The following is a 72,089-nucleotide window of genomic DNA, read 5'->3' as shown; positions in this document are numbered from 1 at the left end:
AGAAAACTAAGCTAAAGGTCACTAGCAGACAATCCGTTGTACAAGTTCATTTTCCGAATGAATGATTTGTAAATCTTAGAGCGATAACCACGAAACATAAGATGAAAACGCATCGAAGAATATAAGGTACACATCTAAATTCAATCCCAATCACAAAAAATTTTAAGCAACTATGCACTACATTAGACAAGCAGATACTTGCCACATATTTATTAGTTCTGCATTAAGGGCCTTTCTTTCCGCATAGTCCATCTCCACATTATACATAACGTGGGCACAGAGGCAGAACCGCAACATGGATATTAACCACTTCAGAAACAGATAAAAAAATGTTTTTCTTTCCAGAGATGTACACAGAAGTTTTGAAAAGTCAATGATACCCACCCTTTAGTTAATTGAGCATGAGATTTCTTAATTAAACTTGTTTAGTTTTGTTGATTTTGTAAGGATCAGCTGGTAAGATCAGTGGATACCAAGAGATCCAACTCCATTATTAGCACCATTTGAGTGTTTGGACAAGCTTATAAGATATTTTTGGTTGATCTATCCATATGGTAAAAGCTAAAGCTAAAAGTGCTTATAAGCCAAAATGTAAAAAAAAAAAAAAAAAAGAGAGAAAGAAAAAGACAAAAGGAAACACATAAGCTGAGAGTATAATGAGTTTACACTAAGACGTAAATTAATTTGTATTTGAATACATTTAAGATTAAAAATCTAGCAATGACCAAGTTAGTTTTAGCGTAAACAACTTTGATGGTATTTCAATTATTTTAACATAAAATTGCTTGTCAACAATTTTTTAACAAACACATCAATTGCTCATTATCAGTCTCAACACTTCGGTAAAAAAATGTAACTCCTTATTTATAAAACCAGCTTCAGGTCTTGTTGCTTATCAACTAAGTCCAATCAGTAAGCTAAACAGGCTTTATATCACAATGATAAGAAGATCCAGACATATTAAGGTGGTAAGAAGAAAAAATATATTACCATCCTCCGATCAATCATTGAGCATCCATCAGCACATAGGAGCGTTGGAAATGTGTCAAATCCTTCAGACAAACACAAACTCAATATAAGTCTCATGCCCTTTTGGCACTCTGGTGTTTCAGATAGACTCATGTCTCCAGTAGATTTTGTGTAAGCACGGAGAAGAATTATCCACCAAAACCCAGAGTCAACTGGAGCAACTCTTCCAATTGCACTCTCACCAAAATCTGCTACTATGGTATCTGTCTTACGAACGGGATCATGAAGAACCTTGAAACTAGCAGGCATAACCCCTTCTCCCAGCTTGAATCTATCTACTCTTTTTTCCCATCCCTGAAGCTGAAGTGTTTTCAACAAGAAGTTCTTGACTATATCTGGCTCTCCATTCATCAGGAAGGCCAAAGCACTAGGCACAAAATCTCGAACAAAAACCTACACATCAAAGAAATCTTCACTGGATAAATACTCTGATAATACAGATAATATTATACTCCTTATCACATCACTATACCTCAATCCATATTAAACCCAGTTTCGGCATCAATATGACAATATCCCACACATTTATATGTATGGCATCAATAACCCATGCATATAAATTGGTTTCCAGTATTTTTGTTCAAAAAGTCATACCTGATCATAGTATATGACACCAATATTATGTAAACAACTAAATCAAACTCACATAAGAGCACCAAGATTCTGTAATGCTTATATTTCATATAAATACTGACCTGATCATAATTGAGGACTTCTTCAGAGGCATGGTCAATTGCAGCAATTGTGCCAACTGGTTGACCGCGAAAATAAACCATAGTGCGGCGGAGAGCATCCCATGCTTCAGCAACCATTGGATGGGGCTCAAAAGAGTTCCGGGTTGATGAAACTGGGGTGTCCAAGACTGAACGGCCTGGTGAGGCACTTTCATAATGATCTAAAGCTCTAGATAGGCTTATGGATAACTCACTGAGTGACCTCTCATCAAAAGATCTCTTCCTCTCTATATTTAGCCTCGGCCTGTCTAGAAGCTTCGAAAGATCATAATCATCTATTTCAGAAATGGAGCAGTTTGAGCTCACATTTCTCATTCCAATTTCTTCCATGCTCGCCTTAAACCTTTAATCCTTGGAAATACTCTGTATCATCAACAACAACACCTTTTAGACCAAAATACAAGTTGCAGCCCCACATAAAAACACAAAATTGTTACCTATTTTTACAAATACAAGCTAGGTCGGCTATATGAATGTAATCCACTTCATCTGGACCCATTTTATTTAGATACTCGTAAGTAAATTACAGGCACACAAATAGATACATAGACACACACACATGCGCTCAAGTATGTCAACAACAACAACATACCCAGTGAAATCTCACAAAGTCAGGTCTAGAGAGGGTAGAGTGTATGCAGACCTTAGGTTGTTTCCGAAAGACCCTTGGCTCAAGTGAAGCATGTGCTCAAGTATGTCAAAAGCATATATAGGACTTCAGAAAAACATAACTAGAAAATCACAAGCAATAGTCCCTTTAGATTAAAAGAAGCTGCACACCCACATACAAACACAAACTTGTTATCTATCTGTATATAACTTGGGTACTTCTCAACCCACAAACGTTATCTCTCCATACAAACAAAAAAGTACTTTTGTGTACATAAAGTTGGAACTTTTTGGGTGCATATATGTAGAAAGAGATCAAAAGATGATCAGGGAGTTCAGAAAATCATATAGTATAGAAAAACCCAGAACAGGAAATTGTACAGAATGCAAATCTGTGTAACATTATGACTCAACTTTTTCTTTTTATAACCGCAGTGTCCAGGCCAGCTTGCATATACCTCCACTAATTCCACAAGATACACGCCACCTCCCACCAGCAATAGGCATCAGGTAACTCTGTCGGCTAAGATAGAAGGGAAGTAACTATCATCCCAACCATTATACAAAGGAAAATACAAAAAGAATTTCACTTTTCAATCTTATCCACCATTATGAAGGACTACAGTAACCAATAAGTAATAATGCTGGTCATTAGTAATTACTAATTACATTACCATAATCAAAACAACCTTATCCTAAAAAAAAAAATAGTACACATATCTAACTGATTACCATATTTCCTTTCCCATATGATCATAATAAATAATTTAGAAACAACAAAAACACTGTATTACAAAAAGGAAGCTCATATTTTAAAAAGATCAAATCTTTAAACATTTTAGCCATATTACAAACTCAGGATCCAAATACAATGAAGAAGATAACACAATGTAAATCCACAAAACATCTAGTATAAAACTTTTCTGTGAAGCAAAATAGATCTACAGCTTATTTTGCATAAAACAAACAAAACACACACACAAAAAAAAAAAAAAAAAACAAGCTTTTAGAGAGAGAAAGACAAACCTTTTCTAGAGAGAGAATGGAGATTTTCCGACGTAATGATGGCCGGAGCTCCGGCGAGATCGCCTGAGAAAGAGAGTGTAGAAATGGAGGAGGAAGAGAAAAAAGGAAATTATTGTTAAGAGCTGATATTTATAGACTGAATGAATAGGATTATAGAGATTTGGCTATAGTGGGTCCTACCTACAGCTGGAATATATTATTTACATTTGTTTAGGATAAATTGGCTAAAAACCAAATCCAAAATAATATTGTCACCCCTACCCGAAAGTGTATAAAAAATATGGAATATTTAAAGTAAATGGAGAGTTTGAAGGTTGGAAAAGGAAATTTGGTGACACCAACCATGCATACCAATAAAAAAATAATAACAACAACAATTATATTGATAATATCGATACAATTTTACAAGTGAAATATAAAAATATAAGGTAGAAGTAAAATGTGAGAAGGTACTGTGTATACAATATTAAATCTTATGTGTAAAAATAAATATGTTATTTTGATAAATTCTTATTCAAGTAAAGTATATAAAATCAAGTATGTGAAGTAAATATAATATACTAACTGATAATTAAGGAAAATAAAGAATAGTGAGGAAATAGAATTATAAAAAAATGAGAAAAAGATTTTCTTCCTTAAGTTGTAGTAATAAGTAATTTTAGAATTTCCCTTTAAACTATTAAATATCATTATAATCAGGTGAGAGAAAGTAGGTAGCACGAGGAAATTGCCGGGAGTATTACCTACATAAAACGACATCGTTTTGGTGATTTCTTCTGACCAAAACTATGTCCTCCTATTGGTTGTTGTGTGAAAGACCTCATCCAACTTGACTTAAATTTATTTACAGGCTTTTTTTTAAATTCGAATTTAATAATATTAATATTATAGTTATAATAATACTATGTCCCCACTTGGCTGTCCTTTATGGACTTCTACTCTAGTCATTATTGGAAGGTTAGTTTGGAGGGTGGGTATATTTTTTTAGGAGTTTTAGAGTATTGGGTGTGTTTGGTAGGAAAGAAAAAAAATTTGTGAAAAATGCTTTTCAAAAAAATATTATCTTGAAAAATAAGTGAGCTTTTTATTTATTTATATTTAGTAAGTAAGTAAAAATATTATTTATGATGTATTAATATATAATGTAGCAAATTATTAAATGGGTGAGATGAGGTGGAAGAGTGGTGGGGGTAGTTCGATGGATGGAAATAAGAAGATGAATTTAAAATATCATTTATAAAACTAGTTTTTCTTATGAAATTATTGTTCGAAAATATTTTATAAAATATCTTAACCAATTAAATATGAAAAAATTTAAAATTATTTTTTTCTTGCCAAACACACACTCACACTCATATACCTCATTGATGTACTCCATCTAGTCCATATTATATGAGCTGCTGAGACTATTTTCATAGTTTCAAATAACTGAATTTTTCAAAATTTCAGGAGAATTATTGAGGCTTTTTTTATATTTATACTTTTTTTAAAATGGGTTTTTTAATTACTTTACATTTTCTTGGAGAATATGACAACGACAATATACTCAGTGTATTCTCACAAAGTAGGGTTTGGGAATGGTAAAGTGTATGCAATCCATACCACTATCTCAGATGAATTAGAGAAGTTTTGTTTTCGATAGACTCCCGACAACATTTTTTGGAGAATAGTTTAAGAATAATTAAAAATGTAATAGTGAAAGTAATATGTAGCCTTTAATTTATGTCTTTAATTATTTTCACACCAATAATTTACTTGAAATAGAGAGAGTAATGAGTTTCTTATATGTCAAGCCACCTAAATATAAATTTATAGTTAGTTATATTACAATAAAAGTTAAATTTATAATTACGAAAATAGGGTAAGTTATCCATTATTATAGGTAAATATAATCTAATAGAGTAAAAGAAATTATTACTCCTCTATTATAGATAATAAATAAATTTTCACCCTATCAATGTATACTTTTGTCGATAAGATTTTCTTTTCAGGGTCGATTTTTAATTCTTCAAAAATTGCAGTAGTACTTGAATTTGAGTTATTCTAAATACAAAAACTAAACTAGAAAAGGAAAATATTAGCTATTTCGTCTTCATTGTGTAAATAATTTTAGCAAATACTCCCTTCGTTTCGAAATAAGTGAATTGTTAGAGTATTTATTGTTATTTCAAAATAAGTGAATTATTAAATTTTTTTTCAAATTTATCTTTATGATTTGACAACCAATTTACTTTTAAAAAGGTATTACAAGGTCAACTTTTCCTTTTTTTGGGTAAAAATGAAAAGTTATGCTAAATTTATGTCTTTAATATTTTTTTCTTAATATATGTGTAAAAATCCAACAATTTATTTATTATGAAACGGATCTTTTTTTTTCCCTCCACATCGTTTGGCTTTGCTTTTGGTCAACTTCCATTTTACGCAAAAAAGAAAAAAAGAGATGTGGGGTTACCTTTCCTTGTCTAGTAGATATATTATGTTTACCTTTACCCAATATTTTTTTTATTTAATATTTGATATTTATACTAAAATTCGATTAAAGTTGAATTTGCGTAAAAAAAATAAAGCATTTTTAATAAAGATGATTTTGTATTCAGAAGTCTTAAATTCAAGATCTCTAATTAAGAATAAAAAAAATATTTACCACTCCGCGGCATTCCTCACAAGTTTTCCCAATACTCATCCATCATAAAATCACCTTTTGCTTTCCATGTGATGTTTTCCTTTATGGGTTGAACAATTTTGTTGGAATAGTTTTTATTTTTGGGAGATATTATATTTTTTGGTTAAAGGTTTACCAATATATAATAAAACCAAAAAATTCTAATGAAAAATCTTGCAACTTTTCCAAAGACGTTCTAGAATAGGCAAAATAGAGATATATAAATCCCAATTTAATTTTCCTCAACTAAAAATTATAGAGCATTTAGATATTTAGATGTCAAAGCCAACCTTTTAATCCTTACTTTACATAAATCAATGAATACAACTTATATATCATATGTGTCTTTACATGCAATGTTTTTACACTAGGTTAATATATGCTACTAATTCTTACTGTAATTTTATACTTGACCATACTATATATGATTAAATTATTTCTATTGCGAAAGTGGCAAGATTAATGCAAAAAGCATCTTGCAAAAGTAGCAAGATTCTGAATTAATTAATTTTATTGAAACAATTTGTAACTTGAGTTTTCTTTTCTCTACTCTATTTTTATCTCATCGTTTTTCCTTTTATCTTCTTGATTGATATATATAATTACGTTAAGAAAATAGATGTACTTAGAAGTACAAATAAGTACAAACCATGATAATTAAGAATATTCTCTTTGTAGTAAAGAAAATATAGTGTTACTGCATAAGTCAAAAAGAAAGACAAAGTATATATATAAAAAAAAGATTCAGTGTGGAAAAAGAAGCAAATCTCAAAAAAGATTTCTTTCTTTTACAAAATCTTTTGGGGTAAGAATCTGTCCCACTTGGCCTTGGAACAGGCAAAACATATTAGTAATTCTTTAACTTGAAAATAAAATAATAACAGACATTAAATAATCAATCGTTGTTCTTAATAGGTTTCAGATTTGAATTTTCATATAAAGAAAATTCTATTGAAACCGTCGTATCAAAATAAGCTCTGTCATGTGCGATTCAAATTAGTTAGAGTTTCAACCGACACCGAATATCAAATAAAAATAAAATAAAATAAAAAATTCTAACTAAGATTCTAATATATTTTTTAACATAGAAGGAAATTATAAAATGAAGAATCGAACCTTCACTATTATAATGTGAAAGTTTAAGCAATCAACTCAGAGAGCTACTAAGAAGCTACATGATTTTTGAACATTGAAATAATTTTTAGTTAGACCATTAGAGTTGGCATGGTGGTTCAACGCCATGTCCTTTAAGCAAGAGGTCGGGGGTTCGATCCTCGCCTCTGGCGAATGGAGCAAACTCTATAGCCAATTTCCTACCGCTTAATGTGCTGATAGAGGAACGCCGGATTAGTCTCACGACTGCCGGCTGTGGGGATACCTTGGGAAACCCAAAAATTTTTTTTTAGTTCTCTTACTATTTTATTCTTTAATTTTATTATTGCATGTTAATTGATTCATTTACTTCAATTATTAAAGCACTTGTTATTGTTACGGTAATTTTTTTCATTAATTTCATCATGACTTCTTTTATTATTGTATTTTCTTTACAAATTTATTTTGATGTGTTTTACTTAAGCCGATGATCTATCATAAACAAATATTGATCTCTACCAACACAATGTAAGTTAAGGTATGTGCACACACCACCATCCTCAGACCCATACTTATAAATTACACTAAATATATGATTGTTATAATAATAATTTTTTATTGTGACCTTAACAGTTTATCATATGATCGGACTCTCACAAAATTCTTCCCCTAACTTATGTGCATATGAAGATGTAAATGTACCCTTAAGAAGTTGGCACTTCCTAAGTGACTTACTTGTATGTGCCCTCAAGAAATTGGCACTTAAAGTGACTTACTTGTATGGACATCTCTTTGTAATTGTAGTATTGTACTCATTAATATTAAATAGTATGTCTATACTCAACTAGTTGAAATAATAATAATAACAAAAATAATCCAACTATATATCTTCCAATTTGGCAAATTGCATATTTATTATTTGGACGTTGTAATAATTGTACTGAAGTTTAGTTAACGGTAGTGCTTGAAATCGAGACAAATCATATGGAGCATCAACCAATGATCTTTTCAATTGAATATACCTGTAATTTTTAAGTGGAGGGTATATTGGTATGGGATTTTTTTTATTTTTTTTTGCTTCTATTAGAAAATATTAATAAATTTCTTTAAAATAAGAAAAACAACTTTTTTAATTGAAAAAAACAAGTTTCATATATTAGATGACATTTGAACTTAATTGTCTTCTTCAGATCCATCTCAACCCAAACTTACACCCCTTTATCATTTATATATCTCACATCTATATTTTCATCTCATCGCGTTTTCATAGTGTTTTTCTATATCATATAATAATACTAGCATAATATTTTTTTTTATTTACTTACCAAATAAAAAAAAAATCACAAATTTTCAAAGATTATGATCATGATAATATTATGCAGGTGATAAATGCATGATCTATCCTAAATTTTAAAATTGGCGTACATTAATAGATGAGATATAATAGGTTTATCCATTACAAAAGTCTAATGTCGAGTTAGATTCAATTGTTTTTAACTAAAAAGATATAGGATTTTCAGACTTCTTAATTATTTTACCATACGAATAGTTCTAAAACTCAAAAATTAACGATGGATAAATTTTACAGATAAATAATAAATTTATCTCTAATTCTATTTAATAATAGATACTCAAAAAAATAATTAGTTACGAATAATTTAGCGATGAACTTCTTAATTAATTTTAAAATTGCAAGAGAAAGTTATTTGAAATTATTAATTAGCACTATTTTGATACGTATTAAAATAATGGTGGAGGTGCATAAAATAGTTGTTCTTCGAATCACCCTTTAATTTATACCCCTTGTTTGAAATTTTTTGTAAGTTTACCCGCTTTAGTAATAGCTTTAGACGTACACGATTGAAATTGAAGATATGTCTAATTTTAGATATTTTGTCTAAAGTGTGGTTTTGTAAAGATCAAACATCATACATTTTAACTAAATTTTGGTATGACTTGCTAAGGTCAACTTCAGATGTTTTTTTAGAAGGTTATGAACTTGAGAAGACTAACTTCAAATGTAATGGACATTCAGTATAATCCACCAGAATAACTTCAAATGTTAAATGTTATGGACTTGATAAGGCCTTACTTCTTAATTTTTACTCGAGTATTCAAAGCTAACTTAAGACATAATTAACTGAAATACATAAAAAGATTTACCAACACTGCAATCATGTGTGTCTAATGTGTTGTGAAATATATATAGAAATTCAGATCGATTTTGTACATGCATTGCTAGTAATGTTTTAAATATGCACTCAACTATGGTTTCTAATTTTAGATATTTTGTTTGAAGTGTGGTCTTGTAAAGATCAAACATCTGATATTTTGACCAAAATTTTGTTATTACTTGCTAAGGTCAACTTCAGACATTTTCTTAGGAGGTTATCAACTTGGCAAGACCTAACTTCAAACATAATGAACATTCAATATAATCCACCACCAGAATAACATTGAATGGTATGGACTTGCCAAGGCCTAAGTTCTTACTCAATTTTTACTCGACTGTTCAAAGCTAACTTAAGACATACATGACTAAAATACATAAAATGATTTACCAACACTGCAATCATGTGTGTCTAATGTGTTGTAAAATATATATGGAAGTTTAGATCGATTTTGTACATGCATTGCTTGTAATGTTCTGAATATGCACTCAACTATAGTTTCTATGTTCTTACGGATCGTTTGGTGTGATGGATAAGATATAATAATTTCGAGATAAAATACAGGATTATTCTATTCTGCATTTAATTGGAGGTATTAACTAGTTGCCGAATTACTTATACGTATCTTACTGATGGATTAAGTTATCACATATACATTGTGGGATAACTTATCCCAACTTGAGTCACTGGATATATCTCTTGTAATAATATTGGTACCTAACAAAGTTAGGTGATATGTGAGGGGTTGGCAACACCCAATTCCCCAACCAATCAACTAGTATAAACATTTTCAACATGGGGAATTGTCACACACATCTTCAACCATCAATAACCCCATCCATGGCCTGCACTTGTACACCATTTTCTAACATCAATTTTACTTACCTAACAACATCAGATCACACCAACATAACTAAATAAGTCATTGTATTATTAAATATGTATGCACTTTTTCTTATATACCAAGCAAGATTTTACACTTTATTATAGCAAATTATATTTGTTTAAAATGCACTTGTACGCAGCCTGGATTATTAAGAATGAGATTTGCCACATCTTTAATTTTGAGCTAAATCAAAGTAAAAAAGGAGTGTCATTAGTTAACATTCAAATTCACTTTTAATAATTTTCCCTTTCCAAATCAAATACAATCGCAAGTAATTCCCTGTCGCTACATCATATACCCCACGGTTTTATCTTCTGTACAAACATGATCTTGAGAAGTCATGTAGAGCCGCACTTAGTGCTTGTTTTGATTGACTTATTTGAAGTGTTTTAAAAGTCAAAAACTTTTATAATGTTTGAGTAAATTAAAAGGCATTTATAAGCACTTGTTGAGCTTAGATTCTCTATGAATATTGAGAGGTCATGCAAAGTCGTATTCTTTTTGGCTTATCTTTAAAAATGATAAAATTCCCACCTTTTATTCCCAAATTCCATTTGGCTTCTTCTTATCAAATCAAATAATTACTTTAAGCTTTTAGTTTATTTTGACGTGTTTTATCTCTTTCCTTTTTTGAGTCTTTTTCAAGTTTATTTTGCCCATGGAACATGAAGTACAAAGTTTGTATAAAGTATGCTAAAATATGTATAAATATTCTATATATAGAATTTGTATAAAGTTTGACCCAATTAATTTAGGAGAAATTGCATAATATCACACCTTAACTTAGGATTTATGAAAATCGCCAAAATTTTAGGAGAAATTACATAATACCACATCTTAACTTACTATTATTACCTTAAATCCCAACTCCTTAAAATAATTATGAAAATTTTGAATTTTAATTTATATCGCGATACATCACTTAGGGTCGATGTATCGCGTTCCTAAGTTATGTATCCGACCTATTTAAAATTCAGAATTTTATATAATTTTGAAAAGAGTGAGGATAAGGTATAATTAGATACTCAACAGTTGGGATTTATGAAATTTGTCCTAAATTTTATGTAAAGTCTATGATTTGTTGTATTATGTCTAAAGTTCCATTTAGATCTTGTGAAAATTTCTTTTACGTAAACAGGTTTGAAGGATCTAAGGTTAATACGTATAATTAATGAAAGTTACAAATTTTAAGTGATCAACTTAACTACTTGCAACTGAACTCAAAAGTTTTTCTTATTTTGGACCAAAAGTGACATATATAATTCAGATGTTCAAAGATATATCGTAATTTGATTGTGGCCTAAACAATATCGTAAGAGGGCCCATAATAGTGTAATCTGATTAATGTAGCTATGTATATACAAACTAATCGGCTTATGCCGTGCTATGCACGACCCAATGTTGATTTTTAAAATTTTAAGTTATGTATAATTTTATCAATTAATTAAAACCTTCATTTGTTTCGTTGATAAATTCTAAATTAGACATATATTATTATATTTAGATTGATGAAATTTATATAATAATATTTTAAGTTGTGCAAATTTTTGTGACATTGATAGTCAATTATATTTTTTAAATAATTTAAAATTTTAATTATTGTAATTCATAATATTTTTTCTTCTATTCTACTAATTAGAAATGATATAGTAAATATAGTAAAATTATCATAACAAAAACTTGTGAACTTTTTTTTAAGTGTCCCATATAAGACGTTAAGTTAATTTAAGACATCAAAAAATAATTTATCATTTTATGCCTATTTTATCTTTTTAATTAAATATTATTAATTTTTTAATACTTAAATGACTTATAAGAAAATCAAAAAATAACTTTTTATTTTATGTCTATTTTATTTTTTTATTAAATATTATTAATTTTTTAATATTTAAATGACTTATAATAATTAATTATGGGTGGTATAGTAAAATTACGGTTGAAATAGATGAAATTGTCATGTCATAAATGTCTATTTTAATTTTTTTTTTAATAAATTTAACACATAAATAATTTATAATAATTAATTAAAGTAATATAATAAAATTACGATTGAAATAAGAGAAGCAAACATATCGATCATGACTTGAACAACTACTTATTGACTTATTATATAGGATAAGATAAAGCAAGGGGAAGCTTTTAATTTTGGGAATGTTTGACTTGAAAAATAGCCAAAATATTTCTTTTTCAAATAGAATTTATTTTGTCGGTCATTGAGGAATAAAAGAGAGGCGTGATCTTTGCTTGGAATGTCAGCAAAATTTTCCAATTGGTTTCAAAAGTCTAAATAAAACCATAAAATAGATGGCTTTAGTTAGTTGGGACTAGAGAATTTGGCATTCATATAGCCTTTACTCATGCAAGTGGTTCCAATATTTAGAGTTTATAAAATACCATCGAAGAAAGAAGAAATGAGGAGTATATAAAATATAAAATAAGAATTTTATAACAATATATTCTTAAAGAGAGGCCAATACGCAGAGATTGTCGTAAGAAAAGGCCAATCCACTGCACCCACTGACTAATAAATTGATGGTTCAATATTATATATAGTACTACTAAATAAATAAATAATAGACGGCAAAATAATGAAGACCTCTCTGTCCTTCTGTATTGATTATGTTTGTTTGCAAACTATATATATTGATGACACGTTCCACTTGAAAAGAAGGATCCTATGCTTGCTTGGGGCTCTATATATGTGTCAGGTGCATTCTTAATTTTTATAAGAATTCTTTTGACCAACTTTAGATTAAAATCACATCAATTTATCATTTGGAAAATAATTTTATGATCACATTTAGCTAGGAGCACTCATCTTTTTGTTGGTGAGGAAAAACCCACAAATCTATATGATAGAAGGTACAGGGTGCTTACGATATGAACAAATCAACTTACAACAATGTAGGATGGTTGATATATATATATATTAAACCTGCCATGTACTATGTTTATGCTTAGCTCCAAATGATCACAAGCTAATTGTCATAACCAATATTTAGCAATGTGTAATTGAGCATTAGCGATCAGGTCACTTGAAAGATTACTAGTGATAATTATTCATCGTAATTAACTAAGATTAATAACCTGAAAAATAAGATATCTACCTAACATGTTATTAAAAGAAGTTAAAGTATACACTGATCATAGTGTAAATAGTGTTTACACTTCCGGTGTATATAAGTCAAAAATCTATTTACTAATCATTAAAAGCATGGACATATATATAGATCATGTTAGTCAATTAACCAGGGTTTATTCTTGTACTATTGAATGAGCTAGACCTTGCTAACATGGAGATAAGCCTGCAAAATGTTGATTCATCACAAGGAAGAAGGATTATGTCCCTATTATCAAAGCCATACTCTTCTGCAGCTTTATCAAGCAGGTTTTGGATCAATGGATTCTTCAAGTAAGATGTAGGCAAAACAAACCTTTTCATTTCACTCCCAACATATACAACAAAATGCCCTTTTGGTGTTCTTGATCTTCTGCCTTGATCATCATCTCCTGTAGTAGTGTTTTTCTTAGGCATTTCAAAGTTTGAAATACAAGACTACAATGTGATAGAAGAGTAGTTAAAGGACAATAGAAGGGTCCATATATAGAAAATTAATATAGTGTACTAACAAGTGCATGTGCTCATGATATATATTTGCTCTCTTACTATTATGGGTATAGAAGATAAGGTAATAAGTACAAAAGGAGTAAATAAGGAATGAGGCCAAAATGTGTGACTGATGGAGTACTTATGTCCATGCAAAATGGCATAATAGGCTGGGGAGGGTCTAAGTTTTTGCTAGGGTTTAGTGGTGTCATGGATGCAATGGTTCTGATCTACATGCAGGGAAGAGCTTCAGCAGTAGCACATGGTGTCAGTAAAATTGATATCTTCCTGCCATACCCCCCTTTAATCAAATGCATCCGATGGAAAGGAGAAAACCACCACTCCTCTACGTCTCTCCCTCTAGCTCCTCCTCCTTGTGTGTCCGAGTGAATTTTGAATACCGAATGATTGAAGCGGCCGAGAAAAAACCTACTATATTTTCACATATACTCAATACATATGGCAATGCAATTTCATAATTGCGCGCGACGTCTAATTAACTAGTATAGAGCGTCGGTACTCAAACACCATGTCTTACTATGATAAAACATTGGGTGTCACTTAGGTCATTATAATATCGTAATCATGCATGGATGGTGCATTGGAACTCCAACTCAATGTCTATTTGTATGCTTATGAAGTGTGCCAAGACTCGAACTTCATGTCTTACTATATCATGAAGCATTAGATGTTAAAGTCTCACTTATCTTGAAGACTAGCTAAGCACACAACTTGTCTTATGATTTCCTTGTTTTTACTCCATCAAACATCTCTAATTAATTTATGCAAAATATGCAATAACATGGACAATAGACTACGAGGGTCGTTTGGTTCAGAGATGTAATTTATGCAGGAATAGTCCATAATGTAGGGGATCAAAATGCAATTGGAATAATCGATAATGTAAGCATTAAAATGCAATTCGAGATTATTTATTTATATTGAATGTTTGATTTGATATGTTATGTTACACGTATAACGCATGTGTAGTATATTAAAATACAATTATTCACTTTTCAAATAAAACAAAGAATTTCTTGCAATATACTTTGAATTTAAGTTAGCTGCAATAGCAGATCAAGTTAGCTGATAGTGTAGAATTTTTTATGCACCGACGGTGCACAGAATTTAAACTCTTTTTTTATTACCATAGTTCTATTTCCCTACCCTAGCTACTTTTCTTGTAGGTTCATTCTTTAAATTATTGATGCATGTGTGAAATTATCTAACGATGAAAAAAATACAATTTATCAACATTTTAATCATCAAAACAATAGTACTATATATAAACAACACAATTAAATACAGTACGATATACTATAAAATAATATGTACTTAACAGATTATCCTAACAAGAGTGTTGACACTTCAATTGATGTAATTTCTGCATAAAATAATACAAACACAAAGAAACAAGGGGAATGCATGAAGATTAACTGAACGGGATCAAATTCAGTTAGTTTAGTTGGATTACGTATGGGATGTTGACTGCCATAACCAAATGTTGTTGATGATATATATCATATCATACCATAAATGCTAAATGATCAAATCCACTTGCATGTAGCTAGGTGCTTCCATTTTTCTTCAGAAAGAGTATGCTACTAGCCCATCTCCCTCCAGGATAAGATCTTCAATTCCCACTTTTGACCCTTCATTTACATAAACCTATACATACAGCCACATATATACAAATCTCGCTCTATATATCTATATTATAGTAGTTTTAGTGTATATACAAGTTACGATAATATTTACTAATGTTGCGTCCAAGCTCACACGTAAGTGTAGTGGTCTCACCAAGTAATATATTGGCCTTATAAAAACCCGAATATCGATCTCTCAAGGACTTGTGTTGACAACTATCTAAATCTAGTTCACTATAAAGATTAACAAGTGCTCAAGTAACCAAAAGAGTTTGGAAAGTTAAAACTAAATGTAACCGTAAACAATGCGGAAAAGTAAAGGTTCTTGGACAATCAGTGGGGAGTGTTAAGGCTCTGTGAACAATAATACTACACTATAGAACTTCATTGGTTAGGTTAATTATCTTGGTTGTTGATTCACGGGATTTTATGATCATGGTCTTTCGAGCCTCTAATCACCTATCTAACTTAGCCCCACAACTGCATCGTTGAGAGGGGATGCGAGAACTAAGTTAAATGCATTCATATTTCATCATGTAAGCGAACCAAATAGGACACTTAGGTATATTCCTATCCTAAATTCAAATTATAACTTCATTCAATTATATTAGAAGATTATAATCCTATTCTACCTATCCCACATTTTATCCTCTTATTCCTGCTTTCGGGTTCACAAGATGATTATGTATGTATTCTAAGGGTCATTAAGCCTTAAAATAGTGATAACAAAGATAAATAAACAACCAAATCAAATCAATTCATAACAATAATACTCATGTTTTTTGCCTTAACCCCAGAAAAGGCCGTTTAGTCGCTCATGGATGTAATTGTAATCACGATGATTGAATACATGTTAAAATCCATAAACAAACCAAAGTAATAGAAGAGAAACCCTAATTGAAGTGTTCTCCAGCCCCCCTTCAAGTCTCAAGGTCCTCCAAGGTGTGAAAGATAATGTTTAAGGGACCTATTTATAGGAGGACACAAGTTGCCAATTTTGACATAGGAGCGTGCCACGTCCATATCACGGTGCCTAGTGTTCGTGGATCACCCTAATCACGGTGGGTTACTCAAATTAGTCATTTAGGATGAACCCAAGGGAGTGGCATGACCCTAAAGCAGTGCCTAAGGTCCGTGGCACACCAATGGCTTCAAAACATCCTTTTTGGTCAAATCTTGTCCCATATGTTTGTCCATCCATTACAAGCCTTGTGGTGGTGTTTCCATTTGATTTATAGCTTGTGTATCATCCATATATCATCATAATCAACTCACCAAGCATACTATAGCATCAAACACCACGTATTAGAGCTCAAAACAACATACAATTCAAGACGATGAACTAGAAACTTAAACTAAGAATACTAGTTTTGTCCTTTTGATCTTTAACTTACCGTTTTGACTCTTGGCTTATTTCAATTGAACCTTAAACACTATAAACAATTTATTTCACTCATAAGTACACAACTATTCCCTTAGTAACTCATTACACACATTAGAATTGATGAATAATGAAGAAACTAGTAACTTGTACAATGAGACAAAGAAAAAAAGAAGAAAACAGAGAAGTAGAGATTGAGATATTGAGAGATATTGAGAGTAGATTAACAGAGAGACATAAGAGTAGTTGAGAGTGAATTATTATTCCATCATTGTTAGTTGTGGTGATTACATAATCTTGTATATATAGAGTCTTAACTGTGATATAACTAAACTATAACTTAACTAACTAAAGGTTATAACTAACTCTACACTGTGTAAACTAACTTCTGAAAAGAAATAGTTTACTACTAGATACTACAGATAGAAGTTGTAATTTTTTCCTTCAAAGTGAGCTGATTAGAACTCTTATATGTACTCCTCAACACTTTTCCTCAAACTTAGTTTTGGCAAAAAGATTGACAAAACCAAGTTTGGGCATAAGATATTCATGTTGAACTCTGGTAAGGCAGGCCTTTGGTAAGTGCATCTGCTGGTTGATTATGAGAATAAATGTACTGAGTATGTATTAGCCCTTGTTAAATTCTCTCTCTTACAAAATAACAGTCTATTTTTATATATTTTGTTCTCTCATGGTAGACTGGATTTGCAGCAATCTAAAGTGTTGCTTTGCTGTCACAGAATGTAGTTACTGGAAGCTGTAGATGAATACCTAGATCATTAATTAAGCCAGTCAACAAGATTAATTTTGTAACTATTGAAGCCAAACTCCTGTATTCTGATTTAACAGAGCTCCAAGAAACAGTTGATTGTTTCTTTGATTTTTAGGACACAAGAGAATCACCTAGCTTGATAGTGTATCCAGTAATGGATTTTCTAGAGAAGGAATATGTAGCCCAGTCTGCATCACAATGGGCTATAATCTTTCTTGGTACTTGACATAAAAAGTCCTGACCTGGTTTCCCTTTTATATACCTGATGACTCTGAGTGCAACATTCATATGTTACTGTTTTAGCTGTTGTAGAAATTAGCTCAAGGTTTGTACATTGTAGGCTATATCTGGTCTAGTCACGGTGAGGTACAATAACTTCCCTATTATCCTTTGATATTTTCCTTGATCCATCAATGCATCATCATTATAACTTGCATTCTTTGTAGTATATTGATCATATTCAGCTGTTGTCAGCTTCACAGTAGTATCTAAAGGTGTAGGAGCAAGTTTAAAAACACTAAGATCAACTCAAGAGCATACTTATAATGCCCTGAGTTTGTACCCGAATGCTACACGGTGCTTACGACCCCAAAGGACCATAAGCTAACCCATGACTAATATCTGTTGTGAGCACTAAAAATATAATACTGTAATGATATAGAAAAATAAGATAAAATACCATAAGGTTTAAAACTGAAATACTGATAAAATATAACATCTGTGATAATATCTATAAAACTGTAAGTTATTTGAAAGTCTAGTCTGAAAAGCCTCTAATTGAACTGTCTAAAAATGAAGTTGATGGGACAAGCCCCCAACTAACTCCGACTACTGAAATACTGAATCTACTATAATAATAAAATAAAAGAACATCCTCAATGGATGAGGACTCACTATTAAATCTGAAACTACTAACTAAGTCTGAATCTGTCTATGCGCGGTCAGGAACCTGAGCGTCCGAACCTATGATATGAGACATCATAGCGTAAAGAAAGAGTATGCATCAGTACGTGGAATGTACTGGTATGCTAGATGAGGTAAGGCTAAATACAAGGGTTCATATGCATGAATAATAACTGACTAAATTGATATAGAGTAACTGAACATAAGAGTATATGGATAATCTGAAACTGCTATAAATACTGAGTATACAATACTGTGCATACATGTATACTGTAACTGAGCTTTTCTAAAGCTAAGTACTGAGTTCTGATACTGAGTAACAGATAATTTGAGTTACTAATACTGATTGACTGTATATGACAGTCCTAATTCTGTAGAACTGAACTGAGTTCTATCTTGAAGACTGAGACTGAAACTGTGAGAGGTAATATCTAACCGACATACCCCTTTTCTGAATAGATTTGGGGTCCAACCTGTAACCCCAGTTAGAAGGGTGTCAGTATAGTGCCATGGGTAAAGACACTGAAGAGTCACCCTCTACTAGCAGGTGCCCTAAATGAGAATGGTGGTACCCTCTACTGACAGGTAAAGTACCGCATCAACCCTCAATTGGCAGGTTGATATCTTAACCTACGTTGGCTACGTAGTTCTGGAATGCAAGGATTGCTTCTAAGGACCACACCCTCTACTGGCAGGTGAGTCCCCATCCTTGGGTTCACTCAGTGCTGAATCCTACTCCCAACTGAAAGACACTGAACCGATTATACTGAACTGGACTGATATTGAGTTTACTGAATTTTCCTGAGTTCTATTACTGACTGAGTTCTGTAACTGACTGAGGGTACTACTGATTGTGACATGACTGATACTATTATGTAACTGACACTAGCTCTAGAAAAACAACTAAATTGTTGGGTATTAAATACCCCCAGGACTCGATAGCACAAAAAGTAAAGCATCACATGATCTTGCAAAGCATAATAATGTACACATGTTCATATTTCATCTATAGAGACATTTTATCAAACACTTGTAGGGCATAATCCTGTATATATACTAACATGTCATGATTTAATCACTTTATTCACATGGACATTCTATTAAACACTTGGGGAGCACAACTTCATGCATATAATCATGGTTAACATATAAGCATGTCAATTACAATGCCCAAACTTGCAATTTCATGGGTTTAACATATAATTCATATAATTCCCCCTAAATACTATCTTATTTTCATTAATCTTATCATAATAATGGATTGAAAATATCAAATTAACATCATAGACACATTAATCACTTTGTAAATTCAAGAGTTTATCAAGATAATCACATATTCATCACACATGCTATTCAATTTTATGAAACTTGAACTTAAATCATGGATTGAAACCGAACTAATATCATGAACATAAATTCAATCTAATTCAAACATGGAAATCATAAATCTGAGATTTTATATGTTTAAGAAAAAGAATTCTTGGACTCTATGGGTGAAAGGAACCCATAGATGAGCACCTAATATACCTTAGAAGATAAATTCTTGGAGAAATTCTTGAGCTTTAGTCTTGATTCTTGAAGCTAAGGTTTTTGCCTCTTGAGAGAGAATATTTTTAATTTGGGGAAGAATGAGTGAATAATAAGCTAATAGGGTATTTAGGGGCTTAATTTCATGTTTAGATAGATTAGGACAGTGAAAAAAGACCCAACTACCCCTAGGAAGATTTAAAAATTCATCACTGAAAAACCCGATTTGGGAACCTGGCGCGATGCGGCGCTATCACACCATGTCACTGGAAAATGATAATTGGGAATTGGGGGCCTGGCGCGATGCGGTGGAATCCTGGTATGGGTGCCCCTTTGATTCTGAATTTTGGACTCGGCGCGATGCGGTAGAATCACGTTGGAACTCTAGAAAAGGACAATTGTGAACTGGGCCTATGGCACGATGTGCCAATATCGCGATGGAGCACTGGAAAGTGAAAATTTCCATTTGGCTTGGCTCCGCGATGCGCTGACATTCCAGGTGGTACATTGTCTTACAAAAATGGCTCTAACTCTTCACCCGAGTATCAGATTTGGGCAAATTTTATTTTGTTGAAAAGCTAATTAAATTTCCTACGCAATGGCACGCTCTAAACTGAAAAATACTGAGTATTTCAAAATTTTTATATGGGATTACTCATGTACTAAGACTTAAATTAAGCTAGGAAAATATGGGGTATTACAATACTTCCTTTGATGCATTACTATTCCTTGTTTAGATCTTGCAAATTCAATGCCTAGGAATTATTTCAGTTCACCCAAATCTTTCATTTTGAAGGACTTGTGATGAGTTGCTTTAGTCTCAAGTATCTGATCTGGCTTGTCTCCTGTCACTGGTATGTCATCCACATACACTGGTATGATTATAACTCCAGCACATGTCTCTTTGATATAACGGGAGTGATCATATTGACTCTGTCTGAACTTGCAACTAATAAGAGCTTGAGATAACTTTGCATTCCACTGTCTTGGAGCTAGTTTTAGTCAATACAAAGATTTTAAAAGTCTACATACTTGTCTCTCCCCTGATTTTTAAAACCTTGTGGAAGTTCCATGTAAATCTCATCCTTTAAGTCACCTTGTAGGAAGGCATTAAATACATTTATTTAGTGGATATTCCAGTTTTTGGCTGATGCAATGGCTAGAACAGTCCTCAGTGTAACCATTTTAATGATTGGGCTGAAGGTTTCTTGGTAATCTATCCCGTTTTTAGTTGAAACCCTTTGCAACTAAGATTGCTTTGAATCTCTCTATGTCACCTGATGCTTTGTACTTAACCTTGTAGATCTACTTGCAGCCTATTAGTTACTTTCTAGCTAGTAGAGTCACCACTTGCTAGGTGTTGTTACTTTCAAGTGCAGTAATTTTAGCTTTCATGGATTCAATCATATAGGGTCCTTGCTAGCCTCTGCATAGAAAGTAGGTTCTACAAGATTAAAAACTATTGATAAGTAGTACTGATATTTATTAGATATCTTATCATAAGAAACATAGTCAGAAAGAGGGTATGTAACAATATCTTTAATCCTTAATGATACAAAATCTTTCATCCATGTAGGTGGATGTGTCCCTTAGGTAGACTTTCTCTGAGGAGGTAGTGGTTTTGTAGTTGTTCTAGTTGTTGTAATAGCTTGTTACACATCAGAAGTTGTTGGTACAACTATATGTTTTGAGGCAATTGCAGGTTGCTCAGTGATGGTGGTGTTCACTGTGATAGATGATACTGTGGTTCATGAGGTTCCATAAATTGCATTGAGGAAACATGAATTGAGTTATTGTAGGTATGTTTGTTTTGAATGGAAATATATCTTCCTTAAAGATCACTTCCTTATTGACAAAGAAAACTTTGTTAGACAAATCAAATAAGATGTAACCTTTCTTAGTCTCAGAATAGCCCATATGCACTGCCTCTATAGATCTAGACTTGAGTTTATCCATTTCATGAACATTTTTTGCATAACATAGGCATCCTAGGACTTTCAGATAATCAAAATTAGGTTTTTTACTGTACAACTTTTTATAAAGAGTGATAGAACTAATAATAGAAGAAGGGGTCTTGTTAATTTAGTAGGAAGCAGCTTTTACACAGTGTCCCTAAAATTTTAATAGTATGTTAGCCTGAAATCTAATATCCCTTGTTATCTCCAAGCGGTGTCTATATTTTCTTTCAGCAACTCCATTTTGTTGGGGTGTATAAGCACAAAAAGTTTGATAGATGATTCCTAAGTTGAAAAGTAATTTAGCACACATACTATTGACAAATTTTGTTCCATTGTCAGGTCTGATTTTTTTAAAGTGAGTATCAAACTGAGTTTGTATGTAAGAGATGAAGTACTTAACAACAACTAGAACATCATATTTTAGTTTTAATAGAAACAACCATGTCATTCTTGTAAAATCATCAACTACAGTTAAAAAGAACTTGTGACCCTCTGTAGTATGAACTTTGTAGGGTCCCCAGAGGTCCCTATGAATTAGATCAAAGGCTTTACTACTAACAGTGATACTACTAGGAAATGCTAGCCTTGTTTACTTTAGGGCTGCAATCGATCAGTTCGGTTCAGTTTTGAAAATTATCGGTTTTACTTATTCATTATCAGTTTGTATATATGCTAAACCATTAAAGAACCGTTAAGATATCGGTTAATCGATTATCGATTTTTCATTGTTATCGGTTTGGGTATCGGGTTAACCGTTAACATTAAACATATCTAATTTGAAGTCCAAATCTAGTAAGTTACTTCTATGCACAAAGTCCCTAGAACAAAGCCATAAATAGAATACAAAACATTAAAACTCTAAGTCACAAATTAATTTAAAACTGCTAGCACAAACAGAATAGAAAAATCCAAAGTTAAAGTCATATGCTCACAGAAGTTGAAAATTAAGTTCAAATTCCAAAGTCCAAACATAGTAATAATACTAATTACTACTCAAGTCTGAGCAATAATTCCAAGCAGTAAAATTCTTTAAAGGTTAATAGGATTAGCAGTAGCCTTAGTTTTAATAAAAAAATCTACTGTTAACACTGCCCCATCATGGAATCTTGGTGTTTTTCAGGAGTATTCTATATTTTCATATGCAGGAATTAAAAATGAAGCAGATTAGAAGAAGACATCTAAGAATGAAATCGAGCAAAAACAATCATGTTGAGTGTTGACCACTTGACTGTTGAGAGAGACTGAGAGAGGCTGAGGAGGTCTTTGAGTCGATGAGCGTGAGTGAGGAGACTACAGATAAATTGTAATTCACAGATATAAAAATTAAAAAAAATTTCAGCGAGACTGTGTGACTGAGGGAGACCGCAACAAGAATTCGCAAAAAAGACTTCTAACAGTCTTACCTCTGTAGTAACATAGCAGCTTGTTATATGCCTATGGGACTCAGTGAATATACTAGGGCGATCCAAGAGTGGAATTTGGCTCTTGAATGACGTTCCAGTAGACTGTAGATTTGATTTCGGTACCTGAATACGTTGAGCCATCTTTTGCTTCAAAGAAGGCTTTAAAGAAGAAAACCGAGAAAGTTGAGGAGAAGATGGTTGATGGGAAGGCGTAACTTCTAAGAAGATGAAATAAAATGAAACCATAACTACTCCCTAGGTCTCTAGTAAGTTCGGGTTTGGGGCCGTTTGGGAATTGGGCCTTTAGAGTTTTAGGCCAGTTTTGTGAATTGGGCATTGTGAATAATGGGTATGCTACCAGTAATAGATATAGCGTGCATTCTTTATCGGGTGGCCCGATAAAAAAATAAGGAAATCCGAGGCCCGAACCGATAACCCATTAGTTGGAAATGTTAAACCGACACCCGATCTGATAGTGAAAAAAATCGAACCATTAGCTCGATAAAGTAATTATTGGTTTGGGTTAACGGTTTGAACTGAAATTTGCACAACCCTAGTTTGCTTAGCACAAGGATAGATACTTTAGTGAGGGACACTATTATGTAGAGGATCTATTTGTGTAGATAATATTTGATTGAGAGTCTTAAATGGTACATAGTCAAGCCTCTTATGCCATAGATCTACATCAGTTTCATTTGAGATAATAACAATGAAACCACATCTTTATTTAGCATGTCCTGGTAGCTTGTGCTAAAGTAGAAAGTATAGACCATCTCTTTGTTTACCAATCTCCTTCACCTTCCCATTCCAAAGATCCTGAAAGACACAAAAGTTAGAAAAGAAGGTGGCTGAGCAGTGAAGTTGCTTTGTAGCCTGTGTTACTGAAGCAAATTATATCTAAATTGTAGTAGGTGTAGGACATTATGAATTATACTGTGATCAGATATACTACTTGATCCAGTGTGTGCTACCTGTGATATTTGACCATTAGGTAATGTCACACTTTTATGTAGTTTAGGCTCAAATATTGATGCTTTATTAAGAAGATTAATATCTGCAGCCATATGATTGGTAGCACTTGTGTCAATAATCCACTTAGGTAAATTATGACACACTACCATATTACTCTTTGTACCTGATACATTCACTGTATTGGCAGCTGATATAGAGAGTGCCACTTGATTCTGTTGCTCCAACATCTTGCATATCAGATTGTACTATTTTGGTGTAAATCTTGGAGGCATTGCTATCATTTTTTATTCATGTCCATGAGGATTGCATATGTTAGCTTGCAAGCCACTTATATCTCTTGAAGCCTTGATGATGTTGTGTGGTTGTGCACCATTCTTCAGTAACCACATTATGAGCACTAGGTCCACCTGTTCTTCTTTGTTTATATATGTGATCATAATTACCCCTAGTATCATTAGAATTGACTGCATTGATTTTCTAATCAACATGTTTGGGATATCCTGGTGGATGCCCTATTAATTTGTAGCAAACTACCTTATAATGACCTTTCAACTTGCAGAAATCATAAAAAGCAGTAGTATTGTAAGTAGAAATATAGGTTCTCTTCCCTTTGTGATAACCACCACCTGTTCCACCAGACTTTGAGTACATTAATAGTGCATCATGACCACTAGATGCAGCCCCAACAAGCCTGTAATAGGGTAGAGGTATCATGAGCACGATTTGTCTTATTGCTTGAGAGTAAGTGTCATTTAATCCTATCAAAAATTAATTTATTTTTTTTCTCTGTAAATAAGCCACAAAGTGCCTTGACCTTTCACAATTACAAGCAAGAGAGGGCACTAAAGACTCAAATTCATCCCATAAATCTTTTAATTTTGTAAAGTAAACAGATACTGATTGAACTCCTTGTGTGATAGATGTAATATCTTGATGTAGATTATAAGTTCTAGATCTATCAATTTTATCAAATCTCTCTTTTAAATCTTTCCAGACAGCTAGAGCGCTAGAAACACGTACTACTCCTCCAAGAAATTCATGGGAAACTGAATTCATAAGCTAAGACAGCACTATTGCATCCACTCTTTCCCACTGATTGCATAATTCAACTGAGAAAATTTTCTTTTTTTAAGATCGATCCACCATACTAAAATTGTTTCATCCTAATAAAGCAATTCTAACAGCCTTACTCACACAACATAAATCTCACTTCCTTTTAATTGAAATGGAACCAATGGAGTACCTGAAACATCTGTAGAGAGGTAAAATGGATGGTTAATATCAAGTAGAGTTGATGCAGCCTGAAAGGTGGAAGTGCCATTATTGACATTTGCATAAGATGGAGCTGAAGTTTCGGTACCATCCAACCCAGTAGCCAAGGCAATCAGATTGAGAACTTTGCAAAAAATTTAAGTGACAAATGTTGAAATCTTAAATTTAAGAAAAATGATAGATGAGGATCGAATGAGTACTAATACATTCAGTATTGCTCTGCTACCATGATGAATAATGAAGAAAATAGTAACATGTACAATGAGACAGAAAGAAAAGAAGAAGAAAATAGAGAAAAAGAGAATGAGATATTGAGAGTAGATTATCAGAGAGTTATAAGAGTAGTTGAGAGTGAATTATCATTCCATCATTGTTGTTGGTGTTGATTAAACTATTATGTATATATAGAGTCTTAGTTGCGATATAACTACGTAACTATAACTTAACTAACTAATGGTTATAACTAACTCTGCACTGTGTAAACTAACTTCTAGAAAGAAATAGTTTACTACTAGATACTACAGATAGAAGTTGTAATCTTTTTATTCAAAGTGAGCTGATTAGAACTCTTATATGTACTCCTCAACAAGAATGCATCGATATCAACTAGAACAACACATAGCTCAAGCTAATAACACTAGTTTTCTCGTCTAAACTATAAGTGACCAAATTAACTCCAAATATAATGCCCCGAGTTTGTACCTCAAACGCTACACAGTGCTCATAATCCCGAAGGACCACAAGCTAACCCATGACTGGTACCTGCTGCAATAACTAAATAATACTGTAAAAATGTAGAAATTAGGTGGAAACTAGCCATAAGGTTCAATACTTCTAATAAATACTGAATACGGTATATCAATACCAAAATTGAATATTTGTCTGAAAAATACTCTAGTCTGAAAAACCTCTACTGTCTTAACAAGGAGTTGATGGGACAAGTCCCCAACTAACTTCGACTACTGAAATAATAAATTTATCCTCGAACTATGAGGACTCACCACTAAGTCTGTTGCTGATGGATTGGGCTGCTAAGTATGATCGGGAGCCCATGCATCTTAACCTATGATATAAGACATCATAGCACAAAAAAAGGTATGCGTCAATACTTTAAATGTACTAGTATGCTAAGTGAGATAGACTGATATGCGTGGGTTCATATGCATGAATAATAACTAACTGAATTACATGAACATAACTAAATGAGAGTACATGCATGAATATGTGAACTATAACTGAGGTCATGATAACACTGGATACTGAGTTCTGAATTACTAACTTACTGATATCTGAGTTTACTGATACTGTATTACTATTAACTGAGTGACTGTGTCTGACAGTCCTGATTTCTATAGAACTGAGCTGAGTTCTATTTTGAAGACTAAAACTAAGACTGTGAGAGGTAATAATCTAACCAACATGCCTCTTTCTGAATAGATTGGGGTCCAACCTGTAACACAGTTGGAAGGGTGTCAGTACCGTGCCACGGGTAAAGATAAGCTGAGTCACCCTCATCTGGATGGTGCTCTAAATGAGAATGGTGGTAACCTCAACTGGCAAGTAGGACACCTCATCAACCCTAAATTGGCAGATTGATGTCTCAACCTACGCTGGCTATATAGTTCTGGAATACAAAGACTGCTTCTAAGGATCACACCCTCTACTGGCAGGTGAGTCCCCATCCTTGGGTTCACTCGGTGCTGAATCCTACTCCCAACAGAATAGAAACTGAATTGAGTTCTAAACTGTACTAGTCTGGACTAAACTATTACTGATCTTACTGTCTAATTGAACTGATCTAAGTTCACTAAGTTTCGTTAACTAACGGAATACTACTGAATTCTGCTAACTGATGAAATACTACAGAGTTCTGTTGACTAGCTGGATTCACTGAGGTCTGAACTAAATACTGAACTGTAACTGTGATTGATTACTGAGACTACTGTCTGTGACACTACTGAGATTGTTCTGTAACTACCGCAGCTCTAGGTAAACAACTAAGTTTTCGGGTATTGAATACCCCCAGGACTCGATAGCATGAAAAATAAATCATAGCATAAACTTGAAAGGCATAACCATATGCACCGGATCATAACTCATTCATAGATACATTCTATCAAACACTTGTATGATATAACTTGCACATAAGCTAACATGACATGATTGCTTTCCCCCTTTTCTTTGTTTACATGAGCAATTTATCAAACACTTGGAGAGCATGGGTATTTCATATATCAATAAACATGTAGTAATATCATAGATTATGTATTCAACTTGTAATTCAAGAGTTCAACCTGTAGTTCAAAAAAATTCAATTCACAATTGACTAGTTTGCATGAAATTTGGGACAAATCATGGAATTAGATCACCATTAACATCATAATCATTAACACATTCAAGATCCAACATGAAATCCATGAAATCAATTAACTTGTATTTGAAAAGAGTTTCTTGAACTCGAAGGGTGAAAGAAAATCCTTGGATGAACACTTCACATACCTTGGTATTCAAATTTGCAAAGAATGATGGAGTGTTCTTGAAGGTTGAATCTTGAATTGCAGATCTTACGGTTTGCTTCTTGAGAAATTTTGAGAAAGATGAATGGATTTTACCTGAAAAGTGATTTAGCGATGCGCAGACCGACGCGCCGCATCATTGTTATCGATGCGATGGCTAATGTGCCGCGTCAAGTAGGCGTCTCTTTACTAGAATTTTCACTGGGAGCTTGAGAAAAATATTCATCGATGTGATGGGCGACGCGACGTATCAAGATCGTGTCGATCCACTGGTTTGAGCTTTCAAAGGTGTTTCAAACGAGGTCTGAAAAATCGAACACTTGTCTGAAAACACTCACTAATATTCTTGGTCATGATTCAACCTAAAAATTATTACTTTAAGGTCATGAGGGTTATGAAATAGAGTCACCAACCTACGAATGCTAAAATAACACTAAGTATGACTACTTAGCTAAAAATTTTCTATGTCTGGACCCCTTAACAAGCTTTAAAGGACTGAATTAAGCTTAAGATTTTGAGGTGTATTACAATATCTCTCCTTTGGGAACATTCATCCTCGAATGAGGCTGACTTAGCTGAGAATAATGATAGACTAAATTTAGATACAGGACATGCACAACTGTCATATGATTTCATGACTGACACTGCTAATATGCTGAAATTTCATACTGAACATGCATATCTGATGCACGAGTACATGGTTGGGATTGTTGATAAGTTGAGTCTCTTATACTGAATATGCATATCTGATGCATGAATATCTGACTGAACAGACTCATGAATGTATGACTGGATATTTAATGGTAACTGAACCAAGTTTATAAAGAAAATCTGAGCATGAAACTGAGTAAGTTTAAAGAGAATCGTTACCTTAGGCTGAGTCTGAATTTGCGGAGAAGAGATAAGGATAGTTGGTTCTCATCTCTGCTTCTGCTTCCCAAGTAACTTCCTCAATGGACTGATTCCACCAAAGAACTTTAACGAAAGGGACTTCTTTGTTTCTCAGTCTGCGAATCTGATAGTTAAGGATTTAGACTGGGACCTCTTCGTAAGAGAAACTGTTCTGAATTTTTAGGCCCTTTATAGGGACTACAGTTGTTGGGTTACCTACGCACTTCTTAAGCAATGAGACATGAAACACTAGATGCACAGAAGCTAAGTCTGAAGGTAATGCGAGCTCATAATCTACCTTTTCAAAATGGCTGAGAATTTGGTAAGGATCGACATATCGGGGATTGAGCTTCCCCTTCTTGCCAAACCTCTTCACTCCTTTCATAGGAGAGGTTTTAAAAAATCACCGATCTTCAACTCGAGATTATTTACTGAATACGCATGAACGGGAACATGAGAACATAACTAAGCCTAAAACGTAATACAGGAACTGAATATCAAGAATGGAATTGAGCCCCTAAATACATGGCTTACGACTGAGATTGGAACTTGAGGGTCCACCTATGAGTACCCACTACTCCAAACTGGATTCATTACGTGAAGAGAAGATGGAAGGTTTAGGTCATAAAAGCTCGAGGATTATAGTACATCTCCCCCTTGGGACATTATCCCCTGAAGAATGCTGACTTGGCTGAGATACTAAGGAAAAATTAAGATGATGCACAGGGAACCTACGAACTAAATTGTGACTGTATATCGGAAATCTGAAACTAAGGCATGACACCCGAACTGAGCTGAAATCGCATCTACACAGTTGTTCGATCTTGGAATAATTACATTAATGAGACTTCGGAGAGTGCAACCTGATCGAAAGATGGGAAACCCAACCATACAAACATTGTCTACCTAACTACTAAACTGAATTGCTGGTTTTGCAGACTAACTTATGCTGAAAATTTGTATTCGACTGAAGCCTTTCTTTGACACTCTTTCTATAGAGTTCTAGTGGCTTTAGGGAGCAAGGAGTCTTGGTATGGCTGAATAAAATGGCTGAATAAGAAAATCACATCATGGCTAAAATTCTGTAATATGAGTCGAGGCCTACAGAACATCATCTAAGATAAAGTGACTAAGCCTTATACACTGTAACTACAATTTCTAAGCTTAAACATATCCCTTGAATACTCTCTCAACTACATTCTCTACCTTAGTACAACACATCACCTGAGACTACTGAAAATATTCACATGGGTGCTGAGCACAAGTCCATAAACATACTAACTTATCTGATTATCTGAATAGCTGATAACCAAATACTTGGTCATATAATATTGAATTGCATTTAGTTTGAACAGTTGGACTGGAACTATAGAGTATTATACATATGAGATAAGGACTGACTGTGTAACAGGAGATAACTGAGCTTGAATTCATGAAAACTGTATTATTTGAGAATGCCAGACTAAGTGTATAACATGATTCTAAAATTTTTGTAAACTAAGGTACTGAAACATTGATAACTAAATAACTGATAACTGTATGCTATGGTCAAGCAAACCTAAAACTGAACTGAGTTACTGATCTAATTACTGGACTGAGACTGTAACTAAGACTGTAACTGAGACTGAATACTGAACTGAGCACACTGTAAAGTATGAGTACATGAGTCATGAGCTGCATGACCTGAGTTTAGAGTTTCTATTTTCATGGAACACGATTCATAACACTGAGTGAACTGGAAATCCTATACTAGGAACTGTAAGCGTACATGATTTTTGCTAACATGCACAAATATGAGCTATTACCATAGAGCAGATATACAAGACATGAATAGATAAGATACCTGATAACTTATGTTTTTTGAGAATCTGAAGTACGATTCTGATATGATCAGCGGGATCATCTTCATTATGGGAATAGACAAGAGTGTCATCTATGTAGACTATGATGAACATGTCCAAGTACTACTTGAACATGCGGGTCATCAAGCCCATATAAGCTGCTGGATCATTGGTAAGACCAAATGACATGACTATGAATTCGAAGTGACCATATCCAGTTCTGAAAGCTATTTTTGGAATGTCACATTCTCTGACTCTGAGCTGATGATAGCCTGATCTGAGGTCTATCTTAGAAAAGTAAATGAAACCCTGAAGTTGGTCAAATAAGTCATCAATTCTGGGAAGTGGATACTTGTTCTTGACCGTGACTTTATTTAGCTGACGGTAGTCAATACACATTCTGAGGGAACCTTCTTTCTTATGCACGAATAAAACTGGTGCAACTCATGGGGACACACTGGATCTGATAAATCCCTTATCTAGGAGATTTTTCAACTATTTTTTTAATTCTTTAAGTTCTGCAGGTGTCATCCTATATGGCGGAATAGATATGGGCTGAGTATTTGGAAGAAGGTTGATTTCGAAGTCAATTTCCCTTTTGGGAGGAACTCTGGGAAGATCTTCGGGAAACACATCTGAGAATTCACATGCTACTAATGCTAACTCAAGAGTAGGGGTTTCTGAATAAGAGTCTTGGACTCGAACGAGATGGTAGACACATCCCTTAGATATCATTTTCCTTGCCCTAAGGTAGGAGACAAGCTGACCCCTAAGTGCTGAAATACTACCCCTTCACTCTAGGACGGGCTCATTCGGGAACTGAGACTGGATAATTCTTTTTCTGCAGTCGACTGAGGCATAGCAGGAATGAAGTCAATCCATGCCGAGAATGATATCAAAATCGGTCATCTCTAATTCGACTAAGTCTGTTGAAGTGAATTTTTGAGATACCATAATCGGACAGTTCCTATATACTTGTCGAGAACCAAGTTTGTAACGCCCGGAGTCTGTACCCCGGACGCTATACGGTGCTTATAATCCTGAAGGACCACAAGTTAACCCATGACTGGTACCTGCTGCAATAACTGAATAATAATATTATAAAAATGCAGAAATTAGGTAGAAACTGGCCATAAGGTTCAATACTATCAATAAATACTGAATACGGTATATCAATACCAAAACTGAATATATGTCTGAAAAATACTCTAGTCTGAAAAGCCTCTACTATCTGAACAAGGATGTGATGGGACAAGTCCTCAACTAACTCCAACTATTGAAATAAACTGAGTACTGAAATACTGGAATAATAAATCTATCCTCAAACTATAAGGACTCACTACTAAGTCTGCTGCTGATGGATCGGGCTGCTAAGTATGATCGGGAACCCGTGCGTCTGAACCTATGATATAAGATATCATAGCACAAAAGAAAAGTATGCGTCAGTACTTTGAATGTACTGGTATGCTAAGTGAGATAGGCTGATATGCACGGGTTCATATGCATGAACAATAACTTACTGAATAACATGAACATAACTGAATGAGAGTACATGCATGAATACGTGAACTGTAACTGAGGTCATGATAATACTGGATACTGAGTTCTAGATTACTGACTTACTGATATCTGAGTTTACTGATGTTGTATTACTGTTAACTAAGTGAGTGTGATACTGTATTAAAACTAGGAACCTAAAATTATCTTACTATTAACCTAAGTCTGCCCTGTTGAAATATAATACTTTGAAGAAGTAAATCTTGAATTTCAAGTGTAAAAAAATGAGTTAAGATTGATGGATCTTGAAAATAATGACAAAACAATGTTATTGCAAAATGAGTTTGTTAATTATTTTTAAAAAATTGATGATTGAATTATATTCTTTATGATATATGAAATTTAGGTTTAAATTTGAGATTATTGTTGAAAGTAAAAGTAAAAAAAAATCTATGTAAAAATAAATTCAGTTGCACACATTCAACTGAAGTTCTAGACAATATTAGTATGCACAAAAATTGGATATCTTTAGCAGTTAAATGTGTACCTTATTTCGTACATGGAGTATCAATGAGTTTGAGCACATCAAAGAGAACATTGTACCTCAATCTATAGGTTCAATCATTTGCCAAATAAGGTACATATAATTGATTTGTGATCAATATCGTCTCATCTTCGGCTCAGTGTTACATGTTAGCAACTTAAGTCGAGCCTGTTTGAAGTTAGAGCTTGTCAAGGCTTTACCTTTAATTACAAACTATCCAAGTTAGCTTTGGTAAATCAAAATTCTAATAAAAATTGTGTGAATTAGAACTTGTCAAGTCTACAATTTCAGTATAATTTTAAAGTAACAACATAAATCCCGATAGGTTGAAGCTTAATTACAGAAAATTACGACACTTTGTATAATTATTAAAAATTTCGATTTTGTGTCCGTCGAGATACATAATTAGCTCTGATACATCCAACGAAGATATACTTTTTTCTTTGTAAAGATACATAATTAGCTCCCGATACATCCAACAAAGATATATAATTGGTTGGAATTTTTGTAATTACTTTGTAAGGGTGGTAATATGTGTAAAAATATGACAAGTTAAAATGTATGTTTATGTTTTTTTCTTCCTAATTTTAATAAGTCATATCATTAAACTTGACATAAAAATTATCCATGTTTAATCTTCACAAATTTTTAATTTCAATGATTTAGGTCTAAATTTATTAAAAAAATTACCTAAAAGAACAACTTAAGTTTCAAAACTACTAAAAATTCCTCCACTTTAAAAATATTACTTATATCCTAGCATTTACTACTTTAACTAAAAGTTTAGATACAAGTTATTAAAGGCCCCTCATCATACGCCCTTTCTTTACCAAATTAAGAACGGCTTCTTCCACCATCTACGTCATTAATTCAGGGGCTGATTTCAATTCCTTCTTTGCCTCTAATTCAAAATTTTGAATTAAGGTAAATTTTTTCCCTAAAATCTTTTTCAATTTCATCTAATCTTGTATTACGATTTTAAAAAAAAAAAGAATTTTTGGGGGACTGTTTTTACAAGTGATTTTTTGGCGCTATTGTTGAACGAATTTTTTATAATTATTTTTTCAATCTAATTTTTTTGAATTAACATAATGAATAGAGATTTCGGACCATCTTTTAGTCTTGGAATCTCTCAATTAGACATTACCAAATCGAATAAAGAAGTTAATTACTTTGTTCCTGATAGTATGACTACGAATCTGATGGGTTTGATGAAAATAGATTCAAGCATAAAAATGATCCACATATTATGAAGAAGCTACGGGAAAAGCATTTCAAGAAGGATAACAAAAAAGAAGTTCAAGTTTCTAAGAAAAGAGGTTCTAAAAGCTCTGGAAGTAAAGTTCCCGCTAAAAAAAGAAGACTTGTTGAAGTTATTTCAAGAGAAGAGCTTTCAAAGGTATTTTGCATGTTCAGATCTGAAAAATATTTGGCCGAGATACATATTTAGACATGCTTTAAATGTTTTTCAATCTCTTGTATAATTGGTGCTTTGTTGATGAATTTATATGTATCTATTATTTTTTTAAGTATTTTTGAAATTAACGTAACAATAGATACATGTTTATAAGCTTATAGATACATATTATATTATCTTGTATCAATGTTTTATTGTTTATGCATTTATATGTATCTCGTGTTGTTTAACTTTTCGTAAAATAAGCTCACCAATAGATACATGTTATTTCAACCGTTGTTTTACTGGTAATATGTTAATGTTGGTGTATGTATCTATGAAAATTTTATACAATTTTGTAGGTGTACAACAACAGATACATTTTATATATTTTTGTATCTATGGTTCTGTGTTAATGCAGATTTATGTATCTATGCAATTTTTATACAACTTTGTAGGTGTAAAACATAGATTTAAAACAACAAATACATTTTATACAATTTGTATCTATGTTTCTGTGTTAATGTACGTGTATATATCTATTAAAGTTGTCTTAATACTGGTGCATGTATCTCTTATTATTTTCTTTATTTGGTACAATTTGTATCTATGGTTATCTGTTACAAGCATATATGTGTTTTTAATTCAATTAGTAATCACTATGTAGGGATTGTGGTGTTTTTGTAGCTGCGTTTGCTAAGTATCTGAGCGAAGGATTAGGCATACCATCTTCAGATATTGATGCTCAATACCATTGTTTGAGATATGCAACACTTTTGTGCAAGTATGGATCTCTAAAGGCTGAGAGTGGATACTTTAGTGAGAATGATGATCCACCGAGACCAAGGAGCAGCTTCATAGCAACAGCAAAAGACCGTGTTCTGACTGTTGAGTAGTTGTTTTTTGTTGTAAATTAAAAGATTGGATGATGTTAGTAGATGCTTTAACTGTTGGTTATTTTGGAATGTTTACAAAAACATACATTAAGTCTTTTGATTATAAACTAGTTTTGCTTTATTAGAGTTATTTACATATGCCTATTGCAGTTTTTGATATATTATTATTTTGATATACGTTTTAGTTATATGTTACAAAGAAATGCTTTTATATTTTTTTGCTACGTTACGTGAGATACATATTAGTTATTTTGTATCTCAAACAAATTATTATGTATCTCTTCTAATAAATATATACAAATAAGTAATTCACGTATTTACAGTACATAGACTTTACACTGTGCACAATATATATTTAACAAGAGATACAATCTATTTAAGCTTGTATCTATTATTATTTCGCAATATTGACTTGTACAATCTATTGACTTTTTCACCATGCATCGTTCATCTAACTCTTTTCATATGAATTTGTTAAATTAAAATGGTTATTATATCCACCGTTTCTTAAGAAAGTACTTAAGATTCTTATTGTGAAAGTTTGTCAAACAAAAATAAATAAATTAAAAGTCGTTCTATCTGAAAATTGATAATGGAAAAGTTTTTGTTTTAAAAATATGAAATAAGAAACAAATTACCTGTTTATGTGGAATTTCATTGATTCTTTACCATTATTAGTTAGGTTAATTGCTACATTAATGGAGATTTAGCCGTTACATCGCCTGATTTAAGCAAATTAGTCTACTAACTACATGTATCCGTAGGATGTATCTAACATTACCTAAATTGTCCAATATAATTTGACAAGGGGATGGGAAGCTAACATCCAAAAATAGTCTTTACAAATAAGTCGATAACGGCTTGTATTCTCTTATAATTGACAAGTTTTGGAGCAGCAAAACCACTAACAAGCCCAACCGTAGCTTGAAGTTGCGTAAAATCCCGATATTTCAACGGGCATGTGTGGTCATCTTGAAAAAATCTAACTTTAAAGAGTTTAGTCCCCCGACGGCATGATGCTTTAAATATTCAAACACAATCCTCCGAACAACATCTTCGGACATAGCTGCAACAATGATAACAAAACTTCAGCATATTTTTCTTCACCTACTGAAAAAAATAATAGATAGATAAACTGCACAAACGTTTACAACATATATCTATAACAATACTATTATGTATCTTTCGTATGTTCATATAGATAAAACTAAAACACAACGAAATACCTAATCAAACACAACTATAGAACCTCAAATGCAATATTAGAAAAATATATCATGTGCACAGAAATATGTATCTAGCCCTTACAATAAATTTGTGTAAAACAATAATTATGTAACGTTAGATACATAATTTATTAAAGTAGAGATAATTAACAACAAATAATACGTTAAAGACGAAACATACCTTTTCTTGTTCGATCTTTTCGCACAGAAATTGAAGGAATGTTCAACTGCATACCTTGTCATAACTGAAATTAGAGTACACTTGTCCTTGTAGATTTTCCCAACCTTAACATCACTATGTTTGCAATCAGTAATGATCTTGCTCCCCTTCATATTGAACAAAGGAAAAAGAGCAGAACAATTAGATTTATAACTAATTAATTCCGCAATTTTTTCGGATGAATTTTTCAAACATCTAACTACACCAACTTTTTTATCAAAAAATAATTCACTAGCAGACTTATCTAATGTAGTGATGATAAGTGGATACGTCCTTAAATCACACTCACTTTTCTTAATTTCGATATAAAGCTTCACACCCATCTCGTTACAAATCAACAACGGTGCCACATTACCATCAACTATGTAATGAGCCTCAATTTTTTTCCTGCCTTCGTCAATTTTCAGTTCTACAATAATTGTCGAAATCAATTTACCGTAAGATACATGTTCACTAACCACAATTTCATCGCTCTTATAGCCCTCGTAGTTGATATCGTTAACCCAAACGTCGGAATGACATAACAACACTGAAATATTCATTGTAATTACTCAAACAAAATCAAGAAATAAAAAAAAAAGGCTGTCTAATTTTTTTGAATAGGTCGCATGAATTTTTTGCAATTTGAAAAGATTCTGAAAAGGTTATGCAATTACATTATGGAAAGGTTCTTGTTTAGAATGGTAGAACAACAAACTAATTGCCATATATTATGGGATATTATTTTGTTTTTACCATAATTAGATAGCTAAATTGTTGTTTTGATGCTAGTTTAGTGTTACATCCCTTAAAAAGTGCAAATCAGTTTAATTAAAACATGTATCTGTAGGATGTATCTAACTTAAGTTATATGTATCATCAAAGGTTAAAAGTTGGGGTTTTATAAAATTTTGAAAAATATTGGAATTTTTAGTAAATACTAGTAAACATATCGTTATATATGTAATTTTTACAACGAAAAATAATAAAAAATATCCCTGAACTATTTAAAATTGATCAAAAATATCCTTCATTTATTTTTTGGCTCAAAAATACTCTTCTATTTGTTTTTTTGGCACAAAAATACCCTTTCGCGGATTTTTTGGCTCAAAAATATTATTCTCCCTAACGGAATGCCACAAGACACGCCACGTGAATAAAAAAAAGTCACTTGATCAGACCACGTCAACAGGCACAAATGAAAAATCCCGCCATTAATTCATTTAACCATCATCCCATTTTTTTTAATTTAAAAGACCCAACTCCACCCATATTAAAAAGAAAAAATCGACCAACAGGAAAAAAATTGAAGAATTTGATTGCTTATTTTTCATGTGATAGGTTCAGATATTTCGGGTTGGTCAAGACGAAAGATGAAGCAAAAAATAGTTCCTTAAATTGTTGATCCGAATGAATCAAATTTTAATCGGGTCGACTCTAAACAATTGGATCCTCAAATAGTTGACCCAATTTTCAAGATCTTGGATTGCTACTGGATGTACCATCTTAATTTGTCTAATGAGGAACCTGATTGTAGTGAGAGGAATAGTAATTCAGAGATGAAATTGAAATTTGGAGAGTGGAAGTTTAGTGGTAATGTAGAACAATCACAAGTTGATGAGGTCAAGAATTGCTCGAGTGAGTCTCGTAACTTTGAAAATGTAAAATAATGAAATATAAGGCGGTGAAAGAGATGATATGAGAAAAAAATTGAAGAAATGAATTTTGCCTCTTGGTTAGGATTTTTTTAATATGGATCGGATCAGATTTTTAAATAGAATAAAATGGGTTCATTGTTAGGTGGATTAAATGAAGTGATTTTTCACGTGTATATTGACGTAGATTGATTAAATGAATTTTTCTTAATCTACGTGGTGTGCTTGGTGGCATTTCGTTAGAGAGAATGATATTTTTGAGTCAAAAAATAAACAAAGGGGTATTTTTGAGTCAAAAAGTTAGCGGAGAGGTATTTTGAGCCAAAAAAACAAACAGAAGGGTAGTTTTGAGCCAAAATATAAACGAATGATATTTTTGATCTATTTCAAATAGTTCAGGAGTATTTTTGACCTTTTTCCGTTTTTACAAATTTATTTTGAAGCAGGTAATTTGGTGAGTTGGGCTTTTTGTTGTGGGCCGGGTAGTATGCTATTTTTGGTCCGTCATGTCATGTTCTCCCGTCTAAATGCGAAGGGTGGCCATCATTCATTATCTGATTATTATCAGGGAAGTTGTAGAGAGAGAAAGAAGAAAAGCGAAGAAGAGAGAGAGAGAGAGAAAGGGGATGACGACGATTCGTAGATTCAGCTGCAATGACCTTCTCCGTTTCGCTTCTGTCAATCTAGATCATCTTACTGAAACTGTAAAACCATTTACCCTTAATTTTCTTCTTCTTTTTGATAACCGTTGTATCTGCATAATTACAGCTTGTTTGGATGATTGTTATCTATTGTATTCTGCTGTTGTTAGCTCAAATTGTGATGTCTGTTTTCATTATTTTCTTAATTCTGAACAAAAACTGCATAATTAGTGTTTTCTGAACTAGAAACGAGTGTTTACATTATTTCTAGTGCCTTTTTGAATTTTGAAACGAGTTCTAACCTGATTTGTTGTGAGTTTTAAGACTTACTGATAGAAAACACACTTAAAGCATCCCCATTTTTCTAGTTTCATACCTAAACTATTAGGTGTGCCAGTTTCCTGCCGGATTAGAAACAAGTTTTAAGATGATTTTCTTAGTGCCTTTTAGTAATTTGAAAGGAGTGTTAACATGATTTGTAGTGCCGCCCTTTGGAATTTTGAAATGAGTTCTAACATTATTTGAGGATAGTTCTCGAGTTAATGATAGCAAATACACCTAAAGTATCCCCTTTTTTCAAGTTTCATACTTACTATCAAGTGCGAGTTTTCCACCTAAACTATCACCAACTATTTATCAAAATACGCAAGTCAACTATCAATTGTTATCACATCATTCAGGTAAGAGAAGTGAATATAGTTGAGGTGTGTTTTGGTAATCGTTGGTGGTAGTTCAGGTAGGAAACTCGCCCACATGATACTTCAGGTATGTAACTCGAAAAACTCGGATAATCTAGTTATGTTTATGACCCATCAATCAGTTTTTAATATTATTTGTGCTACCTTGTAAAATTTGTACGACGGTTAATATGATTTGTAATGTTGATTGTTAGAATTCTTTTAATATCTGATGCAGTTCAACATGTCATTTTATATGACTTACATGGCAAGGTGGCCGGACTATTTCCACGTTGCAGAAGCTCCTGGCAGCCACATCATGGGATATAGTGAGTTATTCCAGTCTAGATTTAAAATTCATTGCTTTTTGGGGATGATTTAAGAAGGTGGCCGATGATTATTTAATTTATACAGATTCGGTAGATTAGAAATATCAAATATAATCTTGAAGCATTGATGCCTTAGTGGTAGATAGGAGCCAATTAAGTAGTAAAGAGTCGTTTGGTATGTGGGATAAGAATAATAATCCCCAGGATATAATTGGAGATTAATTTTATCCCGTGTTGAGTGTGAGGTATTAGCTAATCTGGAGACTATTTTATCCCATCATTTGTACTAAAATAATGGGAGTATTGTCCCATACAGAAAGTGGGATAAAATAGTCCCATGGGATATCCCATGGGCTTGGATCCCTACTTATCCCATACCGTGTACCAAACGACTCCTTGAGTCTAGAGTCATTTAGTTTTAGGAATACAGAAAATCTTGGAAGATAAAAAGAAATTTTTTGCAAGAATTGAAAACAACATGCCTAAAGCTCTCTGTTAGTCGTAGCTACCTTTCAAGAGCAAATTGTTTGCGAAAGGGGGATGAAGGAATGGGGATTTTCTCATGGATCATTCTTCAGCAGCACTGTTTGCTGCAGGGTATAAATGAAAATAGACTTCTAGTTTTTCCTTGTCAGTATAGTTTGCAAAGAATTACTTTGCTTTATTGAATTTAGATTTTAGGCCAAACAATAACGGATAGATGTGTTTTGGTAGCAAGTATCTTTGCTGGCCTGAAGCATTCTGGATTCATTTTCCTCTCAAAAAAAGATTGGGAACATATAGTAGATTACTTGTGCTGCTTTAGGTGGATTTCAATTCCAAACCCCCCCTTTCTCCCCGCCGATCATAACATAACTCGTAGGTTTAAGAAGGATGACTCTTGTACTTTATTTGGTGAAAAGGTTTCATGTACTAGTTGTTTTTTTTAAAGATATCATAGACTTATGGGTGACAAAGCGGTTAGAATCTATGTTTCTCGGACTCTTCACAAATGCCGACAGGTGCGTGTTGGATCCTTCCAAACGTGTGCTTTTTTGGAGGTCTGACACTGTGCGGCAACAATTTTGGAGGGTCCAAGCAACATAGGTTAAAATGCCAATTATGTAATTTTGTCTTTGTTTGACTACTGGCTGGTGCATTCTGGCTCTCATAAATTAGCAAGAGTGTTTTTTTTCCGATAACCAAAGCAATGGTGCTTGTTATCAATATATCGAAAAATTACTGCTAAGAAACATCTGACTTTTTTATAACTAGTGTCTGGCTTATGTGTACAGTTATGGGAAAAGTAGAAGGTCAAGGTGAATCTTGGCATGGTCACGTCACTGCAGTAACTGTGGCTCCTGAATACCGGAGGCAGCAATTAGCCAAGAAATTGATGAACCTGCTGGAAGATGTCAGTGATAAGATGTAAGCACCTATACAGTGGATACACTGTTCTTTGCAAAATTCCATTACTGAGAGATTAATGTCTGTGATAATTAGAATCCTGGAAACAGAAGCAAATTGATAAAGCAACTGATGCTTTAGATTATATCGAGTGTCCATACATTGAAAAGTGGAGTAGTTCACAGTATTTCATGAATCCTGGTTGCATTTTTTGACTTCATCTTTCCAAATTGATCATTTTGTGGTTTCACAATTCTCTTTTATGTAGCACCTCCAGATTACCATGGAATTGTATTTAATTTTAATTTGGCATGCGCAGTTTCTTTACAGTTTTTCCTCATGTTTGTTTTAATCTAGGTAGTGGTTTGCTTCACTAAATGTCCTAAAAACATGTTACAGACTTTTCTACCTTATCGATTACATCCTTGTATGTCGTTGTAGCTTCAGCAAAAAGTCTACACTGCGAGTCCTACTCATAGATGTTTAACTGATTTAATGAATGCATAGTAACAGTGTAAACTTGTACAAGTACTGCAAAGTTCAGGTCGTAAATACCTTATAAATCTCTGCATGTCCTTTGGGGTGTGGGGGTGGGGGTGAGGGGAGGGGGGGATTATTCTAGCCTTCTAGTTCTAGGTGCTTTTATTCTAAGTTTGGTACTGTGGATAATGGAACCTCCTTTCTTTTCCAGTTTGGTGGATAATGAAAGTGGTTTCCTTAGTCTTGTCATTCCAGGCATAGTTATGTTATGTAAGTTTGTGTGATGGCATAAAATTTGTGTGTGAAATGATACGATTAGATCAATTTCATCTTAGCAGAACTTATGACCTTGTGGAGCTCAGCTTTGTTTTCTATTTCTGGTTACTAAGCTTCACCAGTCTTTGCGTGATGACATGAAGCTTAATGTGACGAGAGTAGTGAGATTTGTAACCTGCTGTCATTTTTTTCACCTCCTAACACAGTTCCGTTTTGATCTGTATTTTTCTTAAACTAAAAAGGGCTTATTTGATTCATCCATTCACTTTGTTGATGGTATAAAAATAGTCTCAGGAAATAATAAAGTTTGTGTAAACTCTACCAATTGTGTGACCTGTTGTCCAAGCTTGGTATTGAGTTGAGCTTTATTGTTGTAGTGATAAGGCTTACTTTGTGGACCTGTTTGTGAGAGCATCAAATACACCAGCCATAAAAATGTACGAGAAGGTAATGACACTTCCTGTTTAACCCTGTTGGAGTTGTATTTGGATGAATATATGTTTTTGTTACTAATCCTGTCAACTGTTTCTCTTTTTCCAGCTTGGTTATGTGATATATAGGCGAGTTTTACGCTATTACTCAGGGGAGGAAGATGGTTTAGGTGAGTTGCTGCATTTTACTGTGATCGTAGTCTCTATTTGCTCTATGATGTCACTGTTATGACCCTTGTTTCCTCTTTGCTGTTCCAGATATGCGGAAGGCGTTATCGCGAGATGTAGAAAAGAAGTCTATAATCCCTCTTAAACGGCCAGTGACTCCAGACGAACTGGAGTATGACTGAGTCAGTAAAGATTGTTACCATGTAATCTTTTAAGAAGCTAAGTTTTGGCACCATTAAGTCTCATCTGAAAATGTATTTGCTAAGGAGTCTGGTCTCTCGTCCCTATCTGGAAATGGATGCATTTTATTTTACTGCTTTGCCAACGAGTGAAGATATTTGGGTTAGACATGTTGATATTTTGTTCATTATATTCTGTTAAAGAACCAAGTGCTAGAATTTCTGGCCTTGTGTTTTAGCTGCAACCATAGGAGCCATGGTGTGTGTGTTGGCTAATAGTTTTGAGTAATGAGATGGGTTCCCTGTTGGTATGATTAGCTGAAATTCTATGAGATCATCTGAGATTTAACATCTGACTATTTTATAACACTAATAACGCAAATTTGTTTATCATGGAATAACTCGATAGTTAAGATGTTACTATTCTAAATACAAATATCACATTAAACACTACTAATATTCGTGTATGTATAATACTACTTGGGGGTTGTGGTACTTTATATCCATTGATTTGCAATCTCTGACACGTTTGATTATTATGAATTCATATACTTATGAGGTTCTAGCCACCAAACCTTATAATTAAATCGTACAATAGTTTGTACAAACTTAACGCAAAATTGATGCAAATTTAATCGTGATTTCAGATTTGTGTTCTGCTTTTCTGGTTCTTCCAAATAATACATAGATACGGTTTAAGTGAGATTCCAGTCAATGACATGGAATCAGACATTGGTACGGGCCAAAATATATGTTTGATGTTTGATATTAGTTCACGTCCAACAGGGTCCGTCCGAAAATTGCAATTTTATAGCAACAGTTTTATAATTACAAAATATAACAAATTGTATTTTGTATTTAAGTAAAATGTTGTTATATAAATATATATACAAATTGAATAGTAATTCTTATTTTAACTCCCATCAGTTAGAGTTAAATAAGAGAAGTAACCGTCTTTAATTTATGTTACACTTAAATATAAAAATTACTTTTCCTAATATGACTCTTCTATTTCTCTTCTTGTTTTTTTTTTTTATTATTTTCCTTTTTTCTTTTTTCCTAATTTTTCATTTTCTTATTTTCTTTCTTTCTCATATTCTTCTTTTCCTTTTTCTATTTTCATTTCTTTTTATATCATTTTATTTTTTTATTTTGATTTCTTTCTTTTTTTTACTTTGCACTTTATTTTGACTCTTCTATTTCTCTTCTTTTTTATCCTTTTTCATTTTTTTCTTTATTTTTTTCTTTTTTGTTTTCTTATTTTTTTTCCTTTCTCATATTTTTCCTTTTCTTTTCCTATTTTCGTTTTCTTCTTCTTTTTTTATTTTTGGTTTTATTTTTACACTTATATTTCTAAATTTTTTTTTATTTTTTTATTTTTTTATTTTTACTTCTTTTTCTTTGTTTTTTTCTTCTCTTTTTTTTTTTTTTCTCTTTTTCTCTTTTTATTTTTTTTCATTTTTTTTACTCTTCTATCTCTTGTTTTTATTTTTTAAAAACGCATATCTATATCACATATACGTATTCAAAAAATATACAAAATACATAGACATACAGATCTGTGTATGTATTTACAGTACAAAACATACATATATATCTGCATATATATTTACAAAAATATATATGTGACTCTTATGTATGTATAAACATATAGGACACAAAATCTCTATAACAAAAAGTGACATAATACATTTGCCTAATCGCGCTTGAACTACACATTTTTTCTTCATGATATAGACATCAAAAATATTATTATGATGAAAAATATGCATCAGCCATAACTACATATGCATTAATTATAAATACATATGCGTTATTTATAAATAGATATGCATAATTGAAAAAATACATATGCATTAGTCTTAAATACATATGCACACTGAAAAAGTACATATATATTATTCATAAATACATACACATCTATAAAAACCTAAGCAGAACTAAGAATATATTTCCAAATCAATAAATATAACATGCAGCCCCATAAAAACGTATGAATAAATAGAAAATACATATGTATTATTTAGAAAAATTATGCATATCTGTAAAAATATATATGCATTAGTCATAAAAACATATACAATCTGATAAATACATATGTATTATACATAAATATATATGCATAACTGCAAATATACATATTCTTTCTTTTCGTTTGACTTACTCTTTTTCACATATTTTTACACTTTCGGGGATTTTGGAGATGAAGGTTTTCCTCAATGTTTTTCGTTTAATGATTTTCCCAATATTTTTCAGCTTGTCATAATGCTTTGATCTTATCTCTTCTGTGCCAACTTCTCTGTTCAACTGAATAGGAGTAGAAATCAGCTTAACACAAAACCCCACAATCTTTCAACAAAAAAAAATCACAAAAGCCCATCAAATAACATAGGAAAAGTTACAGCAGACCTCCATCAAATAACGTATCTCTTTATTATAGCAGACCTCCACAATTTTTCAACCAAAAAAAAATCAGAAACCCTCCCAATAAAACGAAGAAGATGAATGAAGAAAAAAATACGAAAAAATAAAAAAATATAAATTATATGAAAAGATAATATGCAAATAATGTAAATATCAACTTATCTTATGTGATGGATCACAATTTTTCAAAAAGGGAAAGAAATTGGAAAAAGTGAAGTGAAATATAAGAGAAAATTGAAAAAAATGGAGTGAAATATGGGAAAGATAAAAAATGGGTGAAACCCAAGTGTTTTTCAATATAATGGTTAAACTATTACCACTTTTATTATAACTTGTAATTTTGAAAAAGTATTGTTATTTATTGTAATTAAGGTCTTAAGTATGATAGTTTCTATAATTTTTCCTTGAAATTACACCCGAAGCGGTCTCATTCACCGCATGGTGATCAAACAGTATGCTTAGCTTGTTTGGATGGCCTTTGCATTTGTTTCATTATATTATATATTATATCGTAATATAAATTACCTTGATGAATATAATATTTGAATAAATTATTTACTTTTCGTTGTTATAAGATGCTGGAAATCAATAATTTTATGGGTAAATCTATATATAAAAAAAAGGATCTTAGATAAATTTCTTATAAAAAGGTATGATGAAGATGAAAAATACAATTAATAACAACTAAATAGAAAATTTTTTAGTGACAACGTGATCACACTATATCAATTATTACATAAAATAAGACTTTTCATAAGTAAACAGTGAGAAATTTAACACCATATTTAGTATATTTTCATAAAGAGGGAGACTGAGAGCTAGTGTATTCTTCCAAAGTGAGGGTCCGGAAAGTTTAAGTATATTCAGTTCATATCATTATCTCAGAGGTGAAATAGAGAGATTGTTTCCGATAACAATAATAACATCTCATTGTCTTAGAGGTGAAATAGAGAGACTGTTTTCGATAACAGGAATAATATACCAGGATAGAGGTTGTTTCTGATAGATCCGATTTAATACAAAAAATAATTTAGAAAAGACATATTAAAAAATAAGAAATAATAGATAGTGATACAACAACGAATAATAACAAAAACAAGACTCCCACGTAGTAGTACTATACTATCTAATCGAAACAACAAACATCGTCAAAACTCCACGACACTACAAGACAAACACATGATACGACAACTATGGGAACAACCACAAAACAAAGCACTCCTTCCTACAAAGACTTACTCCCGCATACTAATCTTCTACATTAATTCATGTCCTCCACACCTTTCTATTAGTCTACCTCTACCCCACCTAAAAACATTCATAGTCAATCTCTAACACCTTCAGATCAAGGCATCCGTGCACCTTCTCCTTATAGATTTGAACCATCTCAACCTCGCTTTTGCATATTATTATATTCCACCGATACTGTATAATGGAATATAATAAATTTTAAATAATAATTATAATTAATATTCCCTCCGTTCCAAATTATGTGTCATCATTTTTTTTTAATCCGTCCTTAAATAAGTGTCGTCTTTTCTTATTTGACAACTTTTTAAAGACACGATTACCCTTTTATCCTTATGGACCCATTTAATTAAAAAAAGAAAATATTGACACATTTTTTGATAAAGGATAATTTGGTAAATTTTACCAAATCTTCCCCTATTTCTTAAATTTCGTATCCGATCAAATGACGATATATAAAATGGAGCGGAGGAAGTATCATATTTAAAATTATTTTATTTTAATTAATAAAAAATATAAGTAAAATAAAAAATTAAATTAGAAAATTTGGTAAGAATAAAATGGGGGAGGAAGGGAGTATAATACAATTTGTACCATCATCCAAACAAACTGTCTTCTTTCCAAAAAAGAAAGAAAAGACACCCTTTTACTAATCAAACCATCAGTAGATAGAAACTTCTACTTGAAGAATCAAACAAAAACACCAACTTTCATTTGTCACAATCTATTCATTTTCTCTAACCTCCTCTCCCAACCCCCCAACCAACACCCATCTCTCTCCCTCCTTTAGGGACAAAGGGAGAGGGAGAGAGAAAAATAAAAGAAGCTGATTTCATTTGTAAATTGTTGAACTGAAAAATGCAATTGAAATCATTCAACATATTCACAATCACAATCATGTTGTTATTTACACTTATAATTCTAATTTTCTCTGGTTTTCTTGATTTCCCACTTTACACTTCTTCTTCAATCCCATCAACTAAAAATCAAATCTTGACCACCCCCACCCCCACCCCCACCCCCATGACCTCACTTTCCAAACCCGACCCGTTTAGCAACTTGTTGGGTGCTCTCAAGAAATGGGATTCTCAAATGGGTTGTCCTCAATTCAGGGAAAAACACAAAGGGTTAAATTATACTTTTGGTTCTTTGCAAAATGTTGATGATGGTGAATTGAAGTGTAATGTGTTAAAGATGGATTATGTGAGTGTATTAGTTAAAGGGTGGACTTGGATTCCTGACAATTTGGATAATTTGTATTCTTGTCGATGTGGGCTTAGCTGTTTGTGGACTAAATCTGATGTTCTTGCTGATAAACCTGATGCTTTGTTGTTTGAGACTGCTACTCCTCCTATTCAGGTATAGTATTAGCTCTTTTATCTTATCATGAAAGAGTTTTTTGCTTGGTAATCTGTGATGATAGTGCATCTAGATTGTTTGGGTGTTTGGTTTGTTACTGTCTGAGGCTCTGAACACCTATAATCTCTAGGGATCAGTGTTGTCAAAGGCGCGCTTAAGCCCCGAAGCGAGCCTCAAAACGTGTTAGAGTGCTTCGCCTCTCTCAATGTGCACTTCAATATCGACATCACGGTTCTAAGACATACTTTTCCCGGTCAATGAGCCTCTTCAGACACTAAACAATTGATATTTCACTTTGATCGCTGTTCTAAGACATACTTTTCCCGGTCAATGAGCCTCTTCAGACACTAAACAATTGATATTTCACTTTATCGTGATTGTTTTTTTAGTTTCTTTATTAGTAGTAATATATTTTGTCATTCATGCCTATAATTATTAGTCTTGGACTAAACACACGCACACATATATATATATTTGTATTTTTTCTCCATTTGCGCCTCTTTTCATTAAAACCCACGCTTTATTTGCACTTATAGCCACAGCGGACCTTAGAGCTTTTTTCTGCCTTTGTTCACACTGCTAGGTATCAAGGTCAGCTTAGCTCCAAAACAGGACAGAATGGAGGCAAATGATGAATTAGTCCAATAAGGCTAAGTAGTCGTTCTTACACGTATAGTAGATCCGTTGCTTTGGAAGAGCTTCTTATTTTGTTTAGTGACTTGTTCGTCCGTGTAAGATAAATGTCACATAGAGAAAATCAAAATCTAGTGTCAGAGAACCTCATTTCTCACAAGAAAAGAATACAGCAAAATGGAAATAGACAACTCATTTATCCAACACGCAACTAGTGTCGGTTGAGGCAGGGTAGGTAGAGCTTGCTTCAGCCTTGAAGGTATGCTATTGCTTTAGCGCGAATGAAAGGATTTCTCCAAATTAACTTGACCAAATGTCTAATGCTGTAAGATCAATATTGAACCTTGATGGTATTAGTATATGATTTCTACTGCCTCACAAGGAAACTGGGGAATTACCTTTTTAATGTCATCTTACATGTCACAAGATGAAAGAGAGATATTAATTGCAAATAATCAGTTCCCTAGATGCAGCTTGTCTATTTCATCTAACCTAATCTCCCTTTCTTATATAATTAGGGTTTGACGAACTCAAGCATTCAGAATGTTAGAGGAAATATACTGTATAACAACTTAAGTGCCATTAAATGCTCTGAAGACATTGTTTAACCATGTATAATTTGTGAATGCGTTAAACATTATGATTTATCTACTTCTTATCAATCTTTTATATGCATGTTTAGTTTCTTGTTAGCCCTTACATTCTGGCTTGTCTCCATCCTAAATTGGGTTTGACCTGTCATACTCCAGAAATACAATCTTGATTCTTGAATCCTCAGCTTCCTTTCCTCTTCTCCCCTGCAGCTCATTGGACATCCTTTACATCAAACTTCTGGTGTTTTTCCAAAGCTAATCAGTGGAGCTTGCAGACTAACCCACGGCCACTGTTTGTTTACTTACATTTTTCACAGGCTATTTTTTCAAATAGCAGTAATGTTGACCAACCAAATGGTTATCTTTCACTTACTCTTCCCCAGATATAGTTATTGACGTATGGAAAGAATTGAAAAATAATAATTTATCCTTTACTTATAAGTTATAATTGTAGGAGGATTATCCGCCTCTCTATTTTTTTGGTAAAAAATTACACCAGACCCAGTGATTGTTTCCTAATAGTTCATGATTCTTTCCTAGATTAAATCTTAGTTATGTATAAGGTGGTCAAGGCCTTTCAATTGTGACGGAAAACCCAAAACATTGTCTGTTGTACTTGCTATGTTCCGTGAAATATTTTTGCTATGACTTGTTTCAACATACCAATTACTAAGTCTATTCATGCGTTGCTGTGAACTGAGCATATACAGCGCTCCTTTTAAACCTATGCATATTCAAGTTTGCTGTATGACTATTTTTTGCCGTCCTGCACTTCTTTATGTTCAGTTATATAGCTATGTACTGTAATAGAGAGTTGGGTAGTTAAATGCGGCATAGTTATTGGCAGCTTGCTAGGACATCAGAGAAAGCTATGTTTTCTTATAGATGTTGAAGTACAGGTGGATAGAATAGCAACCATGTAACAAGATCTATAAATTGGTGTTCCATGTGAAGCAATTTTGTTTATAGGTTTGGGATCTTTTTTGGTGGTCTGGTGACTTTTTCTCTTTGTAATCTACAGAGATACTCTCTGCTGGACCTAAGACTTAATGCCTAAAGTTTCACTTCCCCTAGTGGACTCTGTGTTTGCAATTCAGCTTTCTTTTTTCCTTCAATAATTGTATTCGGTATGATTCCACATTATTGCTTTATATGCTATTATTAGATGACATGTGGGATGAATATTCCTTCTAAAAGTAAATTCTTTTGGTTTTTATGGTTTTCAAGCACCGTGGTCAATCAGTAAATCTTTCATTTATTGTTTTCTGGTCATTTTTACGTATAATTTATTCCCTTCTGTGAGGAGGTTCATCACATGAGAATTGCTTGATCAATCTTGCATTCTCTGACCATTATATAATATTCTTTCACCAAGTTTCTTTCTTAAAATGCCGAGTTTAGTAGAGAAATGGTCTCTGTTGGAAAACATGTTGCTGATTCTATGAAGTTGCGCAAAATATATCTTAAGAGTAGTTATTTCAGCATCGATCTCTGGCGTATCCCCTCATCCTCTTGTTTAAGTCTCTCCATCAAAGAGGGGAAAATTACCTTTCTTCTTTGCTGAGATCCCCACGGTAAATCTGAATTACATCAAAGTTTTGCTTGCTTGTTGCACACTCACTATGCATTCTTTTTCTTCACTGCAGTCTCCTCACAATTGTTTTTTAACTTATCAGAGACGTCAAGGTGATCCATTACGTGTATACATGGATCTAGAAGCTGGTAGAAAGAAATCAGGGTATGAGGATATATTTATTAGCTATCATTCAGAAGATGATGTCCAGTCAACCTATGCCGGCTCACTTTTTCATAATAATCGAAATTATCACCTTTCTCCTTATAAGAACAATGTAAGTCAAAGGTCGCTTTGTTCCTTCAATTTACCTGCAGAATATTCAATCATTGAGCTTAATGATATTACTTAATCTTCTTTTAAGTGCTTGGTATAATCTCTAGCGATCTGTAAATTTGTAGGATACTCTTGTTTATTGGTCTTCATCACGTTGTCTTCCTCAAAGGAACCAGCTTGCCAAACGTATACTCAGCTTGCTACCCTCCCATTCATTTGGCAAGTGCCTGAACAATGTTGGAGGTCTAGACAAGGCACTCTCGTTTTATCCCGAGTGTATGAAGGATTCTAATGTAGCACCCAAATGGTGGGATCATTTACATTGCGCGATGTCACATTACAAGTTTGTCCTTGCGATTGAGAACACCAGGACAGAAAGTTATGTAACAGAGAAATTGTTTTATGCACTGGACTCTGGTGCTGTCCCCATTTATTTTGGTGCCCCGAATGTCTGGGACTTTGTACCTCCACGTTCGATAATTGATGGAAGCAAGTTTAGCTCTCTGGAGGAATTGGCCTCGTACGTTAAGGCCATTGCTAACAATCCAGTAGCTTATGCAGAGTACCATGCATGGAGAAGATGTGGTGTGCTGGGGAACTATAGAAAAACCCGGGCAGCTAGTCTGGATACTTTGCCTTGCAGGTTATGTGAAGCCATCAGTAAAAGAAATGGGAGAAACGCAAAAGCCTCTTGACTGTTCAACTGCAAAAATACAGTGTGCTAGGTTCTAAATTTCATTATTATTGAGTACAATAGACCCCTGTGGTCCGGCCCTTCCTCAAACTCCACGCACAGCGAGAGCTTTACAACATCGGCGTGCCCTTTATTATTGTGTACTTAGCTCCTCTAGTGTTGTTTTTAATCAGTGTCTTTGTTGTTAGGATGTAGACTAGGTAGAGTGACTTGTAAAGATCTCAACCCCTTACAAATTAATGATACATTATTTTTGGTTCAACAAAATTGCATTTTCTATATGTCGATTTCCAGTAATATTCTCGATCCGTTAACCCTGGCGCATTGTCTTTATCGTTGCAGACTTGCTGTTCAATTAAATGATTACTTGGTGGTTGTTTATTCTATGAAGTTTGAGTCCGATTTAGCTTGCATGCACCTCAAACTATCCACCAGTCACTTGTTATCTCCCGCCAGCACAAAAGTGAAACCAATATGGAATCATCTTGACCTTACAGAGAACAAGGGAAGAAGGGAAATGATGCATTCCTTAATCACCAAGTTGTAGATAAAACAATCACAACTATGGAAGAGGAACCAGATGAAAAAGGCTTTCTTGGATACAATTCGATGAAAATTCAATTAACCATATAGATAAAAATACAAGGTGCACCACATGTTCCTGATATATATTTAAGGACAACTGTGGAACTTATAAAGCAGAGGCCAAGTAACATCTCATGACTAACCCGTTACTAAATACATGCAGCTTAAGACTCTTCTATGAAAATTTTCTGAATGAGCAAAGAAAGCTGATAACTAACCAAGGGATTAACTAGGCAAAGAACATTTTTTCTGAGAATGTCCCAACATATGGCAGCGACCACATTGAACGACTCTCTTTGGACGCTTGAAACTCTCTATGCGAAGAACCTTCTTTTTGGGCCTGCCAGGAGGACGCCGGGTTTTTGGTGGTCGAATTACAATATCAATGTTTGCTGCCCCACCTTCTGCACCCTCACCAGCCTCATTCCACAGGCTCCTATCAGGAATTGGGTATATCATCTGTGAGTAGGTTTCACGATAACTGTGGACTGTGAAACAAGGCTCGGCAAATAACTGCGCATTCTGCCCACAAGAGATAAGTGCAGCAGCAGCATGTGCACACGGCACACCGTAGAGTTGCCAACGGCGACATGAGCACACACGACTTCGTATGTCCACAATATTTGTCCTCTCAGTGGATACGATCTCAAATTCAATTTCGTTTGCTCGTAGAACTTTATAGCAGCGAGCATCAGCAATTGCTTCTGAAATCCTCTTTTCAGCAGCTGGCACGAGTATTGACGTCCACCTCATGCCCATGTTTCGGCGATCATTAGACCATGATGTTATTTGTTGGCGGATGTGCTCCATCATCTGCACAACAGGAAGTTCATGACACTCCAATGCCCAGTTATACAACACTTCTGTGATCCCCAATGAAAAATGACCATATCGTAATCCTTCAAAATATGCAACAGCCCAATGCTGCGGATTGAAATGGTGAAACCATTGTAGCACATCTTGTGAAATCTCTACCATCTCGGAGACTTTGCTCTCAAATTCAGCTGTGGTTAGTGCATACACTGCATTCCAGAAAATGTTCACTAATTTTGAGTTCTTAAATGTATCTCGGAAATTGTCACTGATATAACGTAGGCAATAACCATGAAACGCATTTGGAAAATGAGTTTCGACTGCCTCAACCATACCAGCCGACCTCTCAGACAGTATAGTAAGCCTTGGCATACTGTCCGTATTTACACCCAGAAGTTTGCGGAGCTCCGACATAAACCACATCCAGTTCTCATCACTTTCCACATCAACAACCGCTATTGCCAAAGGAAACAGAGTATCATTCGCATCAACTGCTGCAGCACAAAATAACATACCCAGGTACTTTCCTTTTAAATGCACTCTATCAAGTTCCAAAAGTGGCCGGCAAGCATTTAAAAATCCATAAATAGCTGCACGATATGAGACAAAAAGTCGCTGGAAACAGTTCTCCTGTTCCGTACCGATTGATGCAATGCTCCCTGGATTAGTCTTCCTTATCTGTTCACAATATGCAGGAAGAAGTCGATAACCTTCTTCAAAAGTTCCATGTAGAGCAGCCATGCTGCGCTCCTTCCCTCGCCATGCTTGCATATACGACACAGCAACCCCATGCTGACTTCGAATATCCTGCAAAATCTCCTTTGGTTTATACTGAGGGTTATCCCGCACCCGTGATTCCACTGATCTTGCAACCCAACCCACTGATGCTTGCTGATGGTGAAGGCTCTGAACTCCCTCACATGTATGCTCACCATGAAGTGTCCTTACCGTAAATGTAGGAACTCCTGGACATTTTGCGACATGAATACGCCACGGACAACCCTCTTTGGAGCACTTAGCTATGAATCTACTCCTATCTGATTTTACTATTCGAATTTCAAAATGCAATGCTATTGCTATCTCTTTCAAAGTCCTTCTACAAGTATCAACATCCGGGAACTCTTGCCCAATTGCTAAAGGCTGGTCAATCAACACACTATTCGAACTTGGTACTTCTGTGACCTGCTGACCATTTGAATCACGTCCTGATCCTAATATCTCGTGTACTGATTCCAATACTTGACCATTTGAATCGCGTCTTGACCCTAATATCTCATGCACTGATTCCAATACTTGACCATTTGAATCACGTCCTGATCCTAATATCTCATGCACTGATTCCAATACTTGATCCCCCATAACTCTAGGCACATCTAAAAACTTTCAATCTTGTTGCTAAACCCAAACCATGGCTCCTTTCATTTCAACCAAATTTTCCAAATGAGTAACTGTAGATCCACATATCACTCCAAATTCAGTATCTACCAAATGACAAAGGAAAGAAATTATCAAACGGGTATCATGCAAAACTCATAAATAGAAAAGAACACAATCAAAACATCAAGTCAAATTCTTATGCTTGCATACATACTAGTCAACTGTAGAAAACTAAACATTTCCAAACTACATATACAAACAACAAAATCATACATAGTGTAGTCTGGGGAGGATAGGTGCATGCAGACCTTACCCCTACCTAGGAGGTAGAGAGACAGTTTCCAAAAGACCCTCAACTCAAGAAGAAAAAAAACACAGCTCAAAGCAGTTCGGAAAAAGAAACAATAAAAATGAAGAAACCATGCAAAACTACTAAAGACAACATGACCAAACATTCTGAACAGTATCTACAACAAAATACGACATTCGAAGTACGAGAAGCGCCAGATTCCAAACTACATATAGAAAAAGGCAGCCGCGGTGCACTAAAGCTCCTGCATTGCGCGGGGTGGCGGGGTCTGGAGAAGGTCCGGGCCACAAGGGTCTATCGTATGCAGCCTTACATTACCCTGCATTTCTGCCAGAAGTTGTTTTCACGGCTAGAACTCGTGACCTCCTTGTCACATCCAAACTACATATCCCATGGATAAATAAAAATGCAGCTCAAAGAAGCGAAAAATTAGTTCCCAAGTTTCTACATTCCAGATTAGTTAGTCCTCACATACTTTAAAAAAAAAAAAACCAATATCACATAACACAAAATATTACAAAACAAACAAGCATAACTCAATTCCAAACTAGTCGAGGTCGGCTTTACGATATCATTGATATACATTCTGTTCCAATATAACCGTTCCACTCCAAACACACTAATAATTAAAAAAAAGAAAAAAAAAACACATCAAACCCCAAGAAAAGCAAAAGGGGTTTTATATTTACCTGAGATATACTGCTGGAGATCTAATTAGGATCCAAAATGGCTATAATTAACTAATAGCAGAGCTACAATATATAGATATGTACAAAAAATACTAGCTCCGTAGATTACCTGATATGTTATTGCTGGTTGGAGGTGGTAGATATTCGAAAAGTTTGTTGGTCCGACTAACAGGGTTATCGAAAAATATATATAGATATATGTTAAGTATATGTAAATTATTACCCAGAATATGCAGAGAGAAATTGAAGATGATGAAAAGAGTATAGGAGCGTAAATTTGATGAATTAGGAGGGCAATTGGAAAACCCTAAAGTTGGAAAATGCAAAATGTTTTCTCAGAATCGGCAACAGAAAAGGGGGCTAATTGGGGAATTATTGGGTATTGGGATATGTGACGTACAAATAGCTATTGAGCAAATGACGGATATAGCCTTAAATTTGTTGGAGTATATTCGATAATTGAGAGGGTTCGAATGTAAATAGATGTAAAGGGTTGTTAAAATGATCTACAAATATTTATACTTTCTTTGTTACTTATTACAATCTCTCTCTCTATTTACTACTCCCTCCCTCCCATTTTATTCTAATTTGATGTTTTATTTTACTTATTTTTTTTTACTTATCAAAATAAAATAATTTTTTAAAATATTTTTTCCTTTGTATTAATTACTTTTTATTTAAATTAAAATGTAAACATCATTTAATAAGAATATTATGGTAAACTAGTCATGCTATTTATTATTTTTCTTAATAGCCGTGTCATCCCAATTTGGAACGGGTAAAATGGAACGGAGGTAGTATTGGTTTAGTTGTACATGTCTCGTGCGTGTACCTTATTTTAATGAGTTTAAATATTGCATTAAATAGAAAGTTTATTAAAATAATAAAGACGAATACAGTAATTAAATTCAGCATCTTTTAATATGTAAAGATGAAAAATTTATTTAATTAAACATAACTTTTACCAAAAGATCTACCACTTGTAAATTGCAACAAAATAATACAATGATATAGATAATAAAATAATATAATTAAATCTAATCTTTACACAAAAAAATTCTCAAGGCCATCCAACACTTATTTAATATCTGTAAACTCTAATAAAATAATACAATAATAGAGATATCAAAATAATACGACTAAATCTAACTTTTACACGAAAAAAATTCTCAAAGCAGAGATATCAAAACAATACAATCAAACCTAAACTTTACCTGAAATAATTCTTCGAAGTCGGCCGACATTTATCTAGCACATATAAATTACAACAAAATAATACAATAAAAGAGATATTAAAATAATACAAATAAACATAAGTTTTTACACATAAAAATTCCTACAAGCCGATGGACCTTCATCTACAACCTGTAAACTAGCACAAAATAATAAACTAATATAGATATTAAGACAATACAATTAAATCTAACTTTTACACAAGAAATTTCTCAAAGCCAATCGACAATCATTTACGACCTGTAAACTGCAACAAAATAATACAATAATGATCACAAAACTTCGATTTTGATAAAAATAATTCTTGTCTGAGCGAAAATTTTGACCCTAAAGAATGACTTGAATGAAAACAAAGAAGATATATATACACACGTTGAATTCTATTATATTGACAAAAACGGTAAAGAAGTTGAGGGTTGAAAAGTTAAGCATCCACCAATCTAGACATGAAACCAAATTAAATTAGATGAGCATGCCACATCATTTTAAATACATGAGTTTGAAACATACGTCTTTTGTTTTATTAAGTTGTAAGTTTGATAGTATAATAGTTAACGTGCATCTAAATATTTATAATAGTATTTCCTTAATAGAATTCTATTTTAGGAGTATTTTTTTAATTGATCAGTACAAAGAAAAATATTAATTAATTTTTCTTCCATATAATTTAGATGTCTCATATATTTTAGGAGTCTAGTTGATATAGTAAAAATAATTAAATAATAAATTAAAAAATAATAAAAAGACAATTTTGTCTAAAAGACAGTCTTTTAATGAAGGGTAAAAAATTCAAATCACTTTTATAAAGGTTTTCACACTTTTAATATATTGTAGATGTAGATTGTTGATATAGATATAGATATATAAAGGAGACATTGGAGGATACTGATGTGGCACCTCACAATGGCCTCCATTTATATTTTTTTTTCCTTTTTTGAAAATTTCTCTAATATATTTTGTATTTATATGTTATAAAAAAGCCCCCAAAAAATACTTAATCAATTTTCATAAATTTAAATGGTATTTATTTCAATCAATTAACTTTCATTAATTAAACATAATTGTAGAGTGGTTACAAATCTTTTCACCTTTTCATTTCTTTTTATATTCTCGTTATAAAGCTTACATATTTTTATAGTTTCTCATTTCTGTAAAACAACAAAGAGTGACAATAAGAAAGAGTAATAACAATTTATTTATATTTTTCATTGCATATGTTGTTTTCACAATATCATTTTGAGAATGCTTCTAAACATATTTGTATATTATTTATATCAAGCTTAGATTTTTTTCATTGTTTAAGTATGTAAAATTTTCTTTTCTAACTGACTTATTTTGTTGTTGTTTTTTGGATTATTCTGACGCCTGCCAAAGTTGCCTCAATCCGCATGTAGATTAATCTACAAATTTAAAAGAGCATGTATCATATACTTTCATGAATGTTTGTATTTGAAACATAGATAAGGTAATGCAATATATGCTTATAAACTTATTCAAATAGATTTTCATAATATAATGTTTGTGTTGGTATGTACCACGTTTTTTTTATTCTTGACTGGTATAACAATTTTATTCTTTCTCCATGACGATATTGACCGGTAATTTAAATTTATCATATGTAACATTATAATAAGTGTTTGCAACATGTTGTTGCTTGTCGTTGGCTCTTCAATTATCAATCAATATATAAGAATTTGAAAATTGTAGAGTTTATTTATTTATTTTTTTCTTCAATTTATGTTTGAAACATAGACAAGGTAATGTGGTATCTCTCTAACAAGTTTTTCTTCTAATAATTTTTATATATCGATTTTGTCCAAAAAAAAAAAAAGAGTAATATTGATTGCAAAATATCAATATCAATATCTAGATATCGAAGATATTAGCCTCATTAATTTTTTCTATCCATTTACATAATGTTTCATTTTTGTATCAATTGAATTTTGCTACTCTTTCTGAAATATATAAGTGTTTGATTGACATTTAAAAGCAATAATTAGATTGGAATGGATGCCTTTTTTTTTTGTGGGTACCGATTTATGATGATGAGTTTTAACTCTTAAATAATAGTACTTATTTAGTATATATTTTTCCTTCAATTGATGCGAATTATAAAATTTGGCTAACATTCTTAACAAATTTTTCTATTGAGAAATTGTATTTTTTTGTCACCATAATTTTGAGTGATAGTCATATCATATCTTTTCACTTTGGCAAATTATAAATATTTCGTTTTGATAATTAATTGAAGAAATTTATCCGACTTTTTTAATAGATATATTTTTTGCTATATGAAACATTCAATAGATGTAATTCTTAGTATAGCTAATACCCAACCTTGAATAAAAAAATTTCTTTTTGTGTGTTTTTGTTATTATGATAGTTTGAATGATATTTTTTATTCGATTTTTTTTAGGGATGTGAATTTGGTATACTAAGCTTTTAAAAGCTATTTCTATGTGTTGTATTATTTTAAAATTAGTTTTCAAATAGTACTAACTAAATTAATACAAAAAATTGTAGTGAATATCCAATTTAAATATGATCTCACTTAGCATTAGGGGTGTGCATCGGTCGGTTCGGTTCGGTTTTATGTGTTATTGGTTCGATTTATTGTTTTTCGATTTTTAAATATGTAAAACCAATAACCAACCAATAAGATATTTTCTTATCAGTTTTGATTTATCGGTTTTTGGTCCTTAACGGTTCGATTTTCGGTTTAACCAATAAGAAAATACTTATAAAATAAAATAGTAACAACTAACATAAAAAAATGAATCTAAATTACCGCCAAAACCTACGCAATGAATTTTAGTTTACAAGAATCTTCAAACTTGAACTGAATGTTAGTTAGGAAAAAAATTGAATCCTAATTGTTGGAAGCTATAAATGCTTCAAGCTTTTTATTACGACAATAGCCGAACTTTATATTGTGCCTTTGTTGCCCTGAATAAGTTAATACTTTGTGAATTACTGAATTATGAATTAGTAGTGCATATCATCTACACACACACACACATATATATAGAGAGAGAGATAAAGAGAGAGAGAGATTTAAATATATAACATAAATAGGGATAAAACAATCACTTAGTGTATCCTTATTAGGTTATTGGTTTAACCGATAAGCCAATAAGCTACAATCGGTACCGAACTGTTTACCCAATAAAATTTTTTATAAAACCAATAAAAAATCGTTAACCCGATAATCCAATACTAATAACCCAATAACATTCTTATCGGTTCGGTTTATCGGTCGGTTCAATTTTTGCACAGCCCTAGTCAGCATTTGGAAGGCCCATGTCAAAAAAATAATAGTGATGGATGAAGAAGAACACATCATAATATGAAACATTGAAAATCATTTCTTACTAATAAGAAGGCCTTAAAGAAGAAGCTTTAAACAAGAAAAGAAGGATTGGTCTGCATTCCTAAATTTTAACATTGCTATTTTTTATTTATTTAGATTCACATATAATGATTTAAATGGGACATTAATTATGACATTAGGTCCAATCATATCTTGATTTTTGTTAATGCCTCATTAAAATAGAATAAAAAAAGAATAGCGTGACATCTTTTTTTATCAGAAGTTCTATTTATCTTTTTTTTTCCAGTTATTTATTGTAAAAAGACATTTTTGTAACTCACATCTCTTCATCTTCATAACTTTCAAATTTTAATGTTTATAACATCTCAATTATTTAATATGTAAGTTTATGACACCTTAAAATTACACCAATATGATATTACTTAATTTTCTTTTATGTCTAGCAAAATTTTATTATGTGAAATGCCCATACAACAACATACTCAATATATTTCCACCAAATAAAATCGGGAGAAGATAAGTGTACGCAATTCCTGTCACTATCTTTAAATACTCCAGTAAGAATCTTAACCACAAATACAAAAATTCAAAATTGAGAAACTTAGAAGTTGCATGTTATGCAAAGCAATTTACGATGAAAAATTATTTATTGACGCAAGTAATAACCCTTATTAGGGAACAAGTTGAAATTGAAGATTTTATACTCTATACAAAAACATAAAAAGAAAAATGACAAAATATTCTAAAAAGAGCAACCAATAAATCAATAAAATTTTGATGAAAAAGTTTATATGTGTAATTTATCAATTTAATTAATATTTAATAATAACAATAATACTTTTATGTATTCATCGCGACTAAGTTTACAAAAAAATTATTTAACTAATTACTATTTTTTTATGACTGCGCAAAGTGCAGTTATATTCACTAGTTTCTTAATATTAAGAATGTAAAATGCTCAAAATTATCCTCAATTATTTAAAATTGAGTAAAAAATAACTTTCATTTATTTTTTGACTTAATTATTCTGTAGTTTATTTTTTTGTTATATTCTTTACCTTAACGGAGTGCCACCAAGCACACCACGTGGAAATTTCTTTACAATCATCTATAAGATCTTCATCATTTTCAGTCTCTGTAATATTATATCCAATTATAATTTACTTTATGTAACGTCCCGAAATCTGATCCCGAGACCTCACACGGTGCTCAAGACTACGAGTAGCCTTAAACTAACCTTGTCTACCTGTTTCTAAGGGCTTATTTGTTTGCACTTAATGGAGGTCTGAATCTGAATGGTTCAGACTTCAGATCATTAAGTGCAATTATTTTTTATCAAAATTTTAGCTCTTAATAGGTCTAAATAGGTCTTAATCATTCAGATCTAGAATCAAGTCTTAATAGGTCTGAAAAGGTATTTTGGTGTTGAATAATATTCACCGCCACTCTATTAATAATTATCAATCACCACCTACAACCTCCGCCACCACAACCACCATCGACAACAAAAATCGCTACCAACCTCTACTGTCAATCGCTGCCACACCTACTACCTCTATTATTCTAATGATATTCACCACCACTGCCTCCGTCAATAGCACCACCATCATCAACCACTACAGGACAATTCCTACTATCGACCAACTCATCTATCACAATTAGCATCACCGCTAACTACCACTAATACATCACAACCTCCACACGTTCTTTGGTCGCCACCACCATTGTCACTAGTAATGCTACCTTTACCATCATTTCAACCACTACCATCGCTATAATTTATCTCTACTAATAACCATCTCACCATCACAACTAACAACATCTCCAACTAGCACCAACACACCGTCAACCATCATACATTCATTTTTCAGCCATCACAATCAACACCTCCAACTACTAATATCAAGCAACGTCACATCACAACCACCACCACCACTATCAACCGCCATCGTCATAACAACCATTACAATACCAACCATTTCAACTATCATCACCAACATTATCAATCCCTAACATCAATCATTATCACCATTATAAACCATCTCCGCTATCACTAACAAACATAAATATTATTTTTTTCAATCAAAGAATAATTTTGTTGTATTAAATTATATACCTTTATAATATATAATTAGTTTTTTATTTAAATTGTATTTTTTATTTTATTATACATACAAATAAATATTTTTTATCCAGATGTTGAAAAACAAACGGTCTTAATCATTTAGTTTTTAGATCTAAAGACAACATCTTAATCATTCAGATGTGTATTCAGATTCAGGCATCTGAATCTTAAAAAAAACAAATGCACCTTAAGTCTGAATCTCATAATCATTTAGTTTTTAGATCTAAAGACAACATCTTAATCATTCAGATGTGTATTCAGATTCAGACATCTGAATCTTAAAAAAAAAACAAATGCACCTTAAGTCTGAATCTCATAATAAAGAAAAATATGGACATAAAAGTCATACTCAAATGCAAAAACTGTCTGTAATACTGAGAATAATGTCTGAAACATCAATACTAAATAATCTGAATCAAAACTAACAGTCTGACAAGCCTCTACTACTAATGTTTTGAGAGTCACTAGGACAAACCCCCAGCTAACTCGAACTGTCTGAAAATACTGAATCATATAAAACTACTAAGTTGTAAAATCTGAATGAATAAGTCCCCGAACTAAGAGGACTCACCAACTGTTGGATGTAGATGAAGATACTCGAACTACTTGCACTGTTGATACTGAGCACCTGAACCTACATTATGAGATAATGTATCACATAGACATATACGCGGATCAGTACTTTGAGGATGTACTGAGTATATGGGGGTGAAATGCATAAGTAAAAATATTATCTCATCATCATAATTTATAAAATAATGCATGCGAAATGTAAATGATTCATATAAGCTAGAATATCTAAAATACTAAAGTCTGAAATAATAGAAACAAATCATACTTTATAAATCTAGCGAGTCATTACATTTAGTTCTAAAAGTTGTGCTTGTATTCTCTCTTTAAATCATACTGTCTAAGTGTAGAAAGGACTCACTCTTAAAATCTAAAATATGAAATCTAAAAGCTGAAAACTGTAACTAATATCTTTTTGTAAAGCATAATCTAAATAATTCGTGAGCCTTTACACTTAGTTTTCTAAAAACCTTTTTGTTCTTCTTTTACTATTAGGGAGAATACTTTATCTTAAGGCTTTACGGAGGTTCTCTTAACCGACATAAATCATGCGAGCCATATGGAGTCCAACGTCTCATCCTCCTAAGAAAGAAATCTCACGTTGAGGAAAGGTGCATACTCTTGCTAGGGAGTATAACCTACTTTCCATGTGATCGATCACAAGCTAAATCTGTCATCCATATAGAAATGGAATAATCTGATAATCTGTACCTACGTTGGCTATGTAGTTCTGTGAAAGATAGGGCACACTAATCCCACACTTCTCGCTCGGTGCTAAATACTACTCTCTTTAAATCTGTGTGCTCATTATATTGGAAATCCACATTTAAAACTAGCATAAGGGTTTATCTGAAACCAATTATGCACTTGTCTAATTAAATCTGTAAATAAATCTATTCTAAGTTTTGTAAACTGTAATAATCTGAAAAGTAAATTTCACAGCTAAATCGATGATCAAAAGATCAAAGATTTTTCTAAAAATTTGTAAATAATCTGAAAATAGTATGCTTAAAGCATTATCTTTCTTAAAACATCAACATATAATCTTGGGATAATAACTCATGCATTACTCTCATGTCAAAACATCATAATAATCATGCTTGATAATAAAAATAATGATAATTCATCTCAAAATCTATAATTTACTGTAATAGGCATGAAAAAATGAAAATAAACATGTAATTCATCTTCAAAATATCTCAAAAACTCATAATCTTGCAAATAGCAATAATGGGTATGAACCCTAATTTAAAATTCATGTAAAAAATTCATGTAAAAACATTCAAAATCATATGAATTTGTAGAAAAAACTTGGTTTTAGGCACAAGGATGGAAGAAGATCCCTGTTCATAAACCTCACATACCTTGATTGGTGATTAGATGAAGATTCTTGAATTATGGTTTCTTATTTAAGTTCTTGGGGATTAGTTCTTAATTATCTTGCCTTGGAAATCCTCAATTGGAGCTTTCTTGGAAATCTATGGATGATTTTGATTTCTTGGAGAAGAAGCTTTGGAGCTCTAGGGTTTTGTTTTGAGAGAGAATGGATGAAATTGGGCATAAAGTTCCTAGAATATGCTTAATTCTTTGTTTAAGACGGATTAGGGCCCTGGAAATTTACCAAAGTGCCCTTTTTAATAATTAAACGAAACTGAAAAATAACATTTTTCCAAACTGGGTAGCCACAGCTATGCCCCACTATTGTGGTGGCTCACTAAAAAAAGGACGAGTGGAAACTGGGCATGCAACACGACGCACCACTATCCCGGTGCCCTATAGAAGTGTCATATTGGCCATTGGTGCGACGCACCAGTATCACGTTGGGCTACTGGTTTTTGACAAATGGGAAATTGGCCCTCTCCACGCCACGATGCTATCACGAAGGGCCAATGGAATTTGACGATTATGAATTTTGCCTTCTCCGCGACGCGCCAAGTGCCCAGGTGGCACACTGTCAACTTAAAAATGCCATAACTCCTTCACCGAGTGTCGAATTTGGGCGAATTTGGTATCGATGGAAAGCTTATTCAATTTCCTACACAATAGAAGGGCTAAATCTTAAAAATTCCACATGAATTACATACTATTCATTTTGGAAGCTATCCCTTAACATTCTAGGGACGAATTTAAGCTAAGAAGATACGAGGTATTACATTATCTACCCCTTGAGAACCTTTTCCTCGAATGTAGCTAATCAAGCTGAGAATACTTAAAAATCTAAGGCTATAAGCTGTCATACATAACTGAAATAAACTGAATGATTGAATCTTATCACAATGAGCTACTGAACTGTTTTAAAAGTGCATGAATTCACATGAAAATAGCTATATGGCTAAACCTGAAACTAGAAAAGATCTGAATGAAGGAAAACTATTACCTTCGACTGAATCTGAGTTCATGGAGAAGAGATGAGGATACTTGGTAGCATGTCTACTTCTACTTCCCAAGTAGCGCCCTCAACAGACTGATTTCGCCATAGAACTTTGACCAAGGAAATTTCTTTATTCCTTAGTCTACGGATCTAATGATCAAGAATCTCTATTGGGACTTCTTCGTATGAAAAACTATTCTGAATATCGGTACTCTCTAAAGGAACTACAACAGCTGAATCGTCCATGCATTTTTTCAACAAGGACACATGGAATACTGGATGAACTGAAGATAAATCTACAGGTAGCTCAAGCTCATATGCCACCCTCCCAACATGACTTAAAATACAGAAAGGACCTACATAACGGGGACTAACCTACCACAAGATCTTTTCTTCTTACGTATGCATAGGATTTCTGACGATTTTGGGTTGCTTTTAATCTCTCCCTAATCAACTGAACTTTTTCCATGGCTTCAAACACCATGTCTGGCGCAATCAAAGCGGCCTCACCCACTTCGAACCAACTAATTGGCGATCTACCCATAAAGAGCCTTAAACGGATCCATCTGAATACTAGTATGATAACTGTTAGTATAAGCAAACTCAATCAATGGCAAACGATCATTCCAACTCCCCTTGAAATCAAGAACACATACCCTTATTATATCCTCTAGAGTCTGAATAGTCCTCTCTGCCTGACCACCTATCTGCGGATGAAAAGCTGAACTAAGATGAACTTGGGTACCAAAACCCTTCTGTAAAACTCTTCAAAATTGAGAGGTGAACTGAGTACCTCTATCTGAGATGATGGAAAATGGAACTCCATACAATCTAACCATCTTTCGAATATACAACTTAGCATAATCTTCAGCCGTATAGGACGTGTGAACTGGCAAAAAATGCGCTGACTTAGTCAATCTATTTAAGATAACCCAAATAGAATCATGATGATAATGCAAATGGGGTAAACCAGTCACAAAATCCATATTCACCTCTCCCTACTACCAAGTGGGGATACCAAACTCTTGCAATGTACCACCAGGTCTTTGGTGCTCTACCTTAACCTGTTGACAGGTTGTACACTTAGCTACAAATTCTGCTATATCTTACTTCATACCACTCCACCAATAGATTTCCTACAAATTGCAGGTATATCTTCATAGCACCTGGATGAATAGAATAACGTGCACTATGCGCTTCCGCCATAATCCGCTGTCTTAAGTCATCAACACATAACACACACAATCTACTCTGGTATCTCAATGCACTATCTCCCTCTTTAGAGAAAACCTCTATCTTTTGGTCTTTAATCGACTCTTTCAGCTTGACCAAACTAAAATTCTTATCTTGCTTCTCCTTCACCTTTGAAACTAGGGAAAATTCATAACTACTCTAAACCCAAACATTCCCTTCAGTTGAATCAACCAACATAGCACCCAATCTAGCCAAACGTTGAACTTACCGAACTAACTACTTCTTTTCATTCTCCACATGAGCAATACTGCCCATGGATAATCTACTAAGGGTGTCTGCCACTACATTGGCCTTGCTCGGATGATACAACACACTCATATCATAATTCTTCAACAACTCCAACCACCTTCTCTGACGAAGATTCAACTTCCTCTAAGTAAATACATACTGCAAGCTTTTGTGATCCGTGAACACATCAACATACACTCCATACAAATAATGTCTCCAGATTTTCAAAGAAAATGCAACAACAGCTAACTCAAGGTCATGGGTTGGGTAATTCTTTTAATGAGGCTTAAGTTGTCTGGAGGCGTAGGCTATGATCTTACCTCTCTGCATCAACACATAATCCAAACCAACTCTGGAGGCATCACAATACACCACAAAATCATCTATACCATCGGTAATGCTAGGACTGGGGCTGAAGTGAGTCGAGTCTTCAACTCCTAAAAACTCTTATTACAAGAATCTGACCACTAAAACTTAACTCTCTTTTTGGTATACCTAGACATAGGAGATTCAATGGACGAGAAACCCTCAACAAAACATCTGTAATAGCCATCTAGACCCAAGAAACTCCTAATGTCTGACGGAGAGATAGGTCTAGGATAATTTCTTATGGCTTCTGTCTTTTGGGGATTAACTTTAATTCCCTCACTGGAAATAATGTGACTAAGAAAAGCTACCGGCCTTAGCCAAAATTTGCACTTGCTATATTTAGCGAACTACTGGTGATCTCTAAGAGTCTGTAACATAATTCTAAGATAGTCTTCATGATCGTCCTTACTACGAGAGTAGACAAGAATATCATCGATAAAGACTATGACAAATGTGTCTAAATACTATTTAAACACTCTATTCATCAGGTCCATGAAAGTTGTTGGGGCATTGGTTAGCCCAAAGGACATGACTAGAAACTCAAAATCACCATAACGAGCTCTAAAAGCTATTTTTAGAATATCAAATTCCCTTACTTTAAGTTGACGATAGCCGAATCTAAGGTCTATCTTTGAGAAATAGCTTGCACCTTGGATTTGATCAAATAAGTCATCAATTCTAGGAAGAGGATATTTGTTTTTTATTGTAACTTTATTCAACTGGCGATAGTCAATATACATACGCAAATAACCATCTTTCTTTTGCACGAATAGGATGGGAGTGCCCCATGGATAAATACTAGGCCTTATGAAACCTTTATCTAAAGATCTTTGAGTTGCTCTTTCAACTCTTTAAGCTTGGCGGGAGCTATACGGTATGGAGGGATAGAAATAGGCTGAGTATCTGGAAGAAAGTCAATACCGAATTCTATTTCCCTATCGGGAGGTACCCCTGGTAAATCTTTGGGAAAGACATCAGGAAACTCATTAACTACACTGACTGACTGAACTGTTGGAGTCTCAGACTTAGTGTCCTTTACTTGAACAAGATGATAGATACACCTTTTATAAATCAACTTTCTGGCTTTGAGATAGGATATGAAATAACTCTTGGGAGACACCAAATTACCTAACCACTCAAAGACTGGCTCATTCAGAAACTGAAACTTTACCACTCGGGTGCGAAAATCTATAGATGTATAACAAGAATGGAGTCAATCCATACCAAGAATGAGATCAAAGTCAGCCATATCTAACTCTATTAAGTCTTCTAACATAACTTTATGAAGAACAGTAATAGGGCACTTTTTATGCATCTGTTTAGCAACAACTGACTCACCTACTAGAGTAGAAACCAAGAAGGGATCGGGGATATTTTAAGAACTTATCTCAAAATTTATTGCACCTAATGGGGTCACATAAGAGAAACTCAATCCAGGGTCCAACAACACATAAACATCAAGATGAAAGACACGAAGCATATCAGTAATAATATCTGGTGAATCTTCTTACTCCTGACAGGATGGTAAAATATAAGATCAATTCTGGTGCTAACCACCACCGATACTAGATGAAGCACCTTGAGGAGGAACTTGGTGGCGTACAGGAGCTGGTGCACTAGTAGTCTGAGTTTGGGGGCAAACATCTCTGTCTCTCCTCTTAGCATGCGGACAATCTCTAATACCATGACCCAACTTACCACAACTAAAACAACTCTTCTGTCCAGCTAAACACTCACCAGGATGAATTTTACCACACCTAGCACATGGAGGATAATTAGGCCTACCAATCATAATATTCTGAGATTTGGACATAGAAGACTTACCCGACTGCTTCTGTCTACCTCTGAGAGTAGATATGGTGCTGGCATAGATGAACGATTCTGAACCTGCAAACGATTTCCTCCTTGACATCTAGCCTGGCCATACTCAAACTTCCCTGTTCTGTCCTTCTTATTTACTCTCTCTTTTTTCTTCAACTTCTTTGCCTCAATTTGCTAAGCATGTATCATTAATCTAGCGAGATCCATGTCTCCAATAAGCATGGCAGTCCTACACCTTCTTGACTACCAAACTAGACACTCCAGTAACAAACTTACTTATACTGGCCTTAGGATCAGCCATCGTATCAGGGGCATAATTAGACAACTGATTAAACTTAAGGCAGTACTCCTTCACTGTCATCAATCCCTGCGTCAAACTCACAAACTCCTCTATCTTAGCTTTCTTCATCTCACATGGAAAGAACCTATCTAGAAAAATATCCTGAAATACCTGTCAACTCATAGGAGCTGTATTCTTACCTCTACCATTTCTCCATATAACCAACCAATCATAAGCTACATCCTTCAACCTATAGGATGCTAACTCTACACTCTCCTCTTTAAAAACATGCATAATCTGGGTGATCCTCTTCACCTCATCTAGATAAAGTTATGGGTCCTTACCTGCTTTTGACCTAAAGAACTCTGACGGATTCATTCTCATGAAGTCTCAGATTCTAGCTAATACTAAACCCCATTCTGCTAAAACGGCACTGTAGTTTAATTTTGATGATTCCCATGAACATTGGCAATCACATCCTGGGCTAATTCCTAAAAGGAAACCCTAAACTCAACATGGGATACATTCTCATTCAAAAGATCTGCGGGCTGGGGTGGCTGGTTACTGTTTTTGCGGGCATTGGCTCATCAAAGAGGCATTTTCAGCTGTCACGTGAAAGAATGAGTTAAAAGCAGATAGAGATACTCTAAGCATGATAGATCATGAAAGAAAGAGATGATTTCCTAAGAACATTCCATAGCCTTTTGTTCATAAATATGGCGTGCTTCACACCCATGAATAAGACTCTACGTAACATGGCTTGTCTAACTCCCTAGGACACCTAAAAATCATAGGCTCTGATACCAAGTTTGAAACATCCTAAAATCCGATCTCGAGATGTCACATGGTGCTCAAGACTACGAGTAGCCTTAACCTAACCCTGTCTGCTTGTTTCTAAGTCTGAATCTCATAATAAAGAAAAATATGGACATAAAAGTCATACTCAAATGCATAAATTGTCTGTAATACTAAGAATAATATCTGAAACATTAATACGAAATAATCTAAATCAAAACTAGTAGTCTGACAAGCCTCTACTACTAATGTATAGAGAGTCACTGGGACAAACCCCCAGCTAACTCAAACTGTCTAAAAGGGATACTGAATCATATAAAACTACTAAGATGTAAAATATGAATGAATAAGTCCCTAAACTATGAGGACTCACCAACTGTTGGATGTAGATGAAGATGCTCGAACTACTCGCACTGCTGATACTGAGCACCCGAACCTACATTATGAGACAATGTAGTACATAGACATATATAGAGATCAGTACTTTGAGGATGTACTGAGTATATGGGGGTGAAATGCATAAGTAAAAACATTATCTCATCATTATAATTTATAAAACAATGCATGCAAAATGTAAATGACTCACATAAGCTGGAATATCTGAAATACTGAAGTTTGAAATAATAGAAACAAATCATACTTTATAAATCTAGTGAGTCATAACATTTAGTTCTAAAAGTAGTGCTTGTATTCTCTCTTTAAATCACACTGTCTTAGTGTAGAAAGGACTCACTCTTAAAATCTGAAATCTGAAAGCCGAAAACTGTAATTAATATCTTTCTGTAAAGCATAATCTGAATAATTTGCGAGCCTTTACACTTAGTTTTCTAAAAGTTTTTTTGTTCTTCTTTTACTATTAGGGAGAATACTTTATCTTAAGGCTTTAGGGAGGTTCTCTTAACCGACATAAACCATGCGAGCCACATGGATTCCAACGTCTCATCCTCCTAAGAAAGACACCTCACGTTGGGGAGAGGTATTATACTTTTGCCAGGGAGTATAACCTACTTTCCATGTGATCGATCACAAGCTAAATCTGTCATCCATATAGAAATGAGAATAATCTGATAATCTGTACCGACGTTGGCTACGTAGTTCTGGGGAAGATAGAGCACGCTAATCCCGTACACTTCTCGCTCGGTGCTAAATACTACTACCTTTAAATCTGTATGTTCATTCTATTTGAAATCCACTTTTAAAACTAGCATAAGGGTTTATCTAAAACCAATTATGCACTTCTTTAATTAAATATGTAAATAAAGTTGTTTTGAAAGTTTTGTAAACTGTAATAATCTGAAAAGTGGATTCCATAGCTAAACCAATGATCAAAAGATCAAAGCTTTTTCTGAAAATCTTTAAATAATCTGATAATTGGATTCTTAAAGCATCATCGTTCTTGAAACATCAACATATAATCTTGGGATAATAATCCATGCATTACTCTCATGTCAAAACATCATAATAATCATGCTTGATAATGAAAACAATGATAATTAATCTCAAAATCTGTAATTTATTGGCATGAAAATATGAAAATAGACATGTAATTCATCTTCAAAATATCTCAAAAAATCATAATCTTGCAAATAGCAATAATGGGTATGAACCCTAATTTAAAATTCATGTAAAAACATTCAAAATCATATGAATTTATGGAAAAAACTTGGTTTTAGGCACAAGGATGGAAGAAGATCCTTGTTCATAAATCCCACATACCTTGATTGATGATTAGATGAAGATTCTTGAATTATGGTTTCCTATTTGAGTTCTTGGAGATGAGTTCTTAATTATCTTGCCTTGTAAATCCTCAATTTGGAGCTTTCTTGGAGAATCTATGGAGGATTTTGATTTCTTGAAGAAGAAACTTTGGAGCTCTAGGGTTTTGTTTTGAGAGAGAATGAATAAAATTGGGCATAAAGTGCCTAGAATATGCTTAATTCCTTGTTTAAGACAGATTGGGGCCTTAGAAATTTACCAAAGTACCCTTTTTAATAATTAAACGAAACTGAAAAACAATATTCTTCCAAACTAGGTAGCCACTGCATCGCGTCACTATCGCAGTGGCTCATTGTAAAAAGGACGAGTGGAAATTAGGCATGCAACGCGATGCGCCACTATCGCAGTGCCCTATAAAAGTGCCATTTTGGCAATTGGCACGACGCGCCAGCATCGCGTTGGGCTACTGATTTTTGACAAATGGGAAATTGGCCCTCTTCGCGATGCGATGCGATGCTATGGTAGAGGGCCACTGGAATTTGAC

At 33.3% G+C, this 72,089-nt stretch overlaps 4 protein-coding genes across 5 annotated transcripts in view; 2 read left to right on the top strand and 2 right to left on the bottom strand.

Moving 5' to 3' along the window:
- The window catches only part of LOC107872772 (probable alkaline/neutral invertase D), a 6,761-nt gene extending 3,103 nt beyond the window's left edge, over positions 1-3,658 (bottom strand). The window contains exons 1-4 of one of the 2 annotated variants that reach the window (XM_047413657.1): positions 3,399-3,554; positions 2,787-2,895; positions 1,725-2,126; positions 991-1,422 (exon numbers count right to left, since the gene is read on the bottom strand). In XM_047413657.1, coding sequence (XP_047269613.1) covers positions 991-1,422; positions 1,725-2,093 — 801 coding nt within the window. In that variant the 5' untranslated portion in view covers positions 2,094-2,126; positions 2,787-2,895; positions 3,399-3,554. Of the gene's footprint in view, positions 1-990; positions 1,423-1,724; positions 2,127-2,786; positions 2,896-3,398 lie in introns of both variants that reach the window. The other variant, XM_016719370.2, reaches the window with a different exon arrangement.
- Positions 3,659-38,827: 35,169 nt separating this feature from the next.
- On the top strand, positions 38,828-43,123 carry LOC107872771 (N-terminal acetyltransferase B complex catalytic subunit NAA20). The gene is made up of 6 exons (XM_016719369.2): positions 38,828-39,015; positions 39,868-39,958; positions 41,233-41,365; positions 42,478-42,547; positions 42,641-42,701; positions 42,790-43,123. Exons 1-6 carry the CDS (start codon positions 38,839-38,841, stop codon positions 42,879-42,881), a joined length of 624 nt encoding a protein of 207 aa, XP_016574855.2. The 5' UTR covers positions 38,828-38,838; the 3' UTR covers positions 42,882-43,123.
- A 4,017-nt stretch (positions 43,124-47,140) lies between these two features.
- On the top strand, positions 47,141-51,957 carry LOC107872770 (alpha-(1,4)-fucosyltransferase). Its single transcript, XM_016719368.2, has 3 exons — positions 47,141-47,909; positions 50,812-50,985; positions 51,110-51,957. Exons 1-3 carry the CDS (start codon positions 47,409-47,411, stop codon positions 51,677-51,679), a joined length of 1,245 nt encoding a protein of 414 aa, XP_016574854.1. The 5' UTR covers positions 47,141-47,408; the 3' UTR covers positions 51,680-51,957.
- Positions 51,958-52,259: 302 nt separating this feature from the next.
- On the bottom strand, positions 52,260-55,845 carry LOC107872769. Its single transcript, XM_016719367.2, has 2 exons — positions 55,562-55,845; positions 52,260-54,557 (listed from the first exon to the last, which is right to left on the bottom strand). The coding sequence occupies exon 2, from the start codon at positions 54,433-54,435 to the stop codon at positions 52,489-52,491; it is 1,947 nt and encodes a 648-aa protein (XP_016574853.1). The 5' UTR covers positions 54,436-54,557; positions 55,562-55,845; the 3' UTR covers positions 52,260-52,488.
- Between the last annotated feature and the right edge of the window lie 16,244 nt (positions 55,846-72,089).

This window comes from Capsicum annuum, chromosome 6 (genome assembly GCF_002878395.1).
Source record: "Capsicum annuum cultivar UCD-10X-F1 chromosome 6, UCD10Xv1.1, whole genome shotgun sequence".
NCBI classification, from domain to species: Eukaryota; Viridiplantae; Streptophyta; class Magnoliopsida; order Solanales; family Solanaceae; genus Capsicum; species Capsicum annuum.
This window is presented reverse-complemented; position numbering and strand designations above follow the sequence as displayed.

Coding starts and splice junctions, on each gene's coding strand:
- LOC107872771 (XM_016719369.2), top strand. CDS start 38,839: ATGCGAAGGGTGGCCATCATTCATTATCTGATTATTATCAGGGAAGTT. Junction 41,366..42,477: donor GAAGATGTCAGTGATAAGAT/GTAAGCACCTAT, acceptor TTATTGTTGTAG/TGATAAGGCTTACTTTGTGG. Junction 42,702..42,789: donor AGGGGAGGAAGATGGTTTAG/GTGAGTTGCTGC, acceptor TTGCTGTTCCAG/ATATGCGGAAGGCGTTATCG.
- LOC107872770 (XM_016719368.2), top strand. CDS start 47,409: ATGCAATTGAAATCATTCAACATATTCACAATCACAATCATGTTGTTA. Junction 47,910..50,811: donor CTGCTACTCCTCCTATTCAG/GTATAGTATTAG, acceptor TTAACTTATCAG/AGACGTCAAGGTGATCCATT. Junction 50,986..51,109: donor TTTCTCCTTATAAGAACAAT/GTAAGTCAAAGG, acceptor GTAAATTTGTAG/GATACTCTTGTTTATTGGTC.
- LOC107872769 (XM_016719367.2), bottom strand. CDS start 54,435: ATGGGGGATCAAGTATTGGAATCAGTGCATGAGATATTAGGATCAGGA.